Source organism: Hyperoodon ampullatus (genome assembly GCF_949752795.1).
Source record: "Hyperoodon ampullatus genome assembly, chromosome: 13".
Taxonomy (NCBI): Eukaryota; Metazoa; Chordata; class Mammalia; order Artiodactyla; family Ziphiidae; genus Hyperoodon; species Hyperoodon ampullatus.
The window spans coordinates 51140912-51212826 of record NC_136926.1 but is presented as its reverse complement, the minus strand read 5'-3'; the positions used below and the strand labels follow the sequence as shown (position 1 = coordinate 51212826).

General features: G+C 46.4%; 1 protein-coding gene across 2 annotated transcripts; it reads left to right on the top strand.

Moving 5' to 3' along the window:
• Positions 1–25455: 25455 nt before the first annotated feature.
• Positions 25456–48079, top strand: INO80C (INO80 complex subunit C; the record flags this gene model as incomplete). Of its 2 annotated transcripts, none has more annotated exons than XM_079718262.1 (5): positions 25456–25611; positions 40489–40599; positions 41567–41678; positions 42433–42500; positions 47715–48079. In XM_079718262.1, the coding sequence occupies 5 exons, from the start codon at positions 25456–25458 to the stop codon at positions 47844–47846; spliced, it is 579 nt and encodes a 192-aa protein (XP_079574388.1). In that variant the 3' UTR covers positions 47847–48079. The 2 variants fall into 2 exon arrangements, with proteins under 2 accessions (XP_079574388.1, XP_079574387.1); XM_079718261.1 differs by having other exon boundaries at positions 25456–25710.
• Between the last annotated feature and the right edge of the window lie 23836 nt (positions 48080–71915).

The following is a 71915-nucleotide window of genomic DNA, read 5'->3' as shown; positions in this document are numbered from 1 at the left end:
GCTCCGGTCAACGCCCCTGCATAAATACAAATTCAACTTGTCCACCCCTCACTAAGTCAGCCAGGTACACTCCATGGAGAAAATTGTACTGATGTATTCGGAATGAACTAAGTTGATGACATTATATCTTAAATTATTCAAAATACATCAACTTAGTTGATATAAAAGAGATATGGCTGTTTAAAAACATTTAAAGATGTTGGAAAGCCTGGGACTAGAGTTTTGCTCAAACACGGCAAGTGGGGAGGAGCAAGATGTAGAATGCGGATTTCTATGAAAAATGTAGGGGAGAAGTGACTTTGCTGAAAAGCCTTGCTAGCCACGGGTTGCCATGGTAACGCCGGAAAACCGGATCTGAATTAGGAGGAAATTCCTATAGGCTGGACTTTAGGAAAGGGAGAGGAGATCTTGTGTGCGAAGGGGGATGGGAGAGGAGGAGGAAGGGAAGGGCTGGGCTGAGAGGAGAGGGAGGGAGGGAAGTGGCTCAGGACGGAGAGGAGGAAAGGAAGGGAGGGGCTGGGGACCACATTCAGGTAGGGAGCCATCCCTCCAGGGTTTTCTCTTCTTCTTTTTACAAAGTGTCTATAACTGAAAGTAGAAAAGACTGGTGCTGGCCTGGCAGGTGAGGTCATTTCCTGCCTCTCGGGCCCAGCGACTCCCTCACTCAGCCAGCCGTGTCTGCAGGCCTGTTGCTCAGCGCTGGGACAGGAGCTCCCGTGAGCCTCAAGCCTCGCAGAGCCACCCCAAGTCACTTGCAGCCTGGAGCTGGGCTGGTGTCAGCTAAGCGCTGGCTGACAGTTCTGGAAGGCTCTCATTCAGAAGCTGCCTGGAGGGAACAGGTCAGGCTCTCTTATTCGTTTTGAGCTAAAGCTCAAAGATAAACCAAACTGGAAGTAAAGTGCTGTGTAAGGAGCACTTCCAATCCTCTAAGAGCAAAAACAGCAGAAGGCAAGTTACCACCTATAAATAAGTGCCGGGCTGCAGGGACACTGAAGTTCTAGAGTGGGAGGAAAGGAAAGGAGTCCAGAGAGTCTCCCAACAGTGCTGTTAACAGGCCAGGTCTAAAGTGGTGCAAGCTTTACGAAAGATAAAAACGAAAACACTGAGGTCAAGCCCTAGCTCTGCTACGTATTAGCTGTGTGACCTTGGGTGAGTTCCTTAACTTCTTAGTGCTTCGGTTTTCTCATCTGCAAAAAGACATCATAGTAGTTCCTATCTCACGGGGTTGCTGAGAGAATTGAAAAGAATAGAGTGTTTAAAACTGTTAGCACTTAAATAATAAGCACTCAATACCCAGTAATCCATGACTGGGTTTGTGATTACTATAACCCATCTGAGGAGCCATGGTCAGGCCCTTGGCCATCAGGCAGGGTGTCACAGAACCTTTGGAGGACACCAGGCATCACTGCCTTGCATTCTTCCACCGCGGTCTGAGGTCTTGATATTGAGTATGTGGCACCCAGGACTCAGCTGCACAGAGTTTCGTTACATCAGGAGTTAGATGATTATACCATTAAGGACAATTAATTTTTACTTGTTTTCTTAAGAAAAGTTCAATTTGGTTAAGAAAATATAAACTTAAAGACTTGGGAAATTGTCTATAAATTTCCACAAGTGGAAGAGGTAAAATAGTAAAACGGTCAATTTGTTCAGGAAAATGAGCCCTAGAACAGGAGCTCTCTAACTCACCTCTCTTCTTGTTGAACTTGAGCCAGGAGATGGTCAGATGTGTTCTGACGTTTCAGACTAGAGCCCCTTGAGGACCTGGTGGGATCAGGCTTGTTCATTTCCTTAGTCCCCAGCCCACCACCAGGCACATGGTGGGTGTTCAGTAAACACTAGATAAATGGAAGGAATGATAAAATGTGAGAGCTCACCTCCAGAGGCTGCATCTCTCTTCCCAAAGGTAACCCCTTCCTGCTACTCCATCAGCTGAATCCAGCATGTGATGGCCAAGTTAGTGCCCAGCTAAGTTGTCCTGTGAGAAAAGGGAATTTCATGATAGAAACTCCACAGAGTTAAGGTAGGCTAACATGAACTCTGATATCACCCAGTTGGCTCAGTCCAGGTTTTAAGCATGAAACAGCTTTCCCAGGCACCCCCAGATCTCCACCCTCTCTGAAGGCTAGGCCTGGCCTTCAAACTCCAGCTCTCAACATTCTTTATTTTTTTTTTTTACTTTATTTATTTATTTTTGGCTATGCCTTGCAGCTTGTGGGATCTTAGTTGCCCGATCAGGGATTGAACCTGGGCCCTGGCAGTGAAAGCATGGAGTCCTAACCACTGGACTGCTAGGGAATTCCTCAACATTCTTTATTCGAGTTGTTATCATCACAAACAAACATTTATTGAAGACTGTCATGTGCAAGGCTGAATTCCAAGAATTCATGTAAGGTGGGTCATAGCGCAGCACCTGATGGAGTTTATAATGTTGTATTTGTTAGCTTTTGCTGCATAACAAACCATCTCAAAATGTACTGGCATGTAAAAAGAAACATATATTGTTTGTTCACAATTCCTTGGGTTGGCTTGAATGCCTTTTCTGTCCAGGATGGCTTAACTGGGGCTGGATGATTTAGGGTGGCCTCATTCACACATCTGGCAGGCTGGTTGGTCTAGGATAGCTTGGCTTTGGTTGATCAGCTGGGAAGATCCATCTCTGCTCCTTGTGTTTTCTAATCCTTTGCTGGCTAGCCCAGGCTCCTCACATGGTGGCGAGGATTATCTAACGTTCCAATGGCCACAACAAGTCATATTTACATTCAAACTCAGACTCAAAAGAGTGAAGACAAAGACTCTGCCTCTTGAAGGTAGAAGTGGCCAGGGCAAGTCATTCTGCAAAAGGACACACATCTAGGCAGGGGAGAAACTATTGTGGTTGTTTTGCAAACTATCTACCATAGGTCTTATTGGGACAACAAGGGTGATACATAAAAACATAAATAAGAATATAAAATAGCACAGGATACCTGCCAGGAAAACTGCACAGAGGAACACAGATCTGAGTTGGGAAGGAGAGATGGAACTGAGATTGGATGGAGGTAGGGGGATATTCCAGCTGGAGGGAGTAGCATGGATGTGGAAATGCATTCGACATGTTCAGGGGGCAGTGAATGTATGGCTGTGGGCATAGCAGGAAGCTCACTTAGGGGAAAGGGGAAACTAAGGACACCGGAATAGTCAAGACAGGGTCTCAAATCTGGCCTGGGTCTCGATGTAAGGCATTTGGGCTTAATTCTTTAGGCAGTAGGGAGCAGTGCAGGGTTTGGGTCCAGGGCAAAATGATACTTTACTCTGGAAATAGTGTGCAGATGGAAAGGAAGTTCTCTGATTTTGTCTATGTCATCCTGCATAGATGCACATCATGCCATGTGATCAAGCACAAGAGGGACTTTTTCATGGTGGGTGGAGTGTAGCTCTTTGTTGTCAGGTTTTGCTTTGTTGTCGTTATTGTTTTTTTTTTTTTTTTTTTTGCAGTACGTGGGCCTCTCACTGTCGTGGCCTCTCCCGTTGCGGAGCACAGGCTCTGGACACACAGGCCCAGCGGCCATGGCCCACGGGCCCAGCCGCTCCGCGGCATGTGGGATCCTCCCAGACCGGGGCACGAACCCATTTCCCCTGCATCGGCAGGCGGACCCTCAACCACTGCGCCACCAGGGAAGCCCCGTTATTGTTTTTTACTCTATGTGTACCTGGGTTACCCCACCATCAAAATGAAAACAATACTATACTTACCTTCTAGGGTTGTTTTAAGGGTCGAATTCGTGAATACATGTAAAGTGTTCAGCACAGTGCTTGGGTTTTGGTAATAATACAGAGTACAAAGATTTTAGAAAGGGAGTCACAATAAGCAGGAAAAATGCTAGTGTGTATTGAGGCTACTCCCCTCGGAAGGTCCCAGAGACCCTCTGTCTGCATAGGGGAGACCCAGCCATCTGCCTCTCTGGATAAGCTTTCAGCTCTCTCCTGGGTGGAGAGGCAGGCTGGGGCAAGGGAGGGGAGAACTGGGGGAGCAGAAGTGACTGAGAATATGGAGTAGGGGGACACAAATAATCTCACAGAACACCAACATCAGAAAAGGCCACTCTGAGACCATGACAAAGTGAGACAACACAGGGCCACTTCATACCTTTGTCCAAGCCAGGGCAAACCAAAATCACCATGCCACCACGAACTTCCAAACAACACTCCCGTCAGCTGAAATGAGTGACTGCAGCATCTTTGCCAAGCATAGCTTTATCCCTGCTCTAGTTAGCCCTCCCCAGAGAGAAGGTGTTTGTTGAGATAAACATAGAATTGTCTCACTTTCTGTCCTTACTTTTTTGTGCAATCCACTGCTTTCTTGGATCCTTCCCAATCACCCCCAAAGCCCAAATTCTATAATAGGTTCTTGCTAACACTCTCTTACAGAGATGCTGCACAGTTCCCCACAGTGTATGTTCTCCCTCAGTGTGATGCTGGTCACCCACAGGTGTGTTCCTGGGGGCCGTTGCTTGAAGGGCACTGACATCCTGTTCATCGTTATGGGCACTTTCAATCCTAACTGCACTTTTTTTGGATAGACGGGGTGCATTAGTTACAGTTCTCCAGACAAACAGAACCAATAGGAGATATATATCGATATACAGATATACATATATCTAGATATATAGATATGTAAAAATATAAATACATATAAAACAACGGCTTTTTTAAGATTGATACATAGGTAGGTAGATAGGTAGATAGACAGATAGTAGAAATTTATTATAAGGAATTAGTTTGTGAGATTATGGAGGCTAAGTCCCACAGTCTGCAGTCAATAGCTGGAGACCCAGGAGAGCTGGTGGTGGAAGCTCCAGTCCCAAAGCAAGCAGTTTCCATACCCAAGAAGAGCCAACGTTTCAGTTTGAGTCCAAAGGCGGGAGACCGATGTCCCAGCTCAAGGGAATCAGGCAGGGTGTGTTTTTTTCCCTTAGTCTTGAGAGGGTTAGCCTTTTTGTTCTATTCAGGCTTTCAACTGATTGGACAATGCCCACCCATACTGGGGAGGGCAATCTGCTTCACTTAGCCTGCTAATTCCAATGTGAATCTCATCCAAAAACACCCTCACAGACACACTCAGAATAATGTTTGACCAAATATCTGGGCATCCCGTGGCCCAGTCAAGTTGACACATAACACTGGGGCTTAATGTTGGCTAAAAACCTAAAGAAAGGCCTGGGTGCAGCCAGCATGCTGAAGTGTAGACCAGTGAACAAGTAGATGCTGAAACAGGAAGAACCTGGTGTGACCCCTGCAGCCATGTCTGTTGCCTTTGTCCCGGGGCGCTGTGTTCCTATTTTTGAAAGTTTGTCATAGAGGAGGTTCTGTGCAGGCACAGTGTGAAGTGGAAAGTGCATGCTGGTTTAGAGACTGTCTGCTTAGCCAAATAGTTGTAGGGCCCTGGAGACATGGCGTCTCTGAGGCCAGGACCCAGAGATGCCTTTCTTAGCGGCCCTTGGCATGGTCCACACAATGGAGGGAGGCTAAATGAAGGCACCTGGGAAATCTGGACAGGAAATGGGACATGACCCGGGAGGGTCAAGGTTGTCCAGCAGGTGGATGCCACGTTCAGGGCCGGCGTCATGAATGTGTGGCCTGTGCAGTGACACAGTAGAGTCGCTCCGTGTTTGATTTAATGCTCCGTTCCTCTGGGTTAGAACCTGGCAACTGAGGACCTGCTACTTTCCTTTTTTGCAGTTAAAGTATCTTAGTAAATTTAAAAGTAGAAATGTCAACCCCTCTGCCCCCTAAACCGTAACACCTTGTGTGTGGCTATCATCCTTGCTAGAGGAAGATGGGGAGGCATGTTAAGGGTGGGGTGGAGCCAGGAAGTGGTCGGTGGACACAGACGGTGGAAGAAGCCTAGCTCCGGGAAGTTCTAGAGGAGAAATGTGTGGGTGCTCTGACTTGCTAGGAATTCCACCACAATTTTCCACATCCCCTCCTTGACTGCTTTATGCCCAGCACAAGGCTTCAGGATGCAGGAAACAGCAGCATTCAAGCATTAGTGGAGAATTTTAAAGTACCTGGATTTAAGCTAGTCAGTGTACCATTCACTTGGTCAATTTTAATATAATATTTTTCCATTTGGCTTCATTACCGCATTGTAACAGTATTGTTTTCTACTAGCTTGACTGCACATGAATCATAGATTTTGTTTTAGCACAGTTTTCATGTGAAACTGAATTCTGAGAGCCAACTAACCAACCTGCAAATCTACTTTTAGAACACAACTTGTTTGTAAGCTGAGACTATGCATATTTAAAATTAGTAGAATACTGTATTGCAAAATCCCAAAGACAGTTACAAAGCAAGAATGCCCTAAATACATCCTTCAGAGAATTACAGAGGTAACCAGTTACCATAAGGGCCTCAGTAATTGGCAATGGTGACAACAGGGGATATTTTGGGTTCAGGGTGGCTTTCTGCAGTTTTCAGAGTTCCTCCTTCATGTAAGGGCATGAAATTGTATCTGACTTCATGCTACTTGGTGAGGTCACTGGAACCAGCTTTTGGTGTCTATTTTGACAGTGGGGAAAACTGAGGTCCCTGAGAGAAAGATTCCTTGGCTGGTCCACAGGCCGAGGGCGTGCATGAGCTGAAGGAGCCGTCAGATCCCCGCCCCTTAAGCATTTCAGGAAGCCAAGGATGCCTCCTTGCTCGAGCAGCCCTCTTGTCCTCCCTGATCTCTGAGTATTTTTTTGCTTTTGACCGGTGCGTCTGGGTTAAGGTTTTTTGAGAGTAATCTCTACACATTTTTTGCTTCCTATATTTTCCCTCTTCCCAGCTTCTCGTCTGAGCTGGGGCTGGGCCTGTCCTCATTCCCTTTGGGAAGGATGCAGTGGGCAGGCGAGTAGAGTAACCTCTAAGTCAGACTAACTCTGTCTTCCAAAGGTCTATGGTCTCAGGTCAGGCCCAGATCGTCTAGAATAAACACAAAATTAGAAGGCTTTTCCCCAGGGTAGACGGTGTCTCCTGGGGCTGGACGAAGTTGATCTATTTAGTAGCTGAACCTGCTAGGACATAATCAGGAAATAGCTTTACTTTACCTTCTTTCTCTGTCTTTAAACATATTTAGTTGAACTTCCATTCCTGACTTCTGACATCTCAAGCTTACTTTTACTTGGAGGGTGATAAACATCTAAGGCCACTTAATTTAAAATGCCAACCCCGGGCTTCCCTGGTGGCGCAGTGGTTGAGAGTCCGCCTGCCGATGCAGGGAACACGGGTTCGTGACCCGGTCCGGGAGGATCCCACATGCCGCGGAGCGGCTGGGTCTGTGAGCCGTGGCCGCTGAGCCTGCGCGTCCGGAGCCTGTGCTCCGCAACGGGAAAGGCCACAGCAGTGAGAGGCCCGCGTACCGCAAAAAAAAAATTTTTAAAATAAATAAATAAATAAAATAAAATGCCAACCCCTCTCCCGCATCTAATCCTTAATCTCTCTGCTCAGGGCCGACATCCCAGCATCATAGGGAGAAAGGAGAGTGGGCCGTCTTCACTCTCCCTCCTCCACCTCTCCAGAGCAAGCAAAGGCCACTTCCCTCTCTGGTCACAGACAATTCTTCTCCTTCAATAGGCTCTCCCATTTGAGTGTCTGTCCTTCTCTTTCATCTGGACATGGGGCTGAAGGTGTATGGCCAGTTTACCTCTCTAGGCAGTTCTATGGGGATGCCCTTGAGGATGTGAACGTGTGGAAGGGAAGGCAGGAGAGATGCACACACAGCACTCTGTGGAGGCCTGAAACCAGAGGAAGCTGTGCTGAAATGCTTGGCATCCTCTGGAGATGAGGCTGTGCCCTAAATATATCCTTAGGAGAATTACAGAGGGAACTAGTCTGTGTAGGGCTTGAATCTTTCCTCCAGAGAAAAAGCTGGCAACTGGAGGCCACAAGCCAGACTGAGTTGTAGAGAGAGATGTCTTGTTTAGCATGGTGCTGTGGACAAATTGAATGTCACTCCAGCTTGTCATCAACCCCGAGTTCTTTAGAGCTTGGCCCAGTGGGCCTGGCTCATGTCCACTCACAGCCTGGATCCTGGAGGCCTAGAGCATGTGAGCCCACTTGGGAAACAGGACCACAGGCTGCCATGGCCCAGATGCCCACTCCCCGAGGCACCCCAGAACAGATGCTGCAAAGGAACCCAGGTCCCGAAGAGGCCATTTCAGGACAGAGGACAAGAACTGGTTCTCCCCCACTACACATACCCTGCTGCTGTGTAACGTGGGACAAGGACATTCAACATGGATAGCTCATGTTCTCCACCAGCCAGGAAGCTCTGGGATCAGGAGCCAGCAACTAATTTATCACTTAAAAAATCAAATGACTTTTCTTTGCAGACTTGAGTTAGTGAGAGAAAAAAATTAGAAGGTAACAATTTATCAGGTTATCTTATTCCTCATGCCATCCCTCACCCATCCTTTCAAACATCTATTTTTTGTGGTCATCTTCACCATTAATCACAGTCATTGCTTTTAATGAATGGATTCGTTGATCCATTTGTTCTTTCATCCATTCATTAAAACCAGGCACCCACCACCTGCCTGTGATAAGGACTTAGGATAAAAACAAGCGCACCATCAAAAAATAAAAATAAAAAAGTCAGAAAGCATCCCCGCCCTGGATGAGTCCACAGCTGGAAAGAGGAAAAGGTATGATCCTCAGAAACACGCTCACCTCGGTCACAAGCAGACACATCCTAAATCATGGCCATTCTGCTTCTTAATCTAAAAGTTACTTATTGGGCTTCCCTGGTGGCGCAGTGGTTCAGAGTCCGCCTGCCGATGCCGGGGACACGGGTTCGTGCCCCGGTCTGGGAGGATCCCACATGCCGCGGAGCGGCTTGGCCCATGAGCCATGGCCGTTAAGCCTGCGTGTCCGGCGCCTGTGCTCCGCAACGGGAGAGGCCACAACAGTGAGAGGCCCACATACCGCAAAAAAAAAAAAAAATAAAAAAAATAAAAGTTACTTATTTAATAGCACCTCAGTGTGATGGGGATGAACTGGTCCAATGGCCACTATCTCCTACCCCCAAGTTCCCATCAAAGGGAGATGGTGGGTGGAAAGGATTGAACCAGAACTGGTGCCACTCTGCCTGGGCAACAGAGAGAGCCACTGTTAATGGTTGGTTGTGTAGTTTGTGAGAGTGTATATATATGTGTGTGTGTATGTGTGTGTGTGTGTGTGTGTGTGATGTATGTGTAGGTGTGTAAGATGGAATATGTGCACGTTATGTGTAACTGTGTACATGTGTGCATAAGTGTGCATGAACCTGTATGTATTATGTGTATAGAGGTGTATATGTATTTTGTGCATGTATGCGTGTGTGTGTGTCAGGTGTATGCGTGTGTGTGTGTAAGATACGATGCCAAACCTTGGGATGAGGTGGGTCATGGAGCGTTAAATGCTTCTCAGTGCACAGAAATGCAACCTGGGGCGGGGCTGCAGGGTCGGGTGAGGGTTAGGAAGGGCTGGGGTTGGCCAAGACTGGAGCTGCCCATAGGAGCAGCCTTTTCCCTCCTCCTGTGGGGTCAGCCCAGTGGCCTCTGAGAACACGATGACTTCTCTCTGTGCAGCTCGTGTCTCTGCTGCTCCGAGGCCCGGCTTGCAGCTCTCCTGGAGGCCTGGCCGAGCCGAGCCTGAGCTCTCTGCAGTCCAGAGAGCGCTGTTGGGAACCTGGGGTGGGAACCCCGGCTGAGGGGGGCTGCCTGTTCCAGAGGCGACAGAGGCGCTCCTGTGCGTGGGGTCACAAACCCAGGGCAGGAAGGGGTCAGAGGGCAGGGCAGGCCTCGAAAGGCGGCCTCCTGACGGGGCTGCTGGAACCTCCAAGTTCCCTCTTCCTTCACTGGGACAGCGAAGTAAATAACGTTCACACAAAAACACGTGCCGCAATGCGACGGGGGGAAGGGGGCTCTCCAAAAGTCAGGGCTGTGAAACGCAGGTGAAGTTAAGAGAAAATAACCAGGGAATCGGGGTGGCCTGTGAAGCCACCTGACATCGGTCGACCTGGCTCAGGTCTCTGCAGGTGCGGTCCTGGGCTGGGGAGGGGCCAGGCAGGGGCTGGGGCTGGGGACAGGGTGGCCCGGGACGGGCAGAGGGCTCAGCTCTGCACAACGGCTCCTGTGGCGTCGCCATGATGACAGTGGGGGGTGACGGGGGATGGGCCTGGAGCCACCCCAATGCCTCTGTGTAGGAGAGACAGCAAGATCCTACTTCCTGTTTGCTCCCTGAACTATAAAGTCACCCTGTGAGAGGTGAGAAAGAGGAACACTCATCTCTCCAGACACCATTTTCCCTCCATGAGACTCAACAGACCGGGCACTGGGCCTCTGAGAGGCCCATCACACGCCAGCAGGGAGCGAGTCACCGGGTATCGTGGGGCAATCCTAGGCTCATAACTTGGTCACCTTGGCAGGTGAGGTAACCTGTGGGAAGGCCCGTGTGATTAGTGGCGTCTCCTGCATGTCTCCTTACAAGTGAGGGGCTGTCTGCTGGCCTTGACAGCCTGCAGGGACACCATAGAACCGGGGAGCCCAAAGCATAGCAGGTCTGGGGGCAGGTGAAGGAGAAAGACCAGCAGCCCCATCACAGGACTGAGCTGAGGATGGATGGGATGCTGCACGTGACACGCTGGGCACAGGGCCTGGCAGGTGGGAGGTCCTCAGGACACAGAACACCTGGGGACTTGCAGATTAGGTTCTCAGGCTGAACCCCCGCCTTCCCTAAACTTCACCAACTGGCTGAGCAGAGGGGAATGGAGTTGCTTATACTGGTGGCATAAAGCCACAACCTGACTTCTCCCTACACGGAGAAGCAGGGAAGAGTTTAAGATTCCCATGATTCCAAATTCCAGGGGTGATTTAAAACACGTTTCGAAACAACTGTTATGGTATTTACTAATTTCCCAGTAATTTTGCAATCAAAGCCATTAATCAGTCCCAACACAGAATTTGCAGTAATAGAACACTAAGTTTTATGGTCATTACAGGACGGTTGCAATAAAGAAATGCTGTATTTGAGATGCAACTGCCTTGAGTGAAATCAAAGGGTTTCTCACCCAGGCTCCCACTGGAGTCAGTCGCTCTCCTTTGTTATGAGATGTCTAGGTGTCTGCACCCACATGTGGTTTGACATTGTCAACGTGCCATTACCTCTGAATGAGGATTTCAAACACTTTTTGAAATCTATCAGCAGGAAATCAATGGCACACGAGTTAGGAAAACTCATGAGGGATTCAATAAAGGAAGAATTTAAAGAGGTGCAGTTGGGTGTCAGGAAACCAGAAGGGAGAGTGCAGTTCCAGGGGCTGCTACAGAAGGAGAAAGCTTCACAGAGAAGTCTTCCTTGAGAGGACCTGGGTCCTCCAGTTGAGAGCTGACCTTGCCCTGAGGGAGCTAGGGGAATAAGTACCCTACGTCCCTCTCCCCCACCCATCTCCTGCTCTGGTTCCCAGTTGGCTAAACCCACCTGGGCAGCAGAGGGCTAGAGAGCCCTTGATCTGCCCTTGACCTGGGTCAGCCGCCCAGGGAAGAAAGCAGGAGGAAGAAGAGCAGAAGAGGGACCTGGAAGATCATCTGTCAGAGGAAGGTGTGTTTTTCAATTTTAGATACACATATTTGGGATGTAACATATAAAGGGGTTAACACTTAAAGAAAAACTAAAAAGTAACCTGAGTGGCTGGTAAACTGAAGAGTTGCAAAAATGCAACATGGGACTTTTAAGGCTAAAGTGTTATTTTAACTCAAACTAAATTTCAATCTAATGGGAACAAAAATATAATCACATAAAATTCACATGAACATAATGTCAATTAATCAGCACTGTGATCTGGTACCCACTGGGCCTGGGGCGTGTGTGTGAGCTAAGTGGCTCTGACACTCAGGATCCAGGGGTCCAAGGCACCTGCTGTGTGTCACTCAGTCTTAGGCTGACAGCTGGTCTCCAGGGATTAGGTAGGAAGGAAATAACTATGCAGACACGTTGTTGTGCTGGATTTCTCTGAGGCAAGAAGTGAAGACGTGGTGCGTATCCCAACAGCCTCACTAGGGCTGGGCTCTGTGGCTAGGCAAGTTTCTGAGAGTCACTGTCATTCCTGACTCCTGATTGCCAAGACCTGCTGTGACCTAATGTCCAGCCAGCCCAAGTTATGACAACAGTAAAAGAATGAGGAAGGCAACAAAGAAAGGCAAGAAAAGGGACGAGTAAACAAATAGCCAGGAGCCCTGGGCCAAGGCAGAACCACAAGCAGATACAAAGGGCCACTTGAGACTATACCCAGGGAGAAACGAGGGTCAGAAGAACGGGGCGCTGGAAAACAGCGAGACAAGACGGCACTTAGAGACTTCCTGGGTTTTGGTAGTAAACGTGTTTATTTTAACAGCTGCTAAGAGCTTGGGTTTGGGCCATCAGAATCAATGCTCACTGCCCTTGGAAACACTGACAAACTCTCCAATGATGGAAATGACTATCAACCTCTCTATTTATTTTTGAAATGAAGGCATATTTTATTAATGAGTTTGATTAATGAGTTCTAAAGATTTTAAAAAATAGAATGTGATGAAGCAGATAAAAAGGTGGTTTTTAGAAATTTACACTTGAGTAATTAATTCTGCTTGGAGGTGGGAGTGGCTAGTATTCACTTGAGGATATATTTGAATTAGACCCCGGTGGATTTCCAGGCCAAGTGCATAACGGGAGGCCTGGGGTACAGAACAGCACATGGGTGTGGGGCTCAGGGAGTGAGTGGTGAGGCCAAGTTCAGAGGAGGCAGGGCGGGGCCAGGGCTGGAAAGACAGGCCTCTTACAATATGAGCATGAGACTTGCTCTTTCCACCTCATGGGAGAGTGTAATGAAATGTAGGCAGAAATGCTTCCGATATTGAGACACTAACTTGTCATCCATGCTTCTAGAGTTTTCATTAAGAAAAAAAACTCAGGCCCGCCATTTTGCCAATAGGAAAACTGAGTAATGTTTAGGAGATATGCAGAACTGACATAGAACATATGCAGTCATTTATGAGACAAAGTTGTATATGAAAAGATGTTCTGCCTCGTATTTGTTTCCTAGCAGAACCACTGCTGAATGAGCAGACATCGTGAAGTTAGAAATTCATATGCCATATGCTAGGATGACTAGCCCTAAGTCAGTCAACCTTCCATCAGGTGTTTGAGGCAATATAAGACAAGTAACTTATAATCTAGAGAGAAACATATAGAAGAATCAACAAGAAAATAACACGAGGCAGAACTTCACAAAGAGCTTAACTGGGTAGTTCTGGCTGTCAGGGTGACAGGAATTCAAAGACAGGCCCCGGGTGGGGTGTTGACGGATCCTCAGGGAAGTGAAAAGAGATGCCAGCTAAGCCTGGAAGGATGGAAAGAATCTGAACAGTGCAAAAGAGGTCAGGGTCTGGAAGAGTTAGTACTAATTCTCAGAAGCCATTGGTTTCTGAAATGTTTGGGTCAAATGAGAAAGAAGCTCTTGGTGACTTCAGCCCCATAAAGTACCACTAGAGCATCATTCAGATGCCAGCTTCATTCCTCCTGGGAGATGTCAGGGATGATAAACAATAATGATGCCGTCTGTTGCTGGTGAGGATGCTGATGCCAACAATAGCAATTGGGATTGCCTGATGTTGACATTTTCTGGATTATGTTTTTTTTTTTTTAATCACAACCAAAAAGTATCAAAACAGCCACAGATAACTCAACAAAACATTTATGGAATAAATAATACGCAAATTCTTCTAGAAAATTGAAGAGAAGGGAATACCTCTAAACCCAATCTATGAGGCCAGTGTTACTCTAATACCCAAACCAAACAAAGAAATGACAAGAAAAGAAACTACAGACGAATTATGAACACAGAGGCAAAAATTCTTAACAAAATTTTAGCAAATCAAATCCAACGATATACTAAAAGGATAACACATCCTAACCAAGTGGGATTTAACCCAGGAATTCAAGATTGGTTTAACGTTCAAAAAGTACTCAATCTTTTTAGGCCCAGCCTAAAAAGAAAAACTATATGATGACCTCAGTAGATGCAGAACAAGCATTTAACAAAATCCTACTTCTGTTCCTCATTAAAAACTCTCAGTGAACTAGGAATGGAAGACAACTTCCGCAACTGATAAATGGCAGCTATGAAAACCCCACAGCTAACATCAAACCTAATGATCAAAGATGAACGCTTTCCCCCTGTGATCAGGAAAAAGACAAGGGCGTCTGTTCTCATCCCTCCTGTGATCAGGAAAAAGACAAGGGCGTCTGTTCTCATCCCTTCTGTTCAGCATTGCACTGGAGATTCTGGCCAGTGCAATAAGCAAGACAGAAGGATCAAAGCTTTGAGTGGCTCAGACCTGACACTGGAAGAGGGACTGGGTCCTCCAGGAATGCCTCTGATGTCCTCCAGCACACGACCAGACATCTGATAAGTTGTTGACTCAAACCATCTTGGCCACTATGTAGCTGTGAGACCTTAAAGCATCCCCTCCCTCCCCTCCCTCTGCCTTTGGATATTATTTCATTTTATTTTTAATTCTCTTAGAGCTTCAGGTTCCTAAGTGATGGGGTGGGCATAATAGCCACCCACTGCAGATTTGCTGTGAAGACTAAATGGAATAAGCATATGCGTAAACTGCAAAGGGCCACTCCAGCATCTGGTTTTGCTACATTCATGCTGAGTAGCAAGGGGAACTATGTGATCTGCTGAGAATGCAGGCTGGTAGGTGTGAGGGTTTGGGACTTGAGGAGCAAGTGTAGAGTAGGAAGGGCTGGGGCTAGAGGTGTGGGCCCAGACAGGAGCGGGCTCTGGGGCAGCCAGCTGGAGCTGTGCCTCTTCTTCTCCTGGGAGGTGGGGGTGGGGTGGGGCATGGGGGCCAGTGGGAGGAAGGGATGGGGACTCCGGAGCCCTGGATCAGATCTGTTAGCAGGTCTCTTCCTTACTGCTCGGCTCCCTTTGCTGACCTTTAGAAGCTCCCTCGACCCCTAGAGGCTCCTCCTAATTCAGAGGAAAGTGACTTGATGAAAATAGCCCACAGTGGGACACCAAGGGTGGTGACTCAACACTTGACCTCTTCTGGGAGCATCTGCTTTTTAAAAGAGCCCCAGGACGAAGGCAGTGCCTAAAGTGACTCACCAGGAGCGTGGGGAGGACGAGGGCTGGGCTCCTGCCCATGAGATATTTTAGGTCGTATTCTTCTGCACCGAGTCCCCTCCTCTCAGACTGAGTTGACTGCCTGCCTGCCCTGTAGCAGGGGCCCGGGGAAGAGACCTCAGGAGAAGATGAGGCAACTTAGCCAGAGGAAGCACCATGAAGGGCAAAGGTGAGGATGCGGAGAGGAAGGATAGATGTGTCTGTTTCACCGTCCATAACTGGTCGGGTGAGGAGGACTCAGTGATACAAAAGCCAGCCAGGCTGACCAGCCACAGGGGAGTGGCCAGGAGGGCCGGGGGCTAAGGAGGGTGACACTGGCGTGTTTACAGCATGTGTGCATTTGTCAGTGCACAGCTGAGCATCTGGGCAGGTGGGAGGAAGCAGATTTCCATCGCTTCTAGAATGAGCACCCGATCAGGTCTTTGTGTGAAGGAGACAAACCTTTAATCGAGGAATCATGAACCACTGTGCTCCAGATCTGGGAACAAACACTTGCCCTGTTAGACAGCTGCTTCCAACAGCGGGGAGCTGCAGGGCCTCGATCCGTCCACCACTCAGCTTGGCCAGTCCTCCTGCATACCTTGCATGTTTTTTTGGTTTTGTTTTGTTTTGTTTGTGGTACGCGGGCCTCTCACTGTTGTGGCCTCTCCCGTTGCGGAGCACAGGCCCCGGACGCGCAGGCTCAGCGGCCATGGCTCACGGGCCCAGCCACTCCGCGGCATGTGGGATCTTCCTGGACCGGGGTATGAAGCCGTGTCCCCTGCATTGGCAGGCGGACTCTCAACCACTGCACCACCAGGGAAGCCCCCTTGCATGGTTTTGAGAAGCTGTATCACTTCTGAACATGTGACAGTTGTGACGTGGATCTAAGGTGTGGATCCTGGGAGCTTTAACTATAGAAAACAATGAGGAATAAAAGAGTGTTTTAATCCTCTTTGGTTGTGATGTTTTTTAAAAACTCCAGGAAGGATGACAACTGATAATTGCTTCAGCTCTTGTTATCATCAGTAACCATAGTTCTAGTGGTCCAATATCCAAACCCCTTCCTGAGCTTGGGGGCCCCTACCCTCTACAGAAACGGAAAATGCCAGGTCCTCATTCTCCAAGTCTCTCTTGCAGCTCAGGCCTGAGTACAGCCACAGGCTCTATCCACCCAAAGACCAAGCTCAGACTTTGATGCACTGGAGCGTCAAAGGCAGGAGGCTGACCGAGGTGATAGCAGCCACCTGCCTTGCCCGGGCATAGAGGAGGTTGGTGTGTGTTGCCAAGCAGTGAGGTGACTTGCCCACAGTGGCCCAAGCATTGCCTCGTCCTTGGCTCATTTTGGACTCGGACCGTTTGTTCTGGTAGGTCAGCCGTGCTGCCTGGAACAAAATAACACCACTCTGGGCCCAAGAACTCTTCTTGCAAATGTCTCTTGCTCATTTGCCACCCGCCCTTCCTGAACCCTTCAGCGGTCAGCGTCCTTGCTCCAGTTTAACCTCTGCACTTGAAGCCAGGCATCGATGGCCCACTGTATACATCTGTTGTTTAGCGTCCACCCAGAGCTGGTCCTGGGCCTGGCACAGGGAGACACCAGAAAGTACATGACAAAGGAAGCACTTCTTATGAGAATCACAAAATGAGCCAACAGTGTTAAAGATGAAAGTGGTCTTAGAGGTCAGCTCTGCTTCAGAAATGAGGACTTCATGGTCCAGAACGATTTCACGCTTCACATGAGGTTTCCCTTTAGCATGATTTCTGCCACATTCCACTGCTTCCTACTAGGGGCATTTATTTGGCAAACACAGTAATTCATTATAAAGTTCAATGAAAGGTTCCTTGATCATTTGGAGTAATTGGAACTCTTATTTGCTGCTGGTGGGAAGGCAAGTTGGTACAATCACTTGCCACAAGTATTGGCAGGATTTATTAAGCCATAGCCTATGATCCAGCAGTTCCATTCTTGGGATTAACGACAGAAATGTGTACATGAGTGCATCAAAAGACATGTACAGGGCTTCCCTGGTGGCACAGTGGTTAAGAATCCGCCTGAGTACTGGGGACTAGAGGGGATTGGCAATGGGCATAGAACAGGCGGCTTTAGAGGCACTGATGATGTTCTACTTCTTGAAGGATTACCAGGTGTTTACTCTGTAAAAATTCATCTCACTGTACACTTATGATTTGTGTACTTTTTTATGTGAGTTATGCTTTAATAAAAATGTTTATTTTCTAAAAATCTCTGAAAACCCAGATAAACAAGATTGGTTAACCCATTTTAGAGATGAAGCCAAAAGAACTTATAAGATTAAAAAAAAGAAAAAAGGTCTTTGATTCACCAAACTAAATCAAAGTTCATACATTGAAGCACATGGCCCTGGTCCCTGAATGCTCACCCAAGGCCTCACTCACGGGCATCTGTGATGATTTTAGACATACTTCTAACACCTTTGGGGATCTGTCACTTTAGTCCACAGCATATTAAAAACAGAAAATCTGCTAAGTGTATGGATGTGCTAGGAGAGAAGTCTAAAGCCAACACTTTAATGGCAGAAATGAAAATCGGAAGGCAAGAACTCCAAGTGCATATTGGTCAGGGCCATTTAGTACGGGGAAAATGCCTTATACACCAGCTACAATTCATGAGAAGTTCCTTGTCTTAGAGAAGAGTACAAATGTTCAGATGTTCAATTCATACTGACGATTCCCAATCCTTACAAAAAGTTCAGATCCTTAGTGTAGTTGGTGGAGAACCAAATAGATCATTTCAGAAATTGCTCCACAACAGGATCAGAGAATTGCAGAGGTGAACACGGGCTAAGGCAAGAGGCCAGGAGCCATTCTGCACTCAGGTCCAGGGACGGGCTCAGAGCAGCCATGGCAGAGCTGGGGAGTGTGGGGTGAGGGCGTCCAGGAGCCCTGAGAGAAGCGAGATGGAGGCCAGGGCAGCTGGACTTGGTCAGGATCCATTCAACATTCAAGGGTGCCCCAGTAAGAGTTAAAAAGAAAAGATAATGAGACCGGTCATAGGGCATCATAGGTAGTTTGAGATTTTATAGAATGTATAGTTTTCTAAAAAATTGTGAGCGCCATTACACATTCCATTTCTTGCTCTTCTAAATAATGGCAGGTGGAAGCCTCATCAGCAAGCCAGACTTCCTTGGACAAGGCTGGGGTGGAGGTTTCTGTGCCCTACAGGCCTCTGGGCCTCCCCAGTGTTCCACCGATGAGGAAGGTGGCCGATGCTATTCCTTTGCCTGGAATGGGTTTCCCTCCCTCCGCCGGCCATGCGCTTTTCTGGCCCTGCCCCTGTCCCCAGGGCTGGGCACACTCTGGGACCTGGGTTGGCTGGTTCACCTGCCTTGGGGCAGGAGCAGCAATGACTTGTGAAGATGCGGAACAAAAGGCACCTGAGAGGAGGCCTCAGCTCCTCAGTCTTTTGAGGATTTCTTTGCAAGCTTAGAAAATGAACATCCCCGAGTCTCCATATCAGCACTGTTTTATTCCACAACCAACTGTCCCCAAAGCTTTTGGACTGTCTCCACTACTATCTCAAAGTACAAGTACAGCTGACGGAAAAAAAAATGTCATGTGTGAATGAAAGCAAACAAAACTCAACAACGTAGCGGCAGAATTAGGAACAATGATACGGGGGGGAAAAATTGAAGCAGGCTGACAGTTTAAGAAGGGAGGTGTCACAGCCTGGGGATTAGCAAATTTGAGGTTTGCAGAGAGCAAAATAGGGAGGGAACCTCAGAGATGGCAGAATTATAGTAATTACAATTGTTTTCTTTCTCTATAATATGCACAAAGAGTAAATGCTAAAATAATAGTTCATTTTAAGTAATGGGTGGGGCCTCGAGAGACAAGAGAAGGACCAGTGCTCAGAGGGGGTTTACAGGGGCAACAAGCATGAGGAAAACACCATCACGGCAGCATGATCCTGGCTCTCAGCATTAAAGGGAAGTACCCCACTATTCGGGGAGAACTTTGTCAGCGTTTGGGGGCCACATTTGTAATGTTAAATTAGTGTTTATAGAATAGGCATGGCTTTACGGAGTAATTCCAGTAAGCATAGGGGCCCTTAAAACTATTTTCTCTCATTCAGACTCTGCAAAGCAATATTAACCGTTGAGGTCAAAATTCAGAGAAGAGATTGCGTGAGCCTGGAGCCGCCAGGTGTGACTGCGCGGGAGGTGCAATGCCTGACTCAGTGCCCGACTCGAGGGGTCGCCATCACATTGTCGTCGATGTAAAAGGTGCATCTGGAGTTGAGCTGTGCGCAGCCTGCCCACGGGTACGTGGCAGCCGCAGCAGGCCCGTGGCGGGGCCAGTTTCTTCTGAAAGTTTCCTTATCTGTCCTTTCTCATGATACTATTGAAGGTTGCCTTTTCCAAACTTTCCTATGACCCTTCCCCAAGCCTCTGGCCCCCACCCGCCACCGAGCAGATGTCACCTTCCCCTTCCCAGAGAAACCCTGGCTAAAGGATGGAAATCACGTTAACTTCCTGCCACCTCATCTGAATATGGCTCTCCACCTGGACCCGCCTCTGCCTGTCTTTCCCCCCCACCCCCCCAGCTTCAGGGGCAGCAGCACCTGCCCCTCACTCATGCTCCTCATCGAGGCCTTCTCAGGACTCAGACCGCAGTAGCAGGCGAGTCCCTGGCCTGCACAAGAGGGCCCTCTCCTGGCCATGCCTTTCTGCTCCCAGTGGAGGGAGGGACACACGTCCACCTTGGTTCTTGCCACCCCCGCTTCCTGAACGTGCTCTGGATACCGGGGACCCCAGGACCTCCCGCCCAAATGGCCCCAGATGGCCTCTGTGGGCCTCGTCCCTGGGTTCCACGTGTACACCCCCAGGCCCAGGCGTGGTAAAGAGGAGGCTGTTTGTGAGGGTCGGGGAGAAGATGGGCAGGTTTCCACACATGTGCACACGTGTAGCCTCATGACGCCCAGTGGAGCAAGGGGTGAAAGGGAGGGGGCCCGGCGCTGGCATGGCTGTCCCCATGCCACCACGTCTGCAGCACCAGACTGGAACTCCATGGAATCTGAGAATTCTAAATTGAGCTCTGGTCTTCTGAGTTCCGAAGGTATGTTTGCTGAGGTAGAAGGGTAGAAGGTATTTTATTTTACAGTTCATTAGCTTGATTTGTGCATGTAAATAGCAAGACACATGGTAAGTAGGCCTCCATTTGTATCCTTGCCCTGGACTCTGCAAATGTTAGTGTCAGGCCTATTTTCAATTTCTCTCTCTTTCCCGCCTTTAAATATTTCCATGCATCTGTCAGGTGAAAAATTAGCCAACAACTGTGTGAACCAGGGCCCTCCCCACCCCTCTCTGGCTTGAGTTCTCTCCTAGACAAGGATCGTTTAAACAATAAGGCCCTCCACAATCATCACTAGGGCCCGCAAGGCTCGGGTAAACAGTGATGGAGAAGAAACTGCCTCTGCCCAAGTGAGCCTACAATCCACATGACCTAACGTGTCCTGTGATGGAGGAAACAGGCCGCTGGGAGCGCCTCCTTGAGGGACGTCGCACTTGGTTTAAAGGTGGGAACGGAGATCAGAGAAGGTTCCTGAGAGGTGATGTCCAAAGAACAAATCCAGACAAGACTGTGATTGTCTCTGAGGGGCTCCGTCAGCTTCTGGTTGTAGTGGGGCTAATTCGCCTGCACATCCCTAAGGAACAGGCACTGCACACTCTGCTCCTCTCGTGGCGGCTGTGGGTTGGGGATCTTGAGGGTCTCGACTGCAGCTTCAAGGTTACTTCGCATCATCAAGGAGTCCCATACCAACTGGAGCAGCTATTGTTCATACAGTGAGCAACGCCCATCGTACCTCACACAAGTTACCAAGAGAAGGGGGCAGCGTGTCTTCCACCCAATAGCATGACCTCAATACCCACTACTTTTCCTGAAATTGATGAGACAATTGAGTAGATGCTTTACATCTCAGGTGAGATGGGGTAGCTTAACAAGCACGTTAGAGTTGACCCTTGAACAACATGGGGGTTGGGGGCCCACCCACATAAAACTGAAAATCTGCGTATAACTTTACAGTCAGCCCTCCAGATGCACGGTTCCACATCCGTTGATTCAACCAGCAGAGGATTGTATAGTACTGTAGTATGTATTTATTGAAAAAAATCCTTGTGTAAGTGGACCCACGCTGTTAATTTATCTCCAGCAATAGATATGGAAGCACGTGAGCCACACCTGAGGCAGCGCGTGTGGAGTCCCTGCCTGTGCCCGCGGTGTGCAGTGATGGTGCCACCAAGGTGGACGTGGAACACGTTTCTCCCCAGCCCAAAGCTTCTCCTCCTTGAGCGGATGTGCTCCCGCATTTCTCTCACCCTCTTCATTGCTAATCATCTGTTGCTGCTCTGCCACTCGATCCTTGATGACTCTGGCAACTGCCCACAGGGAGTTTCTGTCCAGGGGAAAAGACAAATCTATTGTCTCTCTTCCCCTGCTAGACGGGGGGCTTCCTGAGAGCAGGGACTATTCTGTTTTGTTTGTCCTTGCCTCTATCCTCGGGGCTGGGCATACTACAACTGCTTAATTGACAGCAGATGACTAAGAGTGATGGGAGCACGGAACAGGAGTTTTAACCAAACCAGAGGGATGGGGAAGGCTAAAATAATAGCATGTCAGCCAAGACAGAAAAAGTGGGTGGAAATAAATGAGACCCCAGGAGGGTGGTTTGGGGAGAAAAGCAGCTTCCAGGCAGAAGCAGTAGCAACATGGGTAAAGGCCCTGAGGGAGGAGGGAACACAGCTGGTTGGTGGAACTGACAAAAGTGAAAACTGGACTGGAGTGCAGAGAGCTGGGTGAGAGGCAAGGTTGGAGAGGTGGGCAGCTCTCTGAAGGCCTGTAAATCCATTGGACTTCATTCTAGGGAACATGGGAAGCCACTGAAGGGTTTCAAGTTAGAGGGCACGATCTAAACATTGCACATCTGTACTGTTGAAGAGGTCATATGGAATTGTATGTGGGAACTGGGTTGGAGGGACCAGAGGTGAACCAGAAAGATAAAAAGGCAACGGAGGAGTCCTCAAGGGAGATGACGGTGGCTGGAGTGGGGTTATAGTGCGGAGGTGACTGAAGGGGAGGAGTCAAGGATGACACCTAGGTTTCCAGTTTGAACAACTGGTGAATAATGGTGGCATTTGCTGAGATAGGAAGTGCTGAAGGAGGAGTGTGTTTGGAGGAGCAAGGAGAAGGATGAATTCTGTTTTTGCCAAGCTGAGTGTGAGATGCTGAGTGTGATAAGCATCTGAATTTATATCTAGGCAGGGAATTTTATATCTGGCTATGCATCTTTGGAGAAAGATCCAGATAACAGATGCAAATCTGAAAGTGATCTGTATTTATATATGTATTTTTAAAATTTTTGGCTGCCTCGGGTCTTCATTGCTGCGCACAGGCTTTCTCTAGTTGTGGCGAGCGGGAGCTACTCTTCGTTGCGGTGTGCAGGCTTCTCATTGCGGTGGCTTCTCTTGTTGCGGAGCGTGGGCTCTTGGCGCGCGGGCTTCAGAAGTTGCAGCAGGTGGGCTCAGTAGTTGCGGCACGCGGGCCCTAGAGTGCACGGGCTCAGTAGTTGTGGCTCATGGGCTCCAGAGCACAGGCTCAGTAGTTGTGGTGTGTGGGCTTAGTTGCTCCACGGCATGTGGGATCTTCCCGGACCAGGGATTGAACCTGTGTCCCCTGCATTGGCAGGTGTATTCTTAACAACTGCACCACCAGGGAAGTCCCTGATCTGTATTTAGATGGTACCTGAGGCCCCGTGAGTTGGTGAAATGTCTGGGGAAAGTATAAACTGAGGAGGGCAGAGGGCCTTTGACCAAGCAACAAGGAACCCTCGATATGTAAGGACTGAGAAGGAAGAGCTGGTTCCAAGCCTGGCTGATCATTAGAATCACCTGGGAAACTTAAAAAATGTATACCTGCTGGGGAGGAGGTGTCTACATAACCTATATATATATTTTTAATTTTATTCATTATCATTTCTTTTTTTTAAATATTTATTTATTTGGTTGTGCTGGGTCTTCATTCCGGCATGCCAACTCTTAATTGCAGCATGCATGTGGGATCTAGTTCCCTGACCAGGCATTGAACCCGGGGCCCCTGCATTGGGAGCACAGAGTCTTAACCTCTGTGCCACCAGGGAAGTCCCACATAACCTATATTTTGAAAAAACTATAGTATGATTAGAAACCATTTGGCAGAAGAAAAAAACTGTCAAAGAAAGGATCAGTGGTTAGAAAAAGGAAAATAAAAGAATGGTGATGTTCCAGATCCCAAGGGAAGGAGTTCAGGAAGAAAGGGATTAGGCAAAATCAGGACTGAATTTTGCACTGGGAAGCCAGATGGTGAGACACCCACTTGTCAGATTCCTCCGTAGTAGGGGATTGCTGTTTGAACTCAGAAAAATTTACTAAGGGATTATGGAAAGGTGCCTAGCAGAACACCCTGTGTTCAATGCCCTCATACACACATGCACAGGGTGGGTGCAGGGGAAGGGGAGGGAAAGGAAGGTGCATCAGGTGGCAGGGAGCTTTTCATTGGAAGGAGCATCTGAACTGCAGCATTCCTAGGAGAGGAAATAATGGAAAAAAAACTATGATGAGCTAAGAGAATGATGTACTCTCTAGGCAAGAGTTAGTCCCTGGCTGTAGGGACTTAAGTGTTGGGAATGGAGCAAGAAAAGGGGCCAGAGCCCAGTTATTAAGGACCTTACATGCCAAGGTAAAAGAGCCCTGAAGAACGTAAGAAAGTAAGTGGCACGATTAGATTTGTGATTTAGTTAGCCCATTCTGGCAGCCAATGTGAAGGATGGCCTGGGATCAGGGAGGATTAGGAAAAGATGGAGGCTCAAACTTCCATCAAGAGGCTGTGACACAATATTGTAAATCAACTATACTCCAATATAAAATAAAAATTAAAGTAAAAAAAAAGAAATTAAACAAAACAAGAGGCTGCAAGATGTGTCTTGCAAGGATTCAGATGAGGGGTGATGGATTCACCAGGATAGGAAGAGAAGTGAGTGGGTAGCTGACTGGAATGAGAAGAGAGTGGACCCAAGAAGCCAGGATCAACACCTAGTTTCTGGCAAGGTGAGTAGTTGGTGGGAGATGTCAGTCTTTGAGATAAGGAATAAGGAAGACTAGATTTAGGGGAAGATAGGGGTGGAGACTGGAGTACAGGAGGGAACATTTCAACACTGGTAGGTTATTCCTTTCTCCAAAGGAGAAAAGATGTCAGTAACATTATTACTGGTTTCCTATTCTCTTTCTCTCACCTGTAAGTCATTCTGCAGCCTATTTCCTTCAAGTATCCAGATTCATAAATACTACTTTCCTGTATCAGAACACAGAAGCTTCAACCAATTACTGCAAGGCGTTTTCATTTTTTAATTACTTCATTTAAAAAATACTTATAATGTACCAACGACTTGCAAGGTACTCGTGAACCTGGAAAAGAAAAGTAAGCAAAACGTAACTGGCCTTCCCCTTTTAGAGCTTACTTCTAGCAGAAACCAAATAAGAAATGAACCAACCAATTATAAACCATGTAATTTATGTCATGAAGATTTGAAGAAGTATAGAGTATCATGTGGCAAATAACAAGAGGGAGGGGTGTTCCACTGAAGTTCATAAATAGGCTTTAGCAGATCTGTGAACTGCTGAAATCTGTATGTAAGATTTTGTCTGTGCCTGTATAATGTGGCGGGGGGGCAGAAAGGGGAGCTGAGATGCTCAAAGGGGTCCATGACCCCTTCAAGGTTAAGAACCACTCTACCCTTCAAATCCATCTGGGCACCAGGGTACACAAACTTCTGCGCGACAAGGCCGCGACTAAGGGGAATGCTGGCAGTCTGGTGGTCTGTCTAGTCCACAGAGAATGACCTTACCTTTACACTTAGAGACATCAAAAGCGATCAGTCTTCTGACTTAACGTGAGAAGAGACAACGTGGTGATTAACTTTTTAAAAATCCAGTTGTTTTAAAAAGATCACGGGATGTTCTAATCCTCAATCCCTGGGGACGTCCAAGCACGTGCCCGGGTCCGAGCGCGTGAGCAGCAGCACTCTGCCCGCCAGACGCCCTCCCGCCCGGAAGGAAGAGACAGCTCCGAGCTCCGCCTTTTAGATTTGGCCGAGAGAAGTCAACGAAAGCTTTCGCAGTCCAGACCGGGTTTTCAAAAGCATTAAGACGGAAGTAACGGCGGGCCGGAAGTTCCAGGGCCTGCACTGGGACCAAGTGGGGAGGGGGGTAGGAGGAAGACTCGGGGTAGGAATGGCGGCTCAAATTCCAATTGTGGCCACCACTTCCACTCCGGGGATAGCCCGGAACAGCAAGAAGAGGCCGGCCAGTCCTTTCCACAACGGCAGCAGCGCCGGGGGCTATACCGCCAGTAAGAAGAAAAAGGTGTCCGCCTCTGGCTTTGCGCAGGTACGCAGTCACTCCCCTAGTCTGCGCGTTGCCGGGGCGGAGAGCGCGTGCGCCGGGCTGCGGGGCCGGGCACTGGGAGGCGGGGCGCCTCGCGTGGGCGTGGCCCTGCAGTCGTACCTCTTGGTTAAACGCAGGTGTCTGGGGCAAATGAAACATTTTTTCCTCTTAGTTTGCATACGTGGAGTTTGGTTAAAGAATGACCCGCGTTGCATAGTCCATGAGGAGAACTGGGGAGGTGGGGGGATTGTTATTGCCTTACTGGTAGGGACGCCCCTTCCCGTCGGGGTCGCGATTAGAGCGAGGCTCGGGACTTTTCTTTATGTGAGTTTCAGTCAACCAGAGGTTCTCCCGTCTCACCTTCGTCCATTCTGCAGACATTTACCGAGTGCCTGTGAGGTGCAGAGCGCCCTAATGAACGGTGTGGAGGAACACAAAGATGTATTGATACAGATGATTTCCCTCATCCTCAGAAAAGTGCTTTTTTGACCCTCAGTTTCCCTGTCCCAAAGTGGGTTTGGTCTTCCCTCATGCGGTTGTTATGAGGATTCAGTGAGATCATGGTCCTAAGCCCTGAGCACAGCGCCTGGCACAGACTTCACAGCATCTGGGCGATCGGGGCTCCGCAATTCCAGCAAAGAATTTTCAGCAGAAGAGTAGCTTGGTTGATGAGTGTTTTTCTTGGCTGCTGCATTTTATTTAAAGCGATGAGAAAGCAAAGATGGAGTGTGTTATTTTGTGCTCTCCAACACATGGCGTGGCATCCTAAACCCAGAACGACATTCTAGAGATATTAACTGTCTCTGGCTTCCTCCGTTGATAATTGGTACTGCATTTTTTTTCCTTTTAAAATACTTTGTTGATGTATGATTTGCATACAGTAAAATGCCCAAATCTTAAGAGTACCGATCAATGACTTTACATATGTATCCACCGATGTGGCCACCATCCAGATTAAGATAGAGAGCATTTCCAAGAGCCCCAGAATAGTCCCTGGTGACCCTTTCCAGTTAGTACTCTCTTCCCTCCCTGCCAGAGGTAACCAGTACTCTGACATCTCTCACCATAGATTGACTTTGCATTTTTGAGCAGAATATAAATGGAATCATACAGAGCATATTCTCTTGTGTCTCTTTGGATTTCTCTGTGAAAAAATGTTTGTGAGAGTTATTCATTCATCCATTCATGTTATTACCTGTATCAGTACATAGAGTATATTGTGTATACCACAACTGATGGACGTTTGAGTTGTTTACAGTTTTTGCTCTTATGCATAAGCTGTTCTGAACATTCCTAAAAATCTGGGTAGATACATGCTTTCATTTCTCTTGGGTAAATGGATAGTAGTGGAATTGCTGGATCATAAAGTAGACACACATTGAACTTAGAAATTGTTAAACAGTATTTCCCAAAGTGGTTGCACTATTGTGCATTCTGAGCAGCAGAGTATGAGAGTTCCAGTTGCTGTACATCCTCAACAATACTTGGCATCAAGTCTTTAATTTTAGCCATTCTGATGGTTGTGCCATGGTATTTCTTTGTTTTAATTTGTGTCTCAGATTACTAATGATGTCATCACTATTTAATTTGCTTTTGACCATTCCGATGTCTTCTGTGAAGTGCCTGATTTTTTTCTCATTGTGTTGTTGTTTTTTGGGGTTTTTTAAATTGTTACTGTATAGGAGTTCTTTATATATAATTGGTTGGAGTCATTTGCCAGATATATGCATTGCGAGTACTCTCTCCCAGTATGTGCACGGTGCATGTTGATATCCAGCTGTGCTGAGACCAAGGAATGTAGTCAGTACATACTGGGAAGAATGGTTGTTTTGACCCTAAAGGTAGCATTGATCATCAACTCCTCCACAGCAGGCTTCAGAGAGTGGACGAATGCCTTCAGGATGCTGGGAATTCCCAGTAACCCAGCTTGGTGGAAATCACAACTCTGGTGGTCTTAGAGCTCTCAGTGAGGGGACGGGCTGCCTAGGTACTCCTTGTGGGTCTTCTCCATCTCATCAGCCTTAGCGAGTCCTCAGGCTAGAAAGAGAAGGGCATTCCCTGGAATAGTGAATTCTTTTCTTTGTTCTCCTCTTCCCAGCTGGCATTTAACTAATGAGGTATACAGCCAGTTACCTGACTCCCACCCTCAGCATCTCATGAAGAAGGAAAAAAACTTGACTTCTATCTCCAGAAAGGAGTCTTAGTTTTTTTTTTTTTTTTTCCTGCTCTAACATAGCATTCCATCCTAGTTCTCTTTTCCACAGCAAATGCAGGCATTTGCGCAATGCTGCCCTGAGGGCTGTGTGGAATCTTCCTGAATTGACCCTTATCTGTGTCCCCTCCTCAGCCTTTCTGTCCCGTTTCAGTTGAGCTCAGTCAGCAAGAATTTATTTCTGTTATGTCTCCAGCAGTATGCTTAAGACATTTCAAGGGATTATAGCTTGTCCCTGCCATCCCAAAATCCTTCTAGGAGGAGAGAATGACCTACACATATTGTATTAGTTTTCTATTGCTGTCATAACAAATGACCACAAATTTAGTAGCTTAAGTAACACCTATTTATTAGTTCCTGGTTCTGTAGGTCAGAAGTCCTGGCACATCAAGACTGGTTTGGTTCCCTGCTCAGGGTGTCACCAAGCTGAAATCAAAGAGTTGGCTGGGCTAGTTTGTTGCCTGGATGCTCTGGGGGAAAATCTTTTTTTGAGGCTCATTCAGGTTGTTGGCAGAATTCAGTTCTTTGCAGTGGTAGGGCTGAGGTCCCTGTCTCCTTGCTGTCGATTTGTCACTATCCACATTCCTAGCCACATGGCCTCCTCCGTCTTTATTTATTTATTTATTCATTATTATTGGGGTATAGTTGCTTTACAATGTTGTGTTAGTTTCTGCTGTACAATGAAGTGAATCAGCTATATGTATACATATATCCCCTCCCTCTTGGACCTCCCTCCCACCCTCTCCCCTTCCCACCCATCTAGGTCACCACAGAGCACCCAGCTGAGCTCCCTGAGCTATACAGTAGGTTCCCACTAGCTATCTGTTTTACACATGGTAGTGTATATATGTCAATCCCAATCTCCCAATTCACCCCACCCCCTTCCCCCCACCCTCTGTCCACACGTCCATTCTCTACGCCTGCATCTCTATTCCTGCCCCACAAATAGGCGCCTCTGTACCCTTTTTCTAGATTCCACATATATGCTTTAATGTACGATATTTGTTTTTCTCTTTCTGACTTACTTCACTCCGTATGACAGACTCTGGGTCCATCTACGTCACTACAAATGACCTAATCTCGTTCCTTTTTATGGCTGAGTAATATTCCATTGTATATATGTACCACATCTTCTTTATCTGTAAAGCCAGCTATGGAGAATCTCTTTTGTGTCTAATCTCTCTCACAGCTCAAATGTCTCTGACTTCTCTTGTCTCTGACTCTATTTTTTTTTGTTTGTTTGTTTTTTTTGTGGTATGTGGGCCTCTCACTGTTGTGGCCTCTCCCATCGTGGAGCACAGGCTCCAGGCACGCAGGCTCAGCGGCCATGGCTCATGGGACCAGCCTCTCCACGGCATGTGGGATCTTCCCGGACTGGGGCACGAACCCCTGTCCCCTGCATTGGCAGGTGGACTCTCAACCACTGCGCCACCAGGGAAGCCCCTGACTCTGACTCTTTAGAGAGCTTGTGTGATTAGGGAAGGCCCACCAGGATAGTCTCTTGTTTAAGATCAGCTGACTTGAGACCTTAATTATATGTCAAATATAAGATATATATTGCAAATCCCTTAAATATATCTCAGATCCCTTTACAGTGGTACGTACATTAGTGGTGCGTTTGCTTAAAAATGGGGAGAAGGTGTGTGTACACCAGAGACCGGGAATCTTAAGGGCCATCTCTGAATTCTACCTATCATATATCTGAAACAGTTAGGAAAATCTCGTCATTTCTAACCATGTCCCAAAGCCGATTATAGATCTTCTCTGGTGTCCCTGCACCCACCTCTCCTTCTCTGGCCTTAGTGGTGGGACACAGGAAGATGAGGATTCAGCATAGGTGATGGTCATCAGAGAAGGAGAGGTGGAGAGGGAGAAGAGGGACTAGAGGTGGCATTTGAGGGGTGGTGGGTATGGATGGAGAAGGCCTTCCAGAATCGGCGCCGTGTACATATATCGTATTGCTCAAGGTTTCATCAGTGAGAAATGAGTGGTTTTTTTAAATATAAATGATTGTAGTTCTTAAGTTAAAAGGGACTTTAGAGATCTTTCAGTATCGAAATTTCAGTAGTTTCCACTATTTTGTGTCTTACAAAAAAGCAGTGTCTGGGCTTCCCTGGTGGCGCAGTGGTTGGGAGTCCGCCTGCCAATGCAGGGGACATGGGTTTGAGCCCTGGTCCGGGGGGATCCCACATGGCGCGGAGTGGCTGAGCCTGTGCGCGACAACTACTGAGGCCTGCGTGCATGGAGCCTGTGCTCCACAACAAGAGAAGCCACCACAACGCAATGAAGAGTGGCCCTCGCTCGCCACAACTGGAGAAAGCCCCTGCGCAGCAACGGAGACCCAATGCAACCAAAAATAAATAAATTTATAAAAAAAAAAAAAAGCAGTGTCTGTAAAACTTTCATGGGATTTAAAAATTTACAAAGGACATTTACAGAGAGATTAGAGTGCTTTTTGAAATTGGTGAAAATAACTTGATGGATTCTTAAGGTGGGTTTTACTTTCCAGAATGTGCATGCTATTTCTAAAGTAAAATTGAGTGACTAGATGAAATTTAGAGGGCTTTCTGTTTGGAAGTCCTTAGGGGTTGAAGGGAATATTTTTGATCTAAAAGTATTCTGAGCAAAGCATTTATAGACGTCTCCTTTATGTCAGCCCTAGAAAATGGTATTAAATAGTTTAATAGGACTAAAACAATATTGTTTTATTATTCCATCAAGATGAATCTTTAGTTCAGCAGAAATTATTGGTGTTTATGCTTGCTAAGTTGTACACATTATCACAGAATTACAATTCTGTGTTTGGATTTATATTTTCAGTATAAGTAATATAGTTATTGATTAATTACATCATAATCTGGAAAGTGCCATCTCCCATCCATTCTGGTCATGATATTTTGAAAATGTTTAGTGTTAACTTGGGTTGGAGAGCAGATACACTGTGCTGTGCTAAAGTGAAAGAAGTCATGATAAATAATAATAATATTTATTGGGCATTTAGTGTGTACCAAATGTTCTAGGCACTTTCTAAGTACTATCTCATTTAATTCTCTGTGAATTGTTATTCTACAGGTAAAAAGACAGGAGCATAGAGAGGTTAAGTAACTTTTCCATGGTCACACAGCTAACAAGTCATAGGGTCAGTATTGGGACCCAGACAGACCGTCCAGAGTCCACATTTTTTTTCTTGACGGCCTCTCTTAATATCACTCTTACCAGTCTCTACCTTAGAAGATGTAATTGGATCTCTAATGTAACCAAATCCAAGGTGCAGAGAAAAGCTTTAGGGGGGAATTTTATTAGTTCAATACAGGGCATTTTAGACTTTCCAAGTGCCTATTCAAGTTAATAAAATCTACAGAGAAACCTAATTGACCTATATAGACTGAGTGTTACCTAACAGGCTGATTTGTGATGGTGAAGCAGTTAGCAAAGCATCTAAATAAGTTGAGAGGCAGCAGTTGCTTCTTTAGAAGGTTAGTGCAGAGTGCAGGGGATGGTAGAATCTTCTGTAATTGGAGGCATCCAGAGAACACTGGACTGATTTGATTTATTCATCTAAAAAATAATAATTCTACCCCACCTTTAAAAAAAATCATGATAATGTTAGTTTTCTTTTTTCTATTTTTAAAGTGCACACAAAACGTCAGCCAGTCTTCTTCCCCCACAATTATTATAATTTGTGTTTTCTACGTGTTGATATAATTTTTCATAAACTATATTTGGTGTATAACATTGCATGCCCTGCTTTTCACTTAGCACTGTTTTCTTTTTGTTTGTTTGTTTGTTTTTGGCTGCACCACACAACATATGGGATGTGGGATCTTAGTTCCACAACCAGGGATCAAACCTGCGCCCCCTGCACGGGAAGCTCAGAGTCTTAACCACTGGACCACCAGGGAAGTCCCACTTAGCACTGTTTCTTGACCCTTTCTCTATGTTGATAGTCTTCTCAAGGAATTAAGTGCTCTTGTTTAATTGACTTGATTGAATGTTAAGTTGCATCTCACTTTTTTGGTGTTTCACATAACCCTACAGTAACCCTGCAGTTTTAGACTAGGGTCAGGTATTTGAATCTAGACTACTATTAGATAGATGTAACTGGGCATTGGATTCATGAATGGTAAGACAGAGGATATTTGTCTCCCTTCTGTGTAACCACAGACAGAAGGCCCCCTTTCAGTCTGAGTCAGGGCCCTGCAGGCTGCCAAGGAGACACGAAGTGGTGCATGTGGGCTCCGGTCGGGCGAGCTGAGGCCTTGCTGACTCTGGAGCAGTCCTTTGATGGCAGGCCGGGTTCCTCTTCCTTGGGACTTCATCAGCTCTTTTCGTGCTGCAAAGAGGGGACAGCCCTTAGGGCCGGGCGTCATTCCTTTCCTCTGATCTCAGGGCTTTTGTGTCTTGGGGCGGGACAGTTCAGCTCCTAAAGTCTCTTAGTGTTAATAATGGTTGAGTAACGTGGAAACTATACATCATTTCAGATTGTACTTGATTGCAGCCCAGCCTCACAGACTTGATCCTCCCCTTGACGGTACTGTCTCTCCCTCTCATCCCATCACTAACAGCCCCGGGCGTCCAGCTTGGCTGAAGCCCAGGGGAAGGGAGGAACGAGGGCGCAGCACCGTGGAGGGTGGGTTTAAAGAGGAAAGAAAAGCAGAAAGCCCCGCTCAGGGCCCAGAGTCGGGTGTTCTTTTGCATCCGGTCAGAGAGGGAAGCAAGCCTTCACTGTTGCGGAGGCAGCAAGCGGCCCCAGACGGACGTGGCCTAGTCGGTGTCAGGATGGCGTCCCTTCCTGTCCCATCCTCAGCGCGACTCCTCAGCGGGGGTTCGGCCTGCTGACGAGGGAGGAGATGAGGATGGGGTGACCAGACGGACAGGAGGGCTCGGTTCTGGAAGTCAGCGCTTGAGCGCATCGCCCTCACCCGCTTCTTGCTGCTGGAGTCGCTGATGCAGATTCCCGACCCTTACTTCCCATTGCCTCCCGTCCTCTGTCTGCTGGCATGTCCTCTCCCGTGGGCGGGCGCCCAGACCTGCCAACCCATGTGGGCTGCAAGGCACCTGCTTTCCTCTGCCGCCTCTGGGGCCACACCCCTGCCCAAGTCCAGCGAGGTGTTCCTGCTGCATCCTCCTGGGTGTCCCGGGGCCTGGGAGCAAACAGCCGACCTCAAAGGATGTCCTTGTTCCCTCCCTGGATTTCACTGTGCACCCGGCGCCTTTGAGACCCCCACTAGGAGTCGGGGAACAAGCAGACACAGAGAGGGAGGAACGCAGGCTGTTCTGGCCCACGAGAAAAAGCCGAGGTCCCTGCTGAGGACGGTGGCCTGCAAGCCGGGCGTGTCCCATGGGTTGTTCTGGAATCACCACAGGAGGCCTTGGGGCCTGGTTCTTCATTTCTCTCTAGCATCTCCTCTTTGCTTCTGAACAGTTCCGTTTGTTGATTTTCTCCCAGATGGAAACATTATGTAAGCAGTCATTTTCTTTATGAAAAACGCAAATGAAGTTGAAACTTACAGTGGATCTGGCCCCGGGAAACCTCTTTCACATTCCACCTGTTTTTCCTGAGTTGGCCCTGGCTGGCTTGGCTTTTCTGCTCTGACGTGATGCTCACTGCAGAGTTAGCAGGGTTGTTTTTCTCTCTCTCCCTTAACTTAGGCTGCCCTGTAGGCCCAGCCTCCTGGCAGCCCCCACCCGCCGGCCTGCACCTCGCCGGTGTCTTGCTGTGCCCTTGTGAACTGTCGGATTCCTGGGGAAAACAGCCCCTATCCTTCTTCTGACACTGGCAGGTGGCCTGCTCACCTCACAGGCCTTCCAGCCAGTGGGCCTGGGCTTCCCCCTTCAGCACTGTGCCACCACCTCTTGACAGAGCGGGTCCCTGTCACTCTTCTCCATCTGCACGCCAGCCATTGCTTCCTCCCCAGGGCCCTGGCTCATTCGCTGTTAGGTTGGCAGCTGGCTGTGTGCGGCGGAGGGTCTCACATGGCCACTGTATGTTTTTAATCCTCTAAATATTTTAGTGTGGATTTCCTAAAACCAAAGGCATTCTCATACATATATAATAGCAGTACAGTGGTCAAATTTGGGGAATGAACATTGAAGCGGCACTGATACCTCATATACAGACCTTATTCTCGTCCTTTGTCTGGTCCAGGATCCAGCCTAGGCTCACACTTTGCACTTAGTTGTTGTGTCTTTTTAGCCTCCTGTCATGTGGAACAGTTCTTCTGTCTTTATCTTTCATGACCATGACACTTCTGAAGAGCACTGCTCATTGTTTCGTAGACTTTTCCTCAGTTCGGGCTTGTCTGATATTTCCTTGTGATTAGATTTGGGTGATACATTTTTGGCAGGAGTAGAGAAGGAGGCTGTTCCCTTCTCCGTGCTTCATGTCGTGGAACTTGATGTCGATCCATCCCGTTGCGGATGATGTGTCTGTGAGCACTTAGTAAGTTAGTGTCTGCCAGTTTTCTCCACTATGAAGTTATTATTTTCCTGGTTGTATTAAAGTATCAGTGTCTTGAGACTGTGTATATCCTGTTTCTCTTCACACTTTTGCCAGCCACTTTTAGTGTCTGTTGATGGTTCCTGCCTGCAGCAGTTATTATAGTGGTGGTTGCCAAACAGTGATTTTCTAATTCCTTCTTTCCTTCTACAGTTATTAGTTAGAATCCTGCTGTGAGCAAGAGCTTTCTCTTCTCTCCCATTTCCTTTGCATTCTTACAATCAGTGTTTGTATTCATCCATTCTCATTTTGTTCTCTGGGTTACAATCCGTTACTAGCCTTCTTCATTCAGTCTTTCATACATTTATTTGTTTATTTGTAACACCTTTATTGAGATATAACTTGTATACCATAAAATTCACGCCTTTAGAATGTACAGTTCAATGGTTTATAGTAAATTTACTGAGTTGTGCAACCATCACTACTATCTTATTGTCGAATATTTCCATGACTGCCCAAAGCAACCCCCTCCCCATTACCAGTCACTCCCCATTCCCCTGTCCTGCCAGATCCTGTAACCCCTCATCTACTTTCTACCTCTATGAATCTGACTACTTTAGGTACCTCAGATAAGTGAAATCATACAATATGTGGCTTTTTGTGTCTGGCTTCTTTCAGTTAGCATAATATATTCAAGGTTTATCCATGTTGTAGCATGTATCAGTACTTCATTCCTTCTTACAGTTGAATAATACTCCATTGTATGGATAAGCCACAGTTTGTTTATGCATTCATTAGCTGATGGACATTTAGGTTGTTTATGCTTTTGAGCTATTATGAATAATGCTTCTATAACTATTTATATATGGATTTTTGCATAGACATATGTTTTCAGTTTTCTTTGGTATATACCTAGGAGTTGAATTTTTGGGTCATATGATAATTCTATGTTTAGCATTTTGAGGACCCAGCAGACTGGTTTTTTTTAATTACATCTTTATTGGAGTATAATTGCTCTACAATGTTGTGTTAGTTTCTGCTTTATAACAAAGTGAATCAGCTATATGTATACATATATCCCCATATCCCTTCCCTCTTGCGTCTCCCTCCCACCTTCCCTATCCCAACCCTCTAGGTGGTCACAAAGCACCGAGCTGATCTCCCTGTGCTATGCAGCTGCTTCCCACTAGCTATCTGTTTTACATTTGGTAGTGTATATATGTCCATGCCACTCTCTCACTTCGTCCCAGCTTACCCTCTACCTGCCTGCCCCCCCACCCCCGTGTCCTCAAGTCCATTCTCTACGTCTGTGTCTTTATTCCTGTCCTGCCCCTAGATTCATCAGAAATAATTTTTTTTAGATTCCATATATATGTGTTAGCATACGGGATCTGTTTTTCTCTTTCTGACTACTTCACTCTGTATGACAGACTCTAGGTCCATCCACCTCACTACAAATAACTCAATTTCATTTCTTTTTATGGCTGAGTAATATTCCATTGTATATATGTGCCACGTCTTCTTTATCCATTCATCTCTCGATGGACACTTAGGTTGCTTCCATGCCCTGGCTATTGTAAATAGTGCCCGGAGACTGTTTTTCAAAGTGATTGCACCCTCTTACATTCTCACAAGCAGTGTATGAGGGTTCTAGTTTCTCCACATCCTCACCAACACATTATTATGTCCTTGAGTGTAGCCATCCTAGTGGGTGTGAAGTGATATCTCATTGTGGTTTTGATTTCTATTTCCCTACTGACTCATGATGTTGAGCAAATTGTCCAGATTTGGCCAGTGGGAACCTCTTCAAACTGACTCCTATGTCCTTTAATTTACGCCCATCACTTTTCGAGTGCTGTAATGGACTTGAACTGTGTCCCTTCAAGGTTCATATGTTAAAGTCCGAACCCCCAGTATGCCTCAGAATGTTACTGTATTTAGAAATAATGCCGTTAAAGAGGTAATTATGGTTAAATGAGGTCATAAGGGTGGAGCCCTAATTCAGTATGACTGGTGTCCTTATAAAAAGGGGGAAAGGGGTGGGGTGGGGAGGGCGTGTATACAGAGGAAAGGCCACGTGAGGACACAGTGAGAAGATGGCCATCCACAAGCCAAAGAGATAATCTCATAGAGAACAGACTTGTGGTTGCCAGGGTGGGGGGTGGGGATGGGTTGGGAGTTTGGGGTTAGCAGGTGCAAACTATTATATATAGAATGGTTAAACAAGGTCCTACTGTATAGCACAGAGAACTATACTCAATATCCTGTGATAAACTGTAGTGGAAAAGAATATGAAAAAGAATGTATATATATATGTATAATTGAGTCACTTTGCTGTACTGCAGAAATTAACCCAACATTGTAAATCAACTATACTTCAGTAAAATAAAATTTTAAAAAACAATTTAAAAAAAGAGAGAGAGAGACAGGTCTCAGGAAAACCCAACCCTTCTGACACCTTGATCTTGAACTTCTAGTCTCCAGAACTGTAAGAAAATAAGTTTCTGTTATTTAAACCAACCAGTCTGTGGTGTTTTGTTAGGCAGCTCTAGCAAACTGATACAAGCGTTTTCTTACTTTCTGGCACCACAAGGCTCATCTTGTACTTTCCTGCCCCAGCCCTGGAATCAGCCATTTCTTCAAAGATTACTAGTTCTTGGAGAACAATATTTAGAAACCAGGATCTATACCTGGTGTCCCTATTGTTTATTGTTCCCAGCCGTCTCCATGGAAGAGCTAGGAAATGTAGGTGTGTGTGTGTGTGTAAGCGCCCCCCATGCTTTGACATCATATAGAATTTAAGAAACTCATGAGGCTAATGATAGTCTATTATATTTACCCCATTTTTTTCACTCATTCCTTTGTTCCCCTTTTCTTTCTGAAGTTCCCAGTCTTCTGTTATTGATTTTTTACGTTTTCATAACAGTACCATACTAGTGCCATTGGATATGAGTTTCAGGAAACACTGAGCCTGGATCACTTACTGCCTCTGTATCCATTTCTGTGTTTATCTGTCTGTATATATGTTAGAAACCATGAATTCCTCTTACTAACCTGTGATTTCCATCCAATAGCACAAGGTTCATTCTAGCCGCCCCTCATTCCTTATTTGCCTCATCTTAGAAGGTGTGTAGTTTCAGAATTATTAACCGGTACCCTTGTGAGAAACAAACCTACCAATTGTTCCTGGTTCTTTTTGCCTCTAACCTTAGGTGATATGGTCAGAATACTATGTTCACGTCACTAACGTTATCTCTCCCTTCCTCCCCTTCAGTGTGGTTGTGTTATTCATTCAAACCTCAGTAACATTGGTTTGTTTTTGTTTGTATTCCATTTTCTCTATCTGCTGCCCGGTCCTTGCTGGTTGGTTTTATTTATTTGTTTGTTTGTATGTGAAACTTTAACATGGTTCAAAAGGTCAAAACTTTACAAATAACTAGACTTGGAGAAGTCTACTCCTCTCTCGTCCTTTCCCATCTCCCCTTCCTCCCACCCTATTCCCTTGTGCCCTATAGGTAACCAAGCCCAGTCGTTTCTGAATTATCCTTCCTGTGTTTCTTTGGGTTTGGCCACTGCATCCCATCCAGAGACGATTCCTTACAGTGAACTCCGGAGCATACACATCTCAAAGACCGATGCTGGCATGGAGCGACGCTGCGTTGTCTTATTGCTTAACTCCAATCAGTTAATCAGTCAGTGATTATTTGGGGCTCGCTCTGTGCCAGGCACTGGGTTAGATGCAGGGCTCGGAAGACGGAGCCAGGTGGTGAAGCAGGTTGTTCTGACCCCCTGTGCCTGCTCACCCTTGGAATCTGTCCCTTCCCTCTTCTGTTTACCTCTCTCCTGTGTCTCTCCTTCTTCTGGTCTGTCGTTCCCTGCCTGTTTCACAAAGCTGTTGTTATTTCAGTGACTAACCAAGACTTAAATACTATCAGTCATGTATCCAATTTATGATATTACTCTTACAAATAGTCAACACTAAATAACATTGACAACTGGCCAGAACTACTCAAGCTAACGTTGGTTACTGATTAAATGTGATGGGAAAAATCAAATCTTCCTCATCAGATTGGGTCTCCCAGGACACATGTATGAGCAGAAATACTATGATCATGAAGGAAAAATCACAAGGGCAATAAAAAGTTGGTTATGTACAAAATGCTAAATCTAATATTTGTTGTAAAAGTAAAACTGACATGGACTAATCCCGATGGAAATTTTAGTGGAGCATAAATAAAAAAGGAAACTCTTTATGCTTAAGAGAATGACTCCATGGATTCTGGACCAGAAAATACAAAATACAGGAGGATGGGGGAGCAAGAGGGGAGGCTGGAGAGGAGGCCAGGGGGCCAGACTTGTGCCTAATTCCCAGGGCGGTGGGAAGCACTGATGAGTTGTAAATAGGGGAGTTACATCAAGTTTACATGTAGAAGTGTGTCGCTGAGTGTGCTGTAGAGAACGGAGAGGGCAAGATGTGTGCTTCTGAGGCCCTCCCCTGAACCCCAGAGCTGAGGAAGGGCCAGATAAAGGCGAAGGACTGGGGAGGGAGGGGAGGATAGGAAAAGAAAGAGAGAGAGAACCGTGGCTACAGACGGTGGGAAAAGGATGAGAAATTGGAGGCGTCTTAGTCTTAGAGAGCTAGGCCTTGGAGGGGAGAAAAGTTAGGAAAGACCATGACTAGGGGGAGGATAAGGTGAGGGGCAGTCCAGATAGAAGAGGGGCTGTGGGCAGAGGAGAGGGAGCACAGGCCCACAGGAGAGACCCTGGAGAGGAGTCTCGGAAGGTGTGTGAGAAGAAACTGTTCGGGGAACTATTGCAGCAGGGTGGGTGGTCCCTGTCTCCCCCACCCCCCAGAACTCTCATACACTGCTGCTGGGAGTGTCAAAGAGTGCAGCCATTTAGGGAAATGATCTGTCAGTTTCTCATAAAGTTTTTTCACCCTATAACCCATTCCACTAGTAGGTGTTCACCCAGGAGAAGTAAAGACACATGTCCACATAAAGACTTGTACAGAATGTTCACAGCAGCTTTATTTATAATAGCTGAAGACTGAAAATGACCCACATTTCATCAACAAGAAAATGGACAGACACATTGTGGTACATCCATACAGTGGAATACCACTCTGCTGAGTGGTATACAAATTCTGTGAAACAAACTACCAATCTATGCAGCGACATGGACAAACCTCAAAAACTTTATGCTGAGCTAAAGAAGCCAAATACAGCAAACAGTACATGCTGTCGGATTCCGCTCATATAAATTTCTAGAACAGGCCAAAGTAACGTGGTAGAAATCGGAACAGTGGCTGCCTGAGGTTGGAAGGTATTGACCAGGAAGGGGCATGAGGGAACTTTCTGAGATGATGGAAATATTCTGCCTCGTTAGACCTGGATTACACAAGTGGAAGCATTTGGCAAAACTCATGAAGCCTACACTTAAGATCTGCACATTTCACTGTATATAAATTATATATCAATTAAAAAACAGTTTATTGCGGTCTGGGAAGATTGGAAGTAGCATTACAAATCAGAAGTGATTTCTTCCTTTGGCGTCTTTTTTCCTCCTGATTCTTGGCTTCAAAGGTTTTTTGTTTTAAAGTGCATTAGCCTGCTTGTCAGGGCACTCTCTGCCGCATCCAGCTGACCGTGGCCCCCAGCCTGCTCTTCCTTTATTCTCCGTGCTCAGAATGCCCACATCTGTTGTGCCCTTACGCGTACCAGCTCCATCCTGGGTTCTCCAGCCGATGAGACCCTTAAAAGGGCTGGACCTTTTTTGTCTTTAATGTTTCAAGACACAATTTGACAAGATGGGCAGGAGTAGGGGCCATGTGGTGTCACGGAGATGGTGAGGCCTTTGGAATTGCCTCCACCTGGGTTTGAATCCAGAGGTAATCCCTGTGTGGCCTTGAACCCGTATATCTGAGCCTCAGTTTTCTTCTTTGTAAACTGGGGATAATAGCACCCACCTTGTAGTAGTGAGACACCTGTGCTTGGCACTCAGGGGAGCCAGGAAGCCTGGCAGCTGGGGTCCTGGCTGCCTCTGCTGTGGCTTCTGCACAGCGGGTGCAGCTTCCAGGCTCTCCCCCAGTGCAGGCTGCCTGCTGGGGCTCTGGGTGCACCGTCTCCCCTCGCGTGTCCGGTGCTGTCATCTTACATCTTGTTGAGAGCTGAGTTAGGAAGCTCAGCTAAAGGACACTGACCCCGTACTATTCTTATTATGTTTTAAGGGTATCAGCATGGAAGGCGTGAGTGAGAATAAAATGGTGCCCTCTGATTTTAGCACAGGACCTCTTGAAAAAGCTGCCAAACCTTTGCCATTTAAGGATCCCAACTTTGTGGTAAGCATCTAAGGTGTTTTAGAAATAAAAAACCAAACAACTATACCTCGGCCCCTGATCTTGCTGGGCCTGCAGCCCAGGCAGCACTGGTGCCCCATCTCCATCAGCCCAAGTCACCACCTCCTCCACCGTGGGCTGTTGTAGGAGGGGTAGGGGCAGGAGAAGAAGGCCCTTCCTGTTGACCTCCCAGTGTGCCAATTCCCAAGGATTTTGGTGTCCTTTGTGGAATTCATTAAAGGATACCATTTTGAGAGTGGGTCACTTCCACGATGATTGCTCACCTTCCTTCTTCATAAGATTTAGATGAGGCTTGAAATAATTAACTAAAAGAGGAGTGCTTGAGGGGTAGGATAAATTACATGATTCAGACTATACCATTGAAGTTTATTTTTCATTAATTAGCTTTGAAAATACAGCGTTAACAGTGCCTGTGACAGATTTTTGTATTCCTTCCATTTTATTCTGTCATCGTCATAAGACAACAAAGAAAAAAAATTTTCCAGAAGGCTTGCTGTGCCATGATTGAGGCTTCCTTGGGTTTTCCTGGAGCACCAGTAATTTACAAGGTGGAGACTGGCCCTTAGAAACGAGTTTGGAGATGTGGTCATGAGTTTAAATCTAACTCTGTAGTGAATTTATTTTAAAGTAGTAGGAAATTCATGAGTGAATTCCATAAAGTTAGACCCAATAAAGGATGTGATTTTCTATGTGCATATAAAAAAAAATAACCTTTTGTTTCTACTCCATCACCAACTAACTCATATGTTTTGACAATCCAAAAGCTGTGTTTTTTTTTATAAGTAAGATTAAAGTGTATGGTGTAATACTTTTAAAAAAAGCCTTAGGGTACACTGACTGCTGATTGAATGAGGGGTTTATTACAGTTATGAATATGCATAAATGTCAGATACTGAAATGATCACCTCCACTGATTTCTGTTTCTTCCAATCCATGCTTTCGCCTCGAGCACTCTGGCCATGGTGGCGCAGCGGCTGGCAAGAAGAATAGAACCTGGAAGAACCTGAAACAGATTCTGGCTTCTGAAAGGGCACTGCCATGGCAACTGAATGATCCTAACTGTGAGCTGTCTAGAACCTCCAATGTGTTTATAGTGTCAGACTAGGAACTTTCTTATAACAAACCCACATTATTGTGTTTGCATTCATGTAGAAACAATTTTTAGCTTGGGAATTTTACAGTGGCATCCATATAGGGAGATTATGTGTATATTTCCTCATAGCTATATTCTGTGTTGAATCTGTGTGTTTGCGTTGTCCTGGATGTGTGGTTTTTAGTGTCACTGTTAACATTTCAATCTGCAGCAGTAGTATGCTGCAGTATTTCCAAGTCTGTGTTATATGTTCTGCTCAACTTCCATGGAAAGTACAGGTTCGAACTTCCTTCCATCTCTTGCCCCACTGCACGTCTTTCATGGGGGTGACTCAGACAGGTGACAAGTGAACTAGTCAGTTGCTTGGGTGTGGACATTCCGGTGTCCGGATGCTCAGATCCATTTAGTGGGTTGTTTGGCATCTCATCACATCAGTCCATGTAACCGGAGACAGTGAAAGTAGCCTGTGGGCAGATGAGCTTTCCGGTGGTTCTGCTGGAGTGGGGGGTCCCTGGGGACAGGGCAGAGCTGGATCTGGAGCCTGCACTTGGTCTATGACATCCTGCATTATTTCCCCAGAGAATTCTCTGAGTACTGAATCACAAAGTAAAAAGTTCAGGAATATTATCAAGCAGTCTTTTAGGGGGAAAAAAAGGGGGGGGAAAGGATCTGAATGTTTTAAAGCCAGTTTAGTTATTTTCTTTTTTTCTTTTTTTCCCCAGACTTCAGTATTGATGCTCCTCCATCCTTTAAACCAGCTAAGAAGTATTCTGATGTTTCAGGTCTTCTTGTGAGTATAATTACATCTCTATGTCTTACAACATTGAACTGAAAAGGAGATTTCACGGTACTGTCTATTTAGAAAGTGTTGGATATTGACACTGGTCCTGCCAGAGCCCGTGTACTCTGAACAGGTAATGGGTTTGTGTGGAAGCATTCACTCAGTTATTTAAGAGCGGCTGCAACCTGGGGCATCCATGTGGGCAGCCTGGAGCGAGGGTTGCTCCCGAAAGCAGGAGACCTGAGTGTTAGTTTCCCTTCCTCTGCTTGTTAACTATATGACAGAACATGAAAGAAACAACAATTTCCCATTTTTATTGCTGAAGTTTAAAAAAAAATCCTGCAATTTAGAGATGATTGTATTGGGTTGGCCAAAAAGTTCATTTGGGTTTTTCCATAAGATCTATGGACAAACCTGAACAAATTTTTTGGCCAACCCAATACTTTAAAAAAAAAAATTTAAACTTCTTTAAAGAGGCACTATGGTAAAGATAGTGATTTTCAAATTTATTTTTAAGCATCAGAATCCCTTTTCCAAATGAAATCTTTTACAGAATCCCCTGGAGCCCACCTGCCCACTGTGACCCCGTGTGGATCTGGTCCTCTGCCCTTCCCCCCACTCCCCACCCCAGGGACCCCTACGGTGCTTCTAGGGAACACAGTTTGAAAACCAGCAGTGCAGTTGGACAAGTGGGACTTGGGTAAGTCCCTGAACCTCAGCGACCCCAGAGAACCTTGTTTCCTTGTTTGCAGAATGTGGATGAAGTGTGGAATTTTCCGCTCGCCTTCTTCATCCTTTTTCATTATTATTAGATTTGGAAGATGGGCTTCTTTTCATAACTGTAGAAATAATGAGAAACCTCACTTTTTGAAGCTCATATACATCTTTTTAAATGCTTTACCTTTTTATGAAAATGTGTGACTCCAACTTCCGTAACACACTAAATTAATGATATTGGGAAAGATTTTTTATTATATTTTTGAAAATAATGTTAGTTTTCCTCTCTGAGTTAGTCATATGTTTTAGCTTTTCCTCCAGAGAGCACACACTCTTCAGAGTACTACAGACTTGTTAACATAGACCTTAAATATAATGATCCTAAAAAATAGGGAGAGTAGAAGCACTATAAAGTGACTTGTGTGTGTGTCTGTGTGTGTGTGTCTGTGTGTGTGTGTGTGTCTGTGTGTGTCTGTGTTGTGTTCTTCTTTTTGTGTCCATTCATGGGCATGTATCTTTTTCGAAAGGTCCCCTGAGAGGACTTCCATTTGAGAAAAATATTGTAGTCTTATGCTATCTCTTGTCTACTGCCTGAAAATAGTTGCCTCATATATTTGACCCATTTTAATAGTTGTTTATGGAAGGAGGGCTCATCTGGCACAAGTTATTCTGTTATGGCCCAAAGTGGAAATTTCTCCCTGCACCATTTTGTGCTAAGCTTGTAGAAGCCATGGTTTATGGCCAGACTTGGAGGGTGGCCCCTTAGAATGTAGCTTTATCCTTACCACTATCAGGCAGCTCATCTGCTAGTGGAGTGGTTTTCACACATTAGGAGGCATGAAAATCATTTTGAGAAGCATTGTTCCAGGCCCCTTTATGCCATTGGCAAAGGACTTGTCATGTTATACGTAACTAACCTCTTGCCCCACTGTGTGTAAGAATTAAGACATTCTGAATAAACAAAGAACTCTACCAAATCATTGAAAGACAATCCCATAGAAGAATCAGCTAAAAGAATATGAATAGACAATTACAAGGAGGAAATACAGATGACCAATGAGCAGATGTTCAGTCTCAATGATAACTAGGAAAAAGACTCATCAGGTAGGAAAGAAATGAAGACATTTGGTTATATACCTTGTCACCAACGTAGACAATGGACATCCTCCTACATGGCTGTCTTGAGGTGGGAGTCACATTGGTACACATTCTCGGGAAAATGATTAGCACTACCTATCGAGACAAAAAGGTAGAGGCCTACGACCTAGCAATTTGCCTTCCAGCCAGCTCCCTAGAGAAATATTGTGTAAAAGGAGCTTCATGCAGAAATGCTTATGAGAAAATGTGTTAGCAAAATATTGGAAGCAACATAAAGTTCAACCAGTGGGGTAGGGCTGGGGAGTTCATACTATTCTGTGAGCTTGATGTATAGGTAACAACATGGGTAAACTTCCAAGATGTGGTGCAAAGCAGGATAAGTAGCATGGTACCACTTCAGTAAAGCTCAGTACACAGTCACAAAAAATACTGGGCACTTCTCTGGTGTGTTTGTATGTGTGTGTGAGGGTATATATATAAACAAGGTCTGGAAGGGTGCCCACCTAGCAGCACTTTCCTCAGGGGAAGACAAAGGACTTCTGGATGGTAGATGGTAGTAAAAGGAGACTTTAGTCTTATTTGCAATGTTTTCTTTTTTTTAGAGGAGAATATGTTCACCTGTTACTTGTATAAATTAAACTTACATAATTAAAAAATAAAGCCGGGGGCTTCCCTGGTGGCGCAGTGGTTGAGAGTCTGCCTGCCGATGCAGGGGACACGGGTTCGTGCCCTGGTCCAGGAAGATCGCACATGCCGTGGAGCGGCTGGGCCCGTGAGCCATGGCCGCTGAGCCTGCGCGTCCGGAGCCTGTGCTCCGCAACGGGAGAGGCCACAACAGTGAGAGGCCCGAGTACCGCAAAAAATAAAAAAATAAAAAAAAATAAAGCCGGGCTCATGTTTACACTGACCCATCTGTTCCAGCCAGTGGCCATTTCCCCTGTGCTGGGGCCTGGCCGGAAGGGATGCAGGGTCACACCTGTGTTTAGCCCTTGTTACAAGGCTGTGGAAAGTACTGCGGCTCTGGGTGAGATGGAGGAGCAGCATATACTGCCTGTCCCCCTGTAACAAGGGAGGCATTAAAAGCCGTTTGCTGCCTGCCCTCTGGGATGAAGCCGTTTGCTTCATTCAGGCTGGAGGGACGGAGCCCAGAGAAGGGCAGACCGCAGGAGTCCAGTTCTTTACTTGTTCATCTCTGAGGTGTCACCCAGCCTCCTTCCCTCTGTTCAGAATACTAGGTCAGGTCTGGTCCATGCAAGTTTTTGTTTGACCTCTTTGTTAGTGCAACAGTTCTCTGTATTCTGCATTATTTGTTCAGCAGCCTTCTTGGCAGTGAGGCCTGAACTTGGGCGGGCGGGCTTGGCACAGTTTGGTGGTGGGAGTGAGGCAGCCACAGAGATGGAACCAGGCCAGGGCTGGTTCATCCATGGAGGCCAGATAATCAAAGCCAGATGCACATGCCTGCACCCCTGCTCGGAACTGCAGGGCAGCTCCCCTGCCAGTTAGTACATCTAACTGCCTCATGGCCAGGAGCCCTCGGAAGGGACCTGCTGCTGTTTTTCTAGTTAAGCCTTCCTTTATACGAGTGGCATGAAAGGAAATGTGGTACAGAAAGGCAATATCTAGATTAAGCCAAAGGATCAAAGTTTTGTTTTATATAGAACTTTAATTAATCTTAGCTTTTTAGGAATAATCTCATTTTCCTGACACACAGACCTCAAATACCTTAGGGAGATCCCCAGTGACGGAACTGAAGACTTTTTAGAGCATGAGAAACCCATGACTAAGTTCCCTTCAGCTTGTTGCTTCTTCACCAAGCCTCCCTCCCTCCTTAGATCACAGCGTGTCTGGGTCCATGCAGAGACGACCAGCACTGGCGCAGACAATCCACACCTGAGTAACTGGCTGTTCTCTGTCTAGACGTTAATGGCATCTTTTATAATTTTTTTAAAGGAGCTCCAAATGACTCACCCTCATGTTTTCTGTTTCAAAATGTGTAGGAGCCATGTGCCTTGAGGTAGATAGTAAGTGAATATTTTCTCCACTCTGCACATGGGGAGAACAGACCAAAAGAGAATTTTGATATATCAGTGGGAAACAAGTTCTCTTTTCTGTGACTCTCCCCATCGTTCATTTGTTTGTTCATTCACTCATCCCTCATTCATGGTAGCTGAAGGCCCACTGTGTGCTCTGCATCTCACTAGGAGACAGTACAGCCAGGATCCAGTGATAAGTAAGCCACAGGGTTCTTGCCTCGTGGAGACTCACAGCCTAGACTTCAGGCAAAGAGTCACACAGGGGCTTCCATGGTGGCGCAGTGGTTGAGAGTCCGCCTGCCGATGCAGGGGACACGGGTTCGTGCCCTGGTCTGGGAAGATCCCACATGCCGCGGAGTGGCTGGGGCCGTGAGCCATGGCCGCTGAGCCTGTGCCTCCGCAGCGGGAGAGGCCACAACAGTGAGAGGCCCGCGTACCGAAAAAAAAAAAAAAGAGTCACACAGATAATAAATGTAAGAGCAACAGAGATAAGCATTCCACCGGAGATAGGGGTGCTGAGGTGAACGTGAGGATAGGGTCCTGACTGCCCATGGGGGCAGATAAAGCTTCCCCAATGATGCGACTTTCGGGGCCGAGTCCTGAGGGATGACCAGGTGGTTACTGGGCAAGGAAAGGGCAAATGGGCAGGACGGGAGGGAGGCGCTTAGAGCCGGGGTGGTTGGAACCGGATGGTGGGGACACGTGGCTGAGGCAGAGGCTCGGAAGGAGGGGCCCAGGCAGGGCCTGAGGAGCTGTGCTGCGGACTTGGGCCCTTGAGAGGTTTCATGAGGAAAGACATGATCGGAGCTAAAGGTTGTAAAGATGCCCCTGGCTGCAGGTGTCGGATGGCAGCCCTTTCCAGTGGAGGAGGGTGGGTGGCCAGTCCGGCACTGCAGGGTAGCCCAGGGAGCCATGGAAGTGACCTGGGGGTGGTGAGGGGGAGCGAGAGGGGAGCGCACTGGGAGTAGGTGGTGTGGGGGTGGGGTGCCCCCCGGGCTGCCCCCTCCCCACGGCCTTGGGTGACAGATCCGGAGCATTTGTTTGAAGCAGGTGGAGTCTGAAGGCGGGGATCAGGGAGGGATCATCAGCATGAATTCAGTTTGGACCTGTTGCTGGTAGCCCTGAGGCACCAACCAGAAGAGTCCCGGTGTCTGATGTGGTTATTCCCCCTTCCTCCTGTCCATACCCTGAAGCCTTTCTCACGTCTGGGAAGACTAATGTGTCTTTGCCAAGGTGAGCGATTTAGCATTCTTGGTGACAGAGTCAGACATGACGAAGACATTTTTCAGTTTCAGAAAAATAATTTTTATCTTGATCTGAAAGCTCAACTCCGACCACAACTTTCTGCCCTTCTCTGTGCCTGTTTCTCACCCAGGCCAGCTACACTGACCCCCAGAGCAAGCTGCGCTTCAGCACCATCGAAGAGTTTTCCTACATTCGGCGGCTGCCGTCTGACGTGGTCACAGGCTATCTGGCCCTGAGGAAGGCCACGAGCATCGTTCCCTGAGCCCGGAGAAACGGAGCATGAAGTGGAAAACTGTTTCAAAGGCAGACTTTGGAGTCAAGATTTTGTTTTATGGAAACAAACTCATTCTGTCAATCTGGAAATGTCAGTGTTGGACCTTGGAAAGAATGTTTGGCTTTAATTTAAGGAGGTTTTTTTGTTTTCCCTCCAAGTGTGATATTTCCTGTTGAATTAAATTATACTTCAGTTGTTGCCCCAAGTAAAGTTGTTTGACAAGAAAATATAAAATTGTGCTTTAAATTTAACCCAAGTAAGTCCTCGAACTTTTGCTTCAAAGCTATGGACTCTTGTAACATGTTTAAAGACTCGACAGTGAGTCCTGACAATGAGGCTGAATTATTCCTGATCCCGGGGACTCCCTCTCTGAGCATGTTCAAATTTGTCCCTGATCGGAATGCATGGAAGAGGTCCAGAATTGGGGCTGGAGAAGAGAGAGCTGAGGAATTCACCGTCACACTGGGTCAGTCCTCATTCTGGGCCTTGGCCTCTGAATCAGCCTCTCTTCCCTTCCCAGCCTCCAGAACCCAGAGAGATACGTCTGTTAGTTAAGTCACTGAGTGGTCTGTGGCATATAGAGCAGCCCGAGCTGACTAAAACAGCAGCCCCGGCCCCTTTCTGGAGGTGTGGGGTATGACCATCGTCACCCCTTCCAAGCAGGATGTCTGTCCTGGTGCAGGATGTCTGTCCTGGTACAGGATGCTGTCTGCTCCAGAACAGGGCCTGCCTTCCATCCTCCGAGAAGAGGAGGCGCTCATGGGCCAGGAGAAGGAGACGTACTCCAAGCTTCTCTGAGCCCCATTCCCACAGGTCTCTGCGGGGCGACAGTGGAACCAGACCCTGGGGCTTCTGGGCCAGAGCTGCCTGTGCTTTGGGTGGACTAGGCCCCCAGGTGCCTTTGCTTTCTGAGGGAAAGCCCCTCCTGCACCCCTCTGGGCACAGAGAAAGGAAAAACAAAGCCGAGAGTCAGCTGGGGGCCAGCCTGCTGGGCAGGTGGCAGCTGCCGGCTGCCGGGAACCTGGCTTTTCCTGTCCTCCGGGTAGGTGCAGCAGCCCCTGTGTCATTCAGCCCCTTCCCAGTAGCTGGTGGGGAGAGTGGGAGGGGTGTGGTGTGGCTTCTCCCTCCCCACGGAAAGGGACTGGGGTGATGGCCAGGAGAGCGAGGACCTTCTCTAAGCCCGTGAGCACTGAAGCACTGGAGCCTGCGGCGTGGGGTCCTCAAGCCTCAGCGCTAACAGAACCACCCCAGGCCCCGCTGTAACACAGACAGGGGCCCATCCCCCAAGGGTCTGATCCAGAGGTCGGGGGTGGGGCCTGAGAATTTGCATTTCTAACAAATGATTCTGATGTTGCTGGCCCCAGGAACCGTACTTTGAAACCCACTGCTGACACGGAAGTTCTCTGCAGGACCAGAGGCTGCTTCCTGGGTTCCCACTCTCGCTCCTGCGTCCCCTGCCTGCACTCAGCCTAGGAAACCCCCATGGAGCGAGGGAGTCGAGGGCCCTTCTTGCCTTGCTTCCACCTTCTATGACACAAAGAACACTTGGGGCAGGTGCACTTCTCCTCCGTGAAGAGCCCCCGTTTGGACCATGCCCCACGATCCTAACCATTTCTAGAAAAGGAAATTGTAATCATTTCTAACACTGCTTGCTGGCCGCTACCTCAGTCCTGATTTCAGACTCCCCTGGGCCAGGGCCAGGAGGAAAAAGGATCCCTGCCTGGCACACGGCCACCAGGGGTCCCCACAGACCCCTGCAGGCCTCTCAGGGTTTGAGGGGGGTGGGTGTGCACCAGAGCCCTCCGTCAGAGTCACCTGGGACCTGTTAAAATGCAGATTCCTGGGCCACACCCTACACCTTCTAATCAATGCAGGGAGTGCGGCCCAGGCATCTGCATTTGACAAGTATCCCAGCGTGCCTGTGACGCACAGGAGGTTGAGACCGCCGCCTTCCGCAGGCAGAGGGGAAGCACGTGTGCTGGACACCTGGCTCCCTTCTTTCCTTTTCCCCTGCCAGGCCTTCCTTGCCAGCCCTTATTTTGGCCAGAGAGCTGAGTTCTGAAGGTCAGGTCACTTCTCTCACCCCAAGCAACAGGGATCCAGCCTGAGCCAAACTAAGCTTCGAGCTGTGAGCAGCTCCAAGAAGGAGTCCTCCTACAGGTTCTGAACAGGCAGGTAATTTGGTGCTGAAACAGCCCTCGCTGTGCATGCCTGGTCCAGCGGATCTCAGCCCCGCTGTATGTTAGCATCACCTCTGCAGGGAGACAGAGGGGTGTAGAGGGAGGTGTCAAAATACACAGAGATTCGGATTCAACTGGCCTGAACTGGGAGGGGGCAGGGGGTGTGCTGCCGGGCATAGTATTTTTTAAACTCCCCAGATGATGCTGATGTGCAGCCAGTGTTGAGACCCTTGCTGCAACTACAAAGAGAATATTTCCCGTGGGGTATGTTTTCTTTTTTTTTTTTTTTTTTTGCGGTACGCGGGCCTCTCACTGCTGTGGCCTCTCCCGTTGCGGAGCACAGGCTCCGGACGCGCAGGCTCAGTGGCCATGGCTCACGGGCCCAGCCGCTCCGCGGCATGTGGGATCTTCCCGGACCGGGGCACAAACCCGTGTCCCCTGTATCGGCAGACGGACTCTCAACCACTGCGCCACCAGGGAAGCCCAGGGGGGTATGTTTTCTAATTCACAGATCAGCTGGCTCTGTACACCCAGGCCCATGGGCAGTTTGGAAGGGGGTTCCTCTGTGTGTGTGTGTGCAGGCCTGTGTGTGTGTCTATTTAGGATTCCTTTTTACACAGCTCCCCAGCACTGGAGTCAGAAACACAAATGTCACTGAAGATTCCTCCCTGCTCCATATTCATCCCTCATGTTCAATCCGACCCAAGCCCCCTTTTTCTCACACTGATACTTTCTCCTCTTTCAGCTCTGTTCCTGCCTGACCTCACTTCCTGTCTGGATGTTTTCAGTGTCCTCTTAGGTGCTCTTTCCAACAGTCCGACCCCCACCCCTCTGCTTTCCCCTCTGCTGTCCGAGGGCCTTTCCACAACTTTGGATGAACTTGACTTTGCCTGTCATGGCACATCCACTGGTGATTTGTCTGAGATACCTTGTCATTTCTGACGCTGACCTGTAGTATCCAAAGGATGAACTCGGTCCTTTAAAAGAGAAAACAGTTGAAAAACCAGATTGTTTTCATAAAACCAAACTGAGATCCAATGTGCTCTGAGTGGAGTTTGACTCTTTCCCAATATCTGATACTTGTCTTTAATAGGAAGAAAGCAATCTATTATTGGGAACAGTTTAGAACTAACTACCTGTAATGTTGGACAAATGCTTTCGAGAGCTGAGGGCAGTCTGTGTGGATGAGAAGGACCCATTTTGTCCCCATCTCCCAAGTTAAAGCACGCATCCATCTGGATTTTGAATGTGTTTTGTAATTGGGCTAAAAGTACTTTCAGTGAGAAATGTCTCACTTCTGAATCCATGGCCATCAGAAAGCAATACCAGATACTTGATGCTGTTTCCGGCAACCTATAACTGCGAGTTGGGAATGCTTAACTTAGCAAAAACAAAAGGTAAGGAAAGAAACTGCTGGAGTACAGAGTAAAGAAACCAGAACAAAGAGGACAGATACCTTGGGAAGAGACTGAAAATGATGTCCTCTTGCAAATGCATGAAATGATTAGTGATATTTAAAATAATGTTCTATCTGGTAGGAATGTGCAAGCCTTATTTGGATCCTGATTCAAACAAAAAGAAATTAAAACATTTTTGAAACAATTGGAAATTTGATATTTGATGATTTTTAGGAACTCTTATGAATACTTTTAGTTGTGATAATGGTCTTGTCATGTTAAAAGAAAGGATTCATATCTTTTAGAAACACATACTGAGATATTTATGGATGGAATGATGTGCTCTCTGGGATTTGCTTCAGGATAATATGGGAAAGAGGAAGTCGGTGTGAGTAGTGCTGAAACAAGACTGGCCAGTAACTGTTGAAGCTGAGTGATGGGTACACAGAGGTTCATTACACTGTTCTACTTTCATAGGTGTTTGAATTTCTTCATAATAAAAAGGGTTTTTTTAGAATATGATGTTTTTATTACTAAAAATTGTGATGAATTTTTACCTAAAATTGGTGGTCTTCATGAGCATAAAGGGGCTTATGGAAGCTGAAAGTTTGAGAAATGCTGCTGAATGGTACATGGTCTTAAATAGAGGGAATACCCAATTCCCAAAGCATTTCACAAAGAATAGGTTGGAAGAAAAGAACAACACGTCAGGTGAAGTTGTCCTCAAGACGTTGGTTAAGAGAGGTCTTCGTTGTGAGTTCCGTTGTCCTGGAGGGCTATAAGAGTATTTCCCATGTAGGGGTAGGCGTGGGAGTAGAGAGACTAAAGACATCAGCTTCTAGTTCCTTCTGAGGAATAAATAAAATGTACTAGAGTGGGTTTGGGATGCATTAAAATGACTGTGGTTTGAGAAAATACCTGTTGATCTACTTCCTGATAGAATCTGCAGTGTTTATACATCTATACAGAGAAGAAAATTAGGTCTTCAAAGAACTAAGCACCTGGACAAACTGTTTTAGTTGAAGGAACTGCTTTCACAGAATTTTAACTACATTTATGCTTCTGTGCCTATATTTAGGAATTGTACTGAAAGAAGTGAGGAGACACAGTCCTACAGAAATCCCTGTCGCATCTGTTGCAGAAATAGCCCTGAGGGCCCCCCACTGCCCTGCAAGGTTAGCCTCCTAGTTTGGCACCCAGACATGGAGCCTGATAGCCTAGGTTTGAATTTCATTTCTACAACTGACTAACTCTCTGGTCTTGGGCAAACTACTAACTTACTCTCAAATTCTCAGTTTTCTTATCTGTAAAATGAGTGTCATAATAGTATCCATCTGATGTGATTGCCAGGATCAAATGAGAAAATGTCAGAAGAGCATTTAACTCAGTCCCTGGCCCACATGCAAACCGTGAACTGTGATTCCTCACCTCTCCCTGGTCTCTACATTAAAAAGGCGGATCTTTTTCTGACTTGCCAATATGCACCTTCTGCCTGATTATTCTGTCTCTTTTCTTGGCTTCTAGGACTCTCAGGTCCAAATTTGCAGCCCACTTGTGGTAACTGAAAAGCATCGTCTGACAGACATTCCCGTGTGCTCATCTTATTGCTGCTCTCTCAGCTATTTTCCTTGTCTTCTTCCTTACTTATCGTGGTCATTTAGTCCATCCTTTATTCTGTGTACTTTTATAAGCTGTCTCAACTTTTTTATGGAGCAAGGGAAGGGGTAAATTACTAGCTAAGTAAATAAGTGATCCGTGGCTGAGGCCAGGGGAGGGGTTGGGGAGGACTCTGATGAACGAGCTCCTCCAGGTGGGGAAGGGGCGATAGAAACCACTCACTGGACCTCTTCCAAACCATTCTTGCTTTATGCCTTCCTTGGTATCCACCATGTCTGCTACCACTGTTTGTTGTAATAATGGGCCGGGAAACCCTCAAGAATAAAAGTAGGCCAAGTTGCCTACTTGTTTTGGTGACAGGATTCGGTGGGAAAATGGGGGCATCTCTCTTCCCACTACAAACACGGAGCCCCTGGATTCAACCTGGTTTTCTTCCATGACTCCGTGGCCTCTGTCCACTGGTGCTTGTGTTCCAACTGCAGACAAAGGCTTTCCCGGGAAGGGGCAGCGTTTTCCTGGCCAACAGGATGCTGAGTGCTGACAGGCTCACAGTATGCACCAAACATGCCGGTCTCCTCTGCTGGGGTCAGGAAGATGAGTCACCTCCACCAGCCCGGGGGACTCAGAGCCTCGGATCTTCCCAGCAATGTCCTGGGCTTTTGCAATGCGGAATACTGCAAGGGCTTTTTTCAGGGATCCAGCTGAGGCCTTGGTGACCGATTTCTCCCCCAATAACAACTGGGGAGGAAACTGCTAACTAGAGATAAAGATAAGAGAGTTTCTGGTCTTTTCAATACCAGACCTTGAAAGTGAAGTGTCCCAAAAGCACACACTAGCACAATTCCCCCAAACTCCTTGCTTGCCTGCCTGGAAGGTTTTGTTAAAGAAACAATAACCGAAGTGTGCCCACTCATTACCATTCTCTCTGAAATTCGACGCCGCTATTTCTTTGCTTATGGAGTGGCGGAGGGCCAACGTGTGGCTCAGCCTCAGAGGCAAACGGCGGCTACAGGGGCAGAGGAGGAAGGCAAGGCAGAACTCCAGGGAGGGAAGGCGTCAGAGGGTCTGGGGGCAAAGGCAGCCCTCGCGGTAGCACTGCCTGGCCAGGGCCCTCCGCAGAGAACACTGTGGGCGCTCTCTCAGACAGCTGATGTCCTAGGTCTACAGTGAGGTTCATCTTTTGTTTTGTAAGAAGCCTTTTAATTTACCTTTTTTTCTTCTTTATCTTTTTTCTCTAATTTAGTGAATAGGGAAAAAAACAATCCACTATACAAAAAGTCAGATATAGACACGAAAAAGCACATATGGTATATTGCTAAGTGAATTTTAAAAATCACAAAACCATAGACAAACCCCATTTTTGTAGTGACAAAAGAAATCAGTGAGAAGGGGTGTGAAATGATTCATGCCAAGGAGTTAACAGTTGCCTCCTTTGGAGAAGGGTGTGGATTTGGGGAAGGAGTGATGAAGGAGGGGAAGTTTTTACTCTGAAATTTTGGAATTTTTGGAAAGAACATATAGTAATTTTAAAAGAGCAAAAAGCTCAATTTAGTTGCTCTGGGTTGGGAGTATTTCCCGCAGGCAGAGCTCAGGCTTGTCCTTGAGGGTGGACGCTCCTCCCCATGTTGCCTCGGTCCATGAGGGAAGTCCCCACCTCCCCACCCCACCCATCAGCGTGAGGGACCCTCTCTGCCCCGCTCCAAGTCAGGAATGCTGGCTCCTCCTGACAGCGCAATGACTGCACTTAACGGGATGCAAACGGTGTTTCCATTTAACGCTCACGACGCTCCTGTGAGGCGGGTAGAGCAGCATGTCCACTTTACACCTGCGGAACCTGAAGTCCAAGAGGAGAAACTGCATGGCTACCAGGAGGCAGCGAGGACAGTGAGCCAGGCCCCTCCATCCAGGCCCAGGGGTCCTTTCAGCCCCTGCTTCCTCTGGCAGAAGGCTGGCCTGGAGCTACCCGAGGAGGGTGAGACGGAGCACAGGGACTCTGCCTGGATGTACCACGAGAACGCCGAAATGACCATGCCAGGACTGCTCCGTGGCGGTTAACTCTGTGTGCAACCTGGTGGCCACAGTGCCCAGATATTTAGTCAAACAGCAGTCTAGAAGTTACTGTGAGAGTATTTTTTAGATGAGATTAACATTTAAACCAGTGAACTTTGAGTAAAGCACTTTACTCTCCATAATATGGGTGGGACTCATCCAGTCCGTTGAAGGCCTTCAGAGAAAAAGATGGAGGGCCCTGGAAGAGAAAATGCTGCCTTCAGGCTGCCTTTGGACTCAAGCTGGAACCTCAGCTCTTCCCTGGATCTCCAGCCTGCTGGCCTGCCCTTCACACTGCAGTCTTGCCAGCCCCACTATCACGTGAGCCAATTCCCTAAAATAAATCTCTCTCTCTCTCCATGTATACACGCATCCACCTGGTTCTGTGTCTCTGGAGAACCCGGACCAATACTCTTTCTCTAAAGGAGAAGACTGGGTGGACACATTTCTTCTAAATTACCTTTTACTGCCATCACCACACCCAGCAGTGAGGCTTGCTCGGCTTACATGCTTCACAAGTAATTGAGCGAGAACCAACAACTAGGCGGAAAATGCTTCATGGCTTTGCCAGATATGATATTTATTTAAACTACTGCTTTGTTCCCGTCTAAGTCATTGGATCTAATGGAAAAGAACAGAAATTGACTGGACTAAATCAAGGGTGGGAGTGATGAGTGGTGAGGTACCTTCCATTTCTGAAGAGTCTGTGACCCAGGATCATTCCAGAAACTATAGCTTCTGTTTTGTCTTTTAAATCGGAGTAAATGGGGACTGGCGGGGCCAGAAGCAAAGCTCTAAGCCAGGCACTGCTTCCTCTCCCTCCCACCCCATGTGCAGGTCCCTCTGTAAGGAAGGGCCCAACCCCATTCTACACACACCCTCACCATGGGCAAACACTTCCTGTTACCTATACACAACGCTGAGACCAGCATGAACTCGTTTAGGTGCCTAGCAGTATCTGCATTTTACGAGAGCTGGGAGAAGAACCCAGAGAAACAGCTCCTAATTGGGGAGCATCACTGCTCCAATTTTAACCATGAAGGAGACTGAGGCCCAGGGATATTGGGCTGTCTGCCCAGGGCTGCACAGGAGTCATGGTCCAAGCTGGTCATGAGGCTGCCGGGAAGGAGAAAGGTGTCTGGAAAGATGTGCCCTGGCTTCTCTGGAATCCTCATTCACCAAGCCTCACCACTTCTTGAGGAGCAGATCCTGATGAAAGGATGGAGACTTGGCATCCTGGCTTTACCACAGAACTATGTCCTGGATATGGAAGACTGCTTCTTAATTCCCATTTAAATTTCTGGCCTAATGTCTCCTTTCAAATAAGTTGTGTCCAACACAACATTTCATTTCCCACAACGTGGCGAGCTCGTTCCTTGTCTGCTACAGCTTGGAGAGTTCCCTTATCCCTCAGCACTCAGCTTAGCAGTGACCTCCTCCAGAAAGCTTCCCTGTCCCTTCCCTGTCACACACACACACACCCGCTAGCTCTGGTGGTCCACAGGCTCCATGCTAGATGCCTTGCACGGTCACCAGGCTGAGCCCTTTAAGGGCAGGGAGCCTGACACTGAGAGCATCTGGCACATGGTAGAGCTTGGTAAACATCTGATGACTAAACCATGGAGAGAGTAGAAGTGAGTACACTAGGGAATATTCCTCTTTTAGGGAAAAATGACTAGAAATTACTAATCATCTTGCGTGATACATAATGGGCATTCAATGATTATAGAATAATTCTTAAAAGTAAGAGGGTTGTGCTCAGAATAAATACCCCCTGACTTAAGTTATGCTGTGGGGATACTAGACAGTCTCACTGTAATTTCTCGGTAAAAATGTCAATGGCCATGAAGAGAATGTTTTCAATTTTAAGTTTTCCTTCCATACCTTTTCCAAAACCACCATAATGTCTTGTTGCTTATCTAGAATCTAGTAATTAGCACAAAATTTAGCCCCAAATTATGTATTAGAGGTATTTTAAACTTGAAATTGAATATGACAGGATTCCAGGGGACTGCCAATTATCTAGGATAAATAAGATCCACCTGGTGTCAAATTTTCCCGTTAATTCAACAAATTCAAAATCACTTGGTTTAGACATTAGGCAACATTGTGTTTGTTCCCTTTCATTCATTCATCCATTCATGTGGGGAATGGAAGCCTTCTGCCATAGGAGGGTTAGTAAGGCGCTCTAGGGGATGAGACATCAACAAGCAAGAAGAAGGAGGTCAGAAGTCCACCAGTGGGTGGATGGGAGTGCACAGGTTAAACCTAAAAGCATAGCTTAGACTTTTGATCAAATGGTGTTATGACCGTCATGGAAACCTAAGTTAAAAAATATACAGATAATGCTGTGATTAGGAGTAGGGCCCAGTAGGGGTGAGCTAGGCTAGATCTTGCTGAGAAGGATGCTGAAAAGGAAAGGGAATAACTTAACGTATGGAAAATTTTCTTTGGCTAATAACTGCCATTCCATACAGGCAATAAAAATAAATCTGTAGCATTCTTGACGAATAAAGGGACAAGCAACAAGATGGGATGGACAGGGGCTGGCCCCTAGGCCAAGCTGGAGGAAAGGCAGCCTGGGGCCTGGGGCAATGACTCAGGCAGGAGGAATGTGGCTCAGGCTGCCTGCAGCTGTGATAAGGAGGACAGGATGGGGCACAGCAGAGGACATCCTGGAGCAGCCCGGCAACTTTCCACATAGGAGCTCATGTAGAAACCCAGGGCCTGAAAGAATTCCAGCCCCCATGCCAGGCAGAGTCCTGGAATGCGAACAAGGGGAAAAGAGTAGAGATGTAACCCTCCATCACCAAGGCCTGGCGGAGAGAGGGAGCAAAGCACAGCTGAGGTCCTGTGTGCTGTGTGCTTCATTACAGACCCAGCTGGCTCCTGCCTTCCAGCCTTGCAGCCCTGAGCTGTGCTGAACCCTTTCAGCCTAGCCTGGGATGTCCCCATGCTCTGCGCCTTCTACACTTGGATTCAAACCTCAGGCTTGTTTCTCCTACCAGCTGGTTTTGTGCCATATCTGTATAATGCTTGTGCCTTAATTTACTTAGGATGCTCCCTTCAGGGGGCTCACATTTTAAACATAGCCCCTGCCCGCTAAGCAAATATCCTTGTTCATAAATTACTCTCACCTGAACCCCCACATCTCTCTCCCCCCAAAACACAGAGGATCCCTGGGCTTCCTTGCAGCACCGTCAAAACCCTTCCTGGGCATCGAAGGGCATCCACTCACCAGGCCCCCGAGGGGACCAGGCACAGGGCACGCTTTCCCGCTTTGGAAGCAATCTCATTACTAGGCAGTGTAAACCACCGGGATTTCCCAAGAGGAACAGGTCCCTGCTTCGTCAGGTTTCTCTGCTTTTTTCCTTCTGTAATGGAGTCTGGAGCTCAGGCCCCTCCCCCTACAACCTCTCCTCCACACGCTTGGGGGCTGGGGTTCTGGCCCATCCTTCTGTGAGCTCCCTGCTTCTCCAGTAAAGTAAAACATCATCCTATTAACATCCTGGTGGTAGGTCATGTTGCTAGCATGTACCCTGATAGGATGTGATGAGAATTACACTTCACCTCTGTGGTCTTCCTTCCAAAACCCAACAGGCCCACTCTAATTATGAGAAAAACCTCAGACAAATCCCAACTGAGCAACACTCTACAAAATAACTTACCAGTACTCCTGGAAACTGTCAAGGTCATCAAAAACAAGGAAAGTCTGAGAAGTCATCATAATCAGGAGGAACTTAAGGAGACATAATGATGAAATGTAATGTGACGTCCTAAATGGGATCCTGCAGCAGAAAATGACATCAGCAAAAACTAAGGAAATCTGAAATATGGTATGGAGTTTAGTTAATAACAATGTATCAATATTGGTTCATTAATTCTAGCAAATGTATATAAATGTAACATAAAAAGTTAATTATCAGGGAAACTGGGTGTGGGCTATGTGGGAACTCTGTGTATTATCTTTGCACCTTTTCTGTAAATCTAAAACTGTTCTAAAAAAAAAGTTGGCTTTAAAAAAAATGGCTTTTTTTGAAAAGTCATTCTACAACACCCAATAGAGCAGCAACTGCTGAATCCCATATCACTGAAGAAAATCTTACTTGTGGATCCTAAATGCTGCCTTTCAAACTATAGGCATGATAAAGTATCATTAGTTACCAAGTGAAAACTCACCCACTTTAGCCTTCTTTACTGCTATTTTAAATATCTATTATATATTCTAGATATAATAATTAAGAACTACTATTACTATGTCCTTTAAAAATTCTGTTTTGGGGACTTCCCTGGTGGCACAGAGGTTAAGAATCTGCCTGCCAAGGCAGGGGACATGGGTTCGAGCCCCAGTCCGGGAAGATCCCACATGCCACAGAGCAACTAAGCCCGTGTGCCACAACTACTGAGCCTGCTTACCTAGAGCCCGTGATCTGCAATAAGAGAAGCCACTGCAACAAGAAGCCCGTGCACCACAACGAAGAGTAGCCCCGGCTCGCCGCAACTAGAGAAAGCCCGTGCACAGCAAAGAAGACCCAACGCAGCCAAAACTAACTAACTAACTAAATATTTAAAAAATAATTCTGGTTTGACTTATTTCTGATTCAGAAAGTAATATGTTACATGGTATGACTTGAAAAGAAGACATTGTTGCCAAAATTCTTTCTCCCATAAGAAATAGTATTATTTGCAAACTTCCCATAAAAGCATTTTTGGAAATGACTCAGAATGCTGACTCCACCACATTCTACCTTGTAGGAATTGTGATAACAAAGCAGTAATTTCCGGTAATAGCGAGGTGCCATACACCCCAAGCAAGAAGATTCTGTATATTATTGTGCGTATGTGAAGTCTGGTCCATTCTTTCTTGGAGTAATTTGTGAAGTTATAAGTACTTGTTACTCTGATTTCATCCCTCATTTATTTCTTGTGCTGTTGTTGTTTTATGGGGAATGGGAGGATTTGAGAAGGGGAAAGATGTTATCCAGGGGAAATTTGGGGAGAAGCTTTTCTTGTTCTCTGAAGAAATATCTCAAACAATACTAGTGCCTTGGCTTGCCTATGTGTGGCACAGAACACATTATGACACCATCATGGAATCAAGTTATGGCAGACTCGGTTGAATGGAAAATCAACGGGCTGGCAAATGCCTTTGAAAAACTGAAATATGCACCATGAACCCTGTCACGCAGTCCTGCCCCACTGCTAAAATCCGAACACCTCCCTGTTTTGTTTTACCTGCCATCTATTCAGCTCTCTAGTCTTTTGGGCCTCCTCACACCTCAGTCCTGGCACCCATTTTCCACACTTTGCCAGCTTCTCCCTGGTTTCATACCCTTCCACTCTGTGTGGGTTGGGACAGAAAACTTGGCTCAAAAGGGTTAGGGCAGGGGGCTGCTGGCACAACTTCCACTGAGTCCCCTACGTGCCCAGTCCTCTGTCAAGTGATCCTCCCCATCTGTTTCGTTTAGTTAGCAAGGGCTTTGGCATTTCAAAACGAATCAACAATTAGAAGGCTCAAAATACAATCAGCCAATCAAAAAGCTGCAGAGCAACTGAATGACTTCAACATCTTAAAGCTCGTTTCTGAGCATTGCCCACACCCAGAGCCTGCTGAGTTGGTCTCTTTAGGCAGTTTGCTCACTTCCCTTCCACTGGTAACTGGTGATCAAAGGATCCCCAGTTTAAGCAAAATCTGACTGGTCTGCTCATACTTGGAGGTCCTAGCGCTGCTTACTTTCATGAAACAAAACCTTCAGTTGCCCAGAGCCTTCGGCGGTTCCACGTTGGCTACTCACAGGGCACAAGCTCATGTTGAGACAGGCAAATTGTCTGTTTGGTTCCATCACCATTCTGTAAATTCTGTCAAATGTTGTTTGCACACAGATTCACCCCCATGCTGACGAAGCAGAGTTAGTGACTCAGACTATTTCTACCACGTCCCAGGGCCAGGCCTGACAAGGAGGTGAGAAGTCTGGATTTGGAGGCCGAGGATCTGGGTTTGCACTCCACACCTCTGCTTACTAGATACGTAAAGGATAGGTTAACAGGAATGCTCAGAAATCTTAATGTGCTCATCTGAAAATGAAGGTAATAATCCCTGTGTGTTGTGGAGCTTATGTGAAATTTCATGTAAATGTGCTTTGCGAGGTGCTACAGATATGAAGTGCTTTAGTATTCACGGTATAAAGTTTACAGAGATGCTTCCGAGCAGGCTGAGGTAATATGCAGGCAGTTTCAGAACTGTCAATTTCGTTACGATGCTAAAAATGTGACTTTTAAGGCCTTCCGTGCCACTTGGCTACCAATTGAATAGTAAAAAGAAAGTTGAGAAAACCATGGCCGATTGGTATTTGCAGAAATGTTAGTAGAGGTGTAGGCTTTGTTGTTAGACAAAAAAGCTCTTGAATTGGTCAGGGCCAAATGCAACCTTCACAACCTGTCCATCTATCAATCTAAGCGAGAGAAAAGATGGGTAGGACTTGATAAGGACTTTGCAAAGCTCCAAGCCTTTTTAAGCAGTGAGTGGGAAGCCAGCAGCAGCGCTGAGGCCCTCTGTCACTAATCAGGCTGTGATCCTCATCAGTGCTGTTCAGTCTTTTCATTCTCTGAATGGTATCTTTTGATGAACTGAATTTTAATTTTGCTGCCCTTTTATTGATCACTGTATTTCTTGTACAGTTAGTGGGTTTTGTTGTGTGTTCTAAGAAATCTTTGCCTACCTCAAGGTCATGAGGATATTCTCCCACGCTCTCTGCTAAAAGCATTTTGGTTCCCTTTTCTATTTAAGTTTGCTATTCATCTTGAATTAATTATTTTGAGTGTGATGTCAGGGTTTAGATAAATGTATGATGACATGCATCCATCACTATGGTACCATACAGAGTATCTTCAGGCCCTAAAAATCCTCTGTGCTCTGCCTAGTCATCTCTCCCCTCCCCCAACCCCTGGCAACTACTGGTCTTTTTACTGTCTCCGTAGTTTTGCCTTTTCTAGAATGTCATACAGTTGGACTCATACACATGAGGTAGCCTTTCCAGACTGGCTTGTTTCACTTACTAATATGCATTTAATTTTCCTCCATGTCTTTTTATGGCTTACTAGCTCCTATGACCTTAGCCCTGAATAATATTCCATTGCCTGAATGTGCCACAATTTATCTTCTTACCTACTGAAGGTCATCTTGGTTGCTTCCAAGTCTAGGCAATTATGGACAGAGCTGCTATTATCATCCATACTCAGGTTTTTGTGTAGACGTAAGTTTTCAGCTCCTTTGGGTAAATACCAAGGAGTGTGATTTCTGGATCATATGGTAAGAGTACGCTTAGTTTTGTAAGAAATTGTCAAACTGTCTTCGAGAGTGGCTGTACCATTCTGCGTTCTCCCCCATGAATGAGAGTTCCTATTGTTCCTCATCCTTGTCAGCTTTTGGTGTTGTCAGTGCTCTGGATTTTGGCCATTCTAATAGGTGTATAGTGACACTATTCACTTTTTGGTGTATAGTCCTATGTTGCATAGAATTTTTTGACATATAATTTACATAGCGTAAAAACCTTTTTAATGTGTACAATTCAGTTGTTGTGCAACCATCACCACTATCTAATTTTAGAGCATTTTCATCATCCCCCAGAAGAAACCTGTGTCCATTAACAGTCTCCATTTCTACCTCTCCCAAGCCCCTGGCAACCACTGTCCTGCTTTCTGTCTCTACAGATTTACCTATTCTGGATATTGTATATAAATGGAATCATGTAATATGTGATCTTTTGCATCTGGCTTCTTTCACTTAGCATGTTTTTGAGGTTCATCCATGTTGTAGCATGTATCAGTACTTCAATCCTTTTTATGGCTGATATATTCCATTGTGTGGATAAACCACATTTTATTTATCCATTCATCAGTTGGTGGACATTTGGGTTGTTTCACCTTATGGCTAGTGTGAATAGTGCTGCCATGAACACTCATGTACAAGTTTTTGTTAGAATAGTCTTCAGTTCTTTGGGGTATATATCTAGGAGTAGACTTGCTGAATCATTTGGTAATTCTATGTTTAACTTTTTTAGGTACCATCAAAATGTTTTCCACAGTGGCTGTGCAATTTATATTCCTACCAGCAATGTATGAGGGTTCCAATATTTCCATATTCTCCCCAACACTTGCTTATTTTCTGGTCTTTTTTTTTTTAGCCATCCTAGTGGGTGTGAAGTGATACCTCACTGTGGTTTTGGTTTGCGTTGCTCTAATGACTAATGATGTTGAGCATCTTTTCATTGGCCATTTGTATATATTTGTTGGAAAATGTTCAAGTCCTTTGCCCATTTTTTAAATTAGGTTCTTGTCTTTTTTTGTTGAGTTATAAAGTCCTTTAGATAGTCTGATTGCTAGACCCTTATCAGATATATGAATTGCAAATATTTTCTCCCATTCTGTAGGTGGTCTTTTTATTCTCTTGATAGTGTTCTTTGGTGCACAGAACTTATGAAATTTTGATGAAGTCCAATTTATCTATTTTTTGTTGTTGTTGTTGCCTGTGCTTTTGGTGTCATATCCAAGAGAACACTGCCAAATCCAATGTCATGAAACATTTCCTATATGTTTTCTTCTAAGAGTTTTATAGTTTTGGCTCCTACGTTTAGGTGTTTAATCCATTTTGAGTTCATTTTTGTATATGGTGTAAAGTAAAGCCCCAACTTCATTCCTTTGCATATGGATATACAGTTTTTCTATCACTAACTGTTAAAAAGCCTGTCCTTTCCACATTAAAGTGTCTTGACCCTTGTTGAAAATCAACTGACCATATATGTAAGGGTTTATTTCTGGGCTCTCTACTCCATTTCATTGGTGTATATATCTGTTCTCATGCCAGTACAACAATTTTGATTACCATAGGTTTTTAGTAAGTTTTGAAATCAGGAAGTGTGAGTCCAGCAACTTTGTTCTTTTCAAGATTATTTTAGTGATTTGGAATTCCTTAATATTCCATCTGAATATAAGGCTACGTTTCTATTTCTGTAAAAAAAATGCCATTGGGATTTTGATAGGAATTGCACTGAACCTATATGTTGCTTTTGGGAAGTATTGTCATCTTAACAATATTAAGTCTTCCAATACATGAAAATGAGATGTCTTTCCACTTATTTAGGTCTTTAATTTCTTTCAACAATGTTTTGTAGTTTTCAGCCTGCAAGTCTTTTGCCTCCTTGGTTAAATTTATTCCTAAGTATGTTATTCTATTTTATGCTACTTATGCTACTGTAATGGAATTGCTTTCTTCATTTTATTTTCAGATCATTCATTACTACCATCATATGCATGATTCCAACACGCCATAAACATAATTCCAACATTCCTCAATCTGACCCATTTTGTCAAATGGTATTTTTTTAATTTAATTTTTTAATTTTTGCTGCTAGTGTATAGAAATACAATTTATATTTGTATATTGACCTTGTATTCCGAGACCTTGCTGAATTCACTTATTAGTTCTAGACAGTTTTAATTCTTTCTTTCCAACTTATATGCCTTTTTTTTTTTTTTTGCCCTATTGTCCCAGTGAATAGTGAGCTCCAGTGCAATGTTGAAGAGAAGTGATGAGAGTAGACAGCATTGCCTTGCTCTCCATATTAAGGTGAAAATTCCAATATTTCATCATCATATATGATGTTAGGTATAGGTTTTTTTTTTAAATTACCTCTCTCAGGTTGAGAAAGTTTCCTTTTATTCCTAGCATGCTGAGAGTTTTTATTATGAATAGGTGCTGAATTCTGTAGACTGCTTTTCCTGTATCTACTGAGATGGTCATATGATTTTTCCATTTTATTTTGATAATATGATGAATTATATTGATTAATATTTTTAAATGAAACAACCTTACATTCCTGAGGAAAAAAAACGCTAGTTTTTGGTCATAAAAAAAAAAAATGCTAGGTTCAGTTTGCTAGCATTTTGTTAAGGATGTTTGTGTCTATGTTCAAAAGGGATACTGGGCTGTGGTTTTCTTTTCTTGTAATGTCTTTGTCTGGTTTTGGTCTTAGGTTTGGGGCTGGCCAAAAGTTTTAAAAATTGGGAAATGATTTTCTCCTCTATTCTCTGAAACAGTTTGTGTATAGTTGGTATAATTTCCTCCTTGCAGGTTGGATAGAATTTACCAGTGAAACTATCTTTGACAGAAGTTTTCTTTGCAAAAGGTTTTTAATTGCACAGTCAATTTTTAAAATCAACATGAGGATCTTCAGATTCTCTGTTTCTTCCTGTGTCAGTTTTGGTAAGTGTGTTTTTCAAGGAATTTGTCCTTTTTATCTAATTTAGTATTTTTTAGCATAAAATTGTTCAAAAACCCTTTATTCACCTTTATTAATCCTTTATCTCTGCAGAATTGCTAACAATAACCCCCTTTTAATCCTGATGTTTGAAATGTGTGTTTTCTCTCTTGTTAACTTACTCAATCTGATGTTATTTTCTATCAACCTCAAGGAACTTGTTTAGCATTTCTTGCAGTGTGAATTTGCTAGAGATGACTCTCAGCTTTTGTTTATCAAAAAGTGCCTTTATTTTGCCTTAATTTTTATAATATATTTTGGTAGTTTATAGATTCTAAGTTGCAGACATTTTTTTTCTTTCAGCACTTAAAGATTGTCTCTGGCCTTGTTTCTGATGAGATGTCAGGTTAATATAATATGTCCTTTTTCTTCTGGCTCCTTTTTAGATTTTTTTTTTTTTAACTTTGTTGTCAGCATTTTGATTACAAAGTGACTGGGTGTGATCTTCTTTATGTTCACTCTGCTTATGACTTGCTCATCTTCTTGGCTCTGGGGGTTTATATTTGTTTTCTTTTGTTCAGCCATGTAAATCTTGGCTGCCTCCTGCCCACACTGTCTTCCTCTAGAGCAGGCCTGCTCTTCTATCTACCTATACCAGACTAGGTGTTTGCCTCAGCTGGGGCTTTTGGCTCAACCATGGGGGGCTCATTCCTACCTGAAATTCAGTTAATCAGGGCTTCCTTGCATCTACAACCTATTCACCAAATAGAAAAGTATGATTCTTCGTTCCTGTAGATTTATTTTGTTGTTACCATGGTAGTGAAGGCCTTTTGCATTCTCCTTCATCCTAATCCTGAAGAAGAATTCAGGGTGTTTATTCTTATTCCCTTCATTCTCGATACATGAGAGATTGTACTTCCTGCCTCATAAAAGTTAGGTGTGGCCATGTGACTTGACTGACCAATGAAAAGTGAAGTGTGACTGTTTCTAGGCGGAATATTTAAGCCTGCGTGTGATTGGACACCATCACTTCCCTCTGTGTGGTAAGCTGAATCATGGCCCCCCAAAGACGTCCTCTTAATCCCTGGAACCTGTGAATATGTTACCTCACAGGACAGAAAGGATCTCGCAAATGTGATTAAGGATCTTGAGATAAGGAGATTATCCCGGCTTCTCCAGGTGGGCCCAGTGTAATCACAAGGATCCTCACAAGAGGGAGGCAGGAGAGGCAGCGTGGAAGAAGATGTGACGATGGAGCAGAGGTAACAGAGAGAGAATTGAAAATGTTCCACTGCTGGCTGTAAAGATGGAGGAAGGCGCACAGGCAGCCTCCAGAAGCTGGAAAGAGAGGGAAACAGATTCTCCCCGAGAGCCTCCAGAAGGAGAACAGTCCTGCCGACACCTTGATTTTAGCCCAATGAGACCCATTTCAGACTGTGACCTTCATAACTGGAAGGCAATAAATTTGCATTGTTGGTTACAGCAGCAATAGGAAACGAATACACTCTGTCCCAACAACAGCAATGCTCCAAGTTGGGGAGCCTGTCAGCCTGCATTCCTGAGTGAGTGATACAGAACAAAGCAGAGCCCCCAGCTGACCATGGTATACCTGGAGTATGAGCAAGAAGTAAAACTTTGTCCTTTTAAGCCACAGAGATTTTGCAGGTATCTGCTTTTACAGCAAAGCTATGTGTCAGTACAAATCCCACACAAAGAATGTAACTCTATACAACTCTGCTGTGGGACTTGGACATTTTGTTCAGTGGGGCCTGAGAGTTCAGGCCCCTAGAAGTGATGAAATATTTGGGCTATTCTGACAGGAACTTCAGGAATGGTTTAGAGTTAGTTCAGCAAGTCTGCTGAGGGCCTGGTATGTCATAGCTCCTCAGTGTCATAGAGGACACACACAGAGATTCAGGATGTTCTGCTCTTTCACGAAAGGAGAGTAATTGGAAGGAGAATCTCTGTAGGCAGGGAGCCCAGAAGACAATACAAGGTGTGAATTCAAGTGTACTTCAGAGAGTTTTGGTAACAGTGAAGAAGAGTTACTATGGGGAAGAAAATTTGTTGAGACAAAACAGCCTCTTTAAATCAGTAATGAGTTTTGCTAGATAACGCTGTTAGAGGGATGGAGAACTGAGGTCTTCACTCTACTTTTGTGAGACAAGAACAAAAACAAAAAAACAATCTGAACGCATAGGCTTCTGCAGGCAGGTATGTGTCAGGGTGTCTCCTGGGACCAGGACACATATAATCCTATAACCCCTTTGTCTGTCTGTAGAAGAGGACAACAAATGTTCCCAAAAAGCAATTCAAAAATGTTAGGATTCTACACTATATAGTGTAATTATGACGGCATTTTGCAGAAAGGATAAAATGTATCTACTACATCAGTTTCTAAGGCAGTAAGGAGTGCATTACACTTTTAGAGATTTCTCTTAGGATTGAGGAGTACCAGCCCATGATAAGATCTAATGAATCATCTAATCTAATGCCCTGTGAGGGCTGGATGGTCTTGACCCTGACTCTGGGTCCAGGAAGAACCCAGGGGTGGGAGTGTGTTTTCTGGGTTCTGAAGTGCAAGATGCTAGGACTGAGCCTGGAGACCTTTCCTAGGGTGGGGTTGAAGGCAGCCAAGCAGGGTGTAACTAGAGGAAGAGTGTGAACCATGATCCTCAACAGGAGCGAGAGGTAAAGCAGACACAAAGGAAGAGCACCACAGCGACAGAGACAGGAGGAGCCACTGAGAAGCAGAGTGCTCAGGACTGAAATTAGGGCACTGGAATCCACTCCAGAGACTAAGTGGGATGCCCAGTGTGATAAAGCCTGTCTTCACGAAGTGCTGGCCTCATGGCCTGGGGTAGACCTGGGGCTCGGAGAACCGAGAGGTGACGGGACTTCCTGAAGATGCCATGGAGGAGGACCCTGATCCTCGTGGGCACCCATCCTCTCTCCACTCTGCCTATGGGTCCACGAAAACTTTGTCCATGAACTCTCACTTATCTTATCTACCTCAGGGCCTTTGCACTGGCTCTTCTTTCTGGTTGGAAGGCTCTTACCCCACATATCTACTTGGCCTACCCTGCTCTTCTGTCTTTTCTCAATGTCACTTCCCCCATGAGGCCTTCTCTGACCACAGTTCTAACCTGCTCCACCCATCCTGTTACTGCCCATCCCTCTTTTTCTTTTTCTTTCTTTTTTTCTTCTGTGACACCTATCTGACCTCTGGTACACAGTGCAATTTACTGATTTACTCTGTTAGTGGCTCATGGTCTATTTCCTCCTGCTTAAGTGCAAGCTCCACAGGACAGGACTCTGTCTGGTTTGCTTACTGATGCATCTCTAGTGCTGTACTGGTCCAGCACAGCCCAGGAGTTCTATAGAAACCTGTTACATGGGTGAAATGGACATTTCCAAATATTATCCCGTTGACAACAGCATATTTCATGACCAATTCAGGTAACTGAGGGCCTAGCTATACCTCATATAACATAAATTAGGGCTTCCAGCACTATATGGGAGAATCTTGACACCTATTTGTGGCCTCCAGCTAAGTAATTTTTATCTTCTTTTAAAATATTGTGACCTGGGGCTTCGCTGGTGGCACAGTGGTTAAGAACCGCCTGCCAACGCAGGGGTCACAGGTTTGATCCCTGGTCCGCGAAGATCCCGCAAGCTGCGGAGCAACTAAGCCTGTTCGACACAACTACCGAGCCTGCGCTCTAGAGCCCTCCAGTCATAACTGCTGAGCCCACGTGCCACAACTACTGAAGCCCACCTGCCTAGAGCCTGTGCTCTGCAATAAGTGAAGCCACTGCAATGAGAAGCCCACATACCGCAACAAAGAGTAGTCCCTGCTCGCCGCAACTAGAGAAAGCCCGCGCGCAGCAACGAAGACCCAATGCAGCCAAAAATAAAATATAAAACAATATATATATATTGTGACCTTTTCCAAGAGCATGCCTCTTGCCCCTGACCTGCCAGGGGTGGAAGCAGAGGTCCACTCCTATGGCTGGGAGAGCTGTCTGCAGAGAAGCCGGGCTGCCATCCCCACCCCACGTGAGTGAGGGTCACAAGTCTCTGTTTCAGCTTCTTCTTGGGTTGTCCCTTCCCAGGAGGACAGGAGAGAGAGGAGGTCAGTGTTACAGCACCAAGCAAACCCTCCTCCTGCCCCATCCTAACATGCACACTCCTATGTGTGTGTACTTCCACGGAGGGCCTTGGTCTCTGGCAACATGCTGCTCAGACACTGCTGCAGTGCATGTCACCCCCACATGTCACCCCCACGTGGCTCCCCCAGTCTACTAGGGGCCTTGTTCTAGACCAGGACTACAGGCTTTGGGGGCAGTAGGACCCAACATGCTGGATCACAGATTCAGCTTGGGCCATGTTTCCAGCCCCTCAGAACCATAGCCAATTGCTAGAAGGACTCATGGCCATGACCCTCATCTCCAGTGGGTGCGTGCACACACACACACACACACAAACATGTGTGTGCACACTTCACACTCTTTTTTGAGGCAGGTGGCTCTCCCTCTGGTCCATGACAGCTGCAAGGTTCACCAAGCTGCCTTGCACTTTCAGGCCACATTTTGGTTTGCTCTTCATTCAACAGCAGCAAGGGGAGAAGGCCTCTAAGTTTTGTCACAAGACACATGGTGGCTCTCTCAGAGTCTAGGTTTAGAGACAGATACCAGGGAGGCATAGTACCAGAGAGGGAGATGGCACCTGGGGTGGCCAACCCAGGGGCCGGCTTCCCATGGCACCACGAAAAGGTGAGGAGGTCAGTCTCCTCCTGCCTCTGCCTCCTGAGATCTCCCTCTCCACTTCTCAGGGCTCCACCCACGTGAGCGTGTGCAAACACCACACAACCCTGTGGGTGCGCAGCATTCACCATGTATCCTCACTGCACAGGTGAGGGAAGTGGGGAGGGGATGCCTGGCTTCTCACATGCAGGCCAGTGGGCTGTCTGTGATGTACCATGGCCTACCCTTCTTCCTGTCCAGCTCTCGAGACTGAGGGCCAGCACATAGCTCCTGCATTTGCACTTTAGCTTAATTTGGAAGGAACTCATATATCGTAATGTTCTCCATTGTCAGCTGAGCTTCTGCCAGGACAGGGGCACTCAGGGCACGCTGATCCCTTTAGGGTCCCAGCCCCTACCCAGAGCAGCAGACATCCTTCATGAGCAAACCTGAACCAAACTGATGCTGGGGAATCCTGGCCTTCTTCCAGTTAGGGAAGTGGGATACCCGTTCCTAGGGAGCTTCTATGAACTGAATTGTGTCCCCCAAATTCATATGTTGAAGCCCTAACCCCCCATGTGAATGTATTTAGATATGGGGCCTATCAGAAGGTAATTAAGGTTTCATGAGGCCAGAAGGGTGGGGCCCCGATCCCATAGGATTAATGTCCCATCACAAAGACACACTAGAGAGTGCTCTCTGTGTGCATGCACCAAGGAAGGGCCATGTGAGGACACAGCAAGAAAGAGGTTGTCTGCAAGCCAGGAAGAAAGGCCCCCCAGAAACTGGCCCTGTTGGACTTTGATCTTGGACATCTGGCCTCCAGAATTGTGAGAAAATAAATTTCTTTTTTTTAAGCCATCCAGACTATGGGCTTCTGTTATGGCAGCCTGAGAAGACTAATACAGGAGCCACCATGAGATTGGCCAGTATGGCCTGGTCCAGGGATCCAGGCTCTGGGGCCTCTGATTCTGAGGACAATGGTCCCTACTGTGGTTCCTTGACCTAGAGCTGCAGGCCTGGGCAGGCACCTGCCTGTTCTCCCATCCATGGCTTGGAGTGCTCACTGAGCATTTATAGTTTAGCCTTTGAAGGCTCCCTGGAAATGGGTTTTGCTTTTCTCCCACAAGTTGCTAATCTTCCCTAGAGATCATGTTGAAGCCTGCAATAAAGCCTCCTTCCTCAGAACCCTCTCTTCACCCCAGGACACTGTTAGGAGACCACAGTGATTGTCTCCTGTGGTTCCCATGGTCCCTCTGGGGCCCTGAGGAAGCCCAGGGCCGCCAGGTGGAACTTGCATGGAGTGGGCTTGGGCAGAGACAGACTAGTCTGCTTGGAGGGGAACACTGAGGACTGCCCCCTGGCCCAAGCCATGCCCTGGGCCTCGGCACCTCCTTCCAGTTGCCCAGGGCAACTGGGAAGTTGCAGTTCCCAGGTGAGGATGGCAGTTTACCCGCAGCTGTATTTCTATTATAGACACTGATGCTTTAGGGCTGAGGCCTAGTTGAGTTAGTTGGTTAACTGAGTTGGTTGAGCCTAGGGTTGGGGGGAGGAAAGGGAAGAAGAGGAAGGATAAAGTGGAGGAGAGCAAAGGGTTAGGAAGAAAAGTGGGGAGTAGAAGTCACGGGATCAAAGCACAGAGATGTCAGATCCCACAGAGCCAGGCTGAGAGGGGACACAGGCAGCACTGATACACAGTGACACCTGAGTCACCTCTCCAGGTGACACTTCAAATGACGAGACATATGAGTTCACAACACTCAGAGCCACGGCGCTCCCAACAGCCTCACAGGCCAAATCGCACAGGAGGGTA